The sequence below is a fragment of the Megascapheus bottae genome, chromosome 6 (genome assembly GCF_031878675.1).
Source record: "Megascapheus bottae isolate mThoBot1 chromosome 6, mThoBot2.hap1, whole genome shotgun sequence".
NCBI classification, from domain to species: domain Eukaryota; kingdom Metazoa; phylum Chordata; class Mammalia; order Rodentia; family Geomyidae; genus Megascapheus; species Megascapheus bottae.
This window is the reverse complement of record NC_143514.1, coordinates 28,941,889-29,013,977: the sequence shown is the minus strand read 5'-3', so window position 1 is coordinate 29,013,977 and position 72,089 is coordinate 28,941,889. Positions and strand designations below refer to the sequence as shown.

At 36.4% G+C, this 72,089-nt stretch overlaps 1 protein-coding gene and 1 pseudogene across 1 annotated transcript; one reads left to right on the top strand and one right to left on the bottom strand.

Moving 5' to 3' along the window:
* Positions 1-14,099: 14,099 nt before the first annotated feature.
* Positions 14,100-15,316, bottom strand: LOC150061594 (sorting nexin-9 pseudogene; annotated as a pseudogene).
* Positions 15,317-17,330: 2,014 nt separating this feature from the next.
* Stip1 (stress induced phosphoprotein 1) lies at positions 17,331-59,489 on the top strand. The gene is given in 14 exon segments (XM_090333969.1): positions 17,331-17,378; positions 58,078-58,213; positions 58,216-58,263; positions 58,266-58,306; positions 58,308-58,353; positions 58,356-58,456; positions 58,458-58,579; positions 58,581-58,629; positions 58,631-58,705; positions 58,708-58,954; positions 58,957-59,180; positions 59,182-59,220; positions 59,222-59,332; positions 59,334-59,489. Coding segments are annotated over 14 exon segments (1,443 nt in total).
* Positions 59,490-72,089: the final 12,600 nt, after the last annotated feature.

The following is a 72,089-nucleotide window of genomic DNA, read 5'->3' as shown; positions in this document are numbered from 1 at the left end:
TTTGTTAGACTGTAAATTCATTTTTCAAAGGAGTTATGTAATTTGAATTCTCCCCTGCAAAAATGCAATATAATTCAGTTAATATGCTTGTGTACGTGTGCATAAGACCATCTGTAACTTTACATATTTATTTACAACTTTGATTTAACTTCCACATATGTGGAGCACTTCACATCAGTGAAATGGAAACTTATATAGTAGAAAAGGAGGTCTAACTAGGGGTCCAGTGCTCATTTCCTGGTTTTGGGACCCAACCTGCCTGTCGCCAAGTTGAAAGGCGTGGCTGTGGATTTTCCGAACCCTTTCACTGGCTGGGACAGCATGTGATTCCTCTTCTTTACGTATCTCCCCCCACCCTGCCCACCTTTGTGCTGATAATCTCCTGCACCCTATGTTGGCTGAATGTACTTCCTCAATAAACGAGTTCTTGCCTTGACGGGTCTCCCTGACACGTCTGATTGTTCTCCAGCTAGGGAGAGCTGAGTGCAGGCGGTGAGTCGGCCCTCTTCTTTCTTGGCTGTCCTGGTCGGGGCATGTTCTCTCTATCCCTTCTGTGGGTTGGGAGGGACCCAGGACTAAAAACCCCAACATTCTGGTGCCCAATGTGGAGCAGAAGCTCTCATTGAAGCAAAACCATCAGCTAGTCACGAGAGTTACGGGAGGTAAGGGTATCCCTGAAAAGATGGAGCAATCTCACACCAAGCATGAGGATCCCGCGATCAAGGCCTTGAGATTTATGCTTAAAAGTTGAGGTTTAGAGATCTCAGATTACCAGGCTGAGAAGGTCTGGGAGGCATTAACACGCCTGCTCCCTGGTTAATGGGGGCCAATCTTTTCAATTGGGCCACCTGGAACCGCGGTAGATTATCCTGGCTCAGTTACATCTAGGGACAGCAGAGAGGCCTCCAAGGTGGCCTCAAAGGATGACTCAGCTGGGGAAACCTTTATTGAGGAGGGCTCAGAGTGTGGCGGTGAGTTAGCTCTCCCGCTGCTCAGGAGAAAAAGGGTTTAAATTCTCACCCTGAGAGGTGATTATTGGTCCCCTTTTGATCCTGAGGCCAGGCCTCTAAGCCCTACACCAAGTCCTCCTGCCCCAGAACTTGCAGCAGACAACTGGGGTAAGGAGCAACCTCCACCATATTACGATTCCTCTCCCTGTGAAAATTTTTTGCCACCTCCCGTTAAACTGGAAGAGCAGGTTAAGCTGCCATCCTATAGAATCAGTGGTGACTCCTCCCCTGACATCCTTTTTCTGTGGAGACTCCTTCCTGCTGTTCATGACTTTCCCAGTAAATGCTAACCCTGGGGGGACCTAGGATTAAAAACCCTGACACACAAATGAGAGAAAACATGTTCTTTTTTTCTCTCTCTAGGCTTGACTTCATTTGTCTTTACTTAAAATGATTTTCTTTTCCAGGTTCATCCATTTTATTTTATTTTATTTTATTTTTGCAAATAGTACAATATCATTCTTCCTATTGAATGAGTAAAATTCTATTGTGTACTTATTCTACATTTTTAAAATCCATTCTTCCTCTAAATGTCTTCTGGGCTGTTTTCCTATCTTAGCCATGATGAATAGGGCAGCAATGAATATTCGTAAAATTCCTGTTAACCAAGATGTGGTATTTATACACGATAGAATTCTGTGCTGCTGTCAGAAAGAACGACATCGCCCCATTTGTAAGGAAATGGAAAGACAGAAAAAATCATATTAATTGAAGTAAGCCAAACTGAAAGGAACATAAGCTCAATGGCTTCCTTCATTTGTCATAACCAGTAGAAACCTTGGGCTCTCCTAGCAGAGATTTACAATAGAGCAAAACCTAGATAAATAAAGCCATATAGAATGATGCTAAATGAAAGGACCTCCAGGACATAGAAACAAAAGCCATATAATGAGTGATTTGTTGTCCTTAATGTACTATGTTATCTCTCATCTCTTTTTCTGTCACTTGTTTATCTCATATTGTTATCTGATATATTGTATATATGCTTATTTGGTTATTTGAAATAAGATAAGGAAGGGGAGAAAACAAGAAGAGGGGTGGGGGAAGGGAAATGGGGAACAAGACATGAGAAAGGATATCAATATTTGTGAAGTAATGCACCTTCTATCTGGTGAATATAATGTAATTACAATAAAAAATATGGAAAATATTCCTGTTAACCATCTACTATATTCCAGGTATATTGAGGCAGTCTCTACTGTCATGTGTGTGGTAACTGAAATTTATCATCATAGAAGACCTATGCACTAAAGCATTAAAGACGTATGCATAAAACACCACAAGCACAGAAGGAGAAAGTCTACAGAATAAAGTATCAAACTTTCTGCACAAGATTACTGAGCATCCAACAGGTATCACTTATCTGTATAAGACAGATAAGGTGCCTGGCAAAGAAGTGTATAAACCTTGAGATACTGGAATAGAAGAACAACTTATGTGTCAGGTAACAAAGACTCTATTGCATAAAAATTCGCATGCTATATGCACTTGGAAGTAATAACTTGTATTCTTAGGAAGTCTGGAATTGACCTTTTTTTAATTTTAATTTATTTATATTTAAGTTGTATTTTGAATTTGAACAAAAACAGTTTCCTTTGTCTTTAGTGTCCTGAGCTGAAAAGTTTATAAAGTACTTTTTTTTTGGCTAGGAGTTACCCAAATTGCTTTCTTAATTCATTTTTAAATTTGGCCTTTTAATTATCAAAGTAGAGTCCTTTCTGATTTAAGATTAATGACTTCGTAGCTGCTTTTTTCCCATGATTTCTCTTCTTGGTACTACCTTCCATAATTAATAAAATGAGTAAACCAATGAAAACTGTTTAAAGGATTTTGTGTCTCTTTTACTGTAAGTTTTTCTATTTTTATTTATTTTTCATGTTTAATTGTATTTTTATTATATTTAAGTGGTTGTACTGAGGAGTTAGCATTCAACAAATCAGTTTACAAGTATAATGCCTCTTGATGGATGTCATCCCTTTCATCATACTCCTTCATCCTCCCTAAACCAATGATCCCCTTAATTTTAGTTTTTAAAAAAGAAATTTTACTCTAGGATATGGAAATAGGAGCTTTATCTTGTGTGATTATTGTTCTTAATGTACTATATTATTTCTCTTCTCTTTTTTTGCTCTTTAGTTAATCTCTTATTGTTACAGTATCTGCCTTTGTTACTTGGTATATTGTATATACATTTATTTGTTTATTTGAAATAGGAAAGGAAAGGGGAAAAAACAAGGTGATTGGGAGGGGTGGAAGAAAGGAAATGGGGACAAAAACATGATAAGGAGTATCAATGTGTGACAAGTAATGCTCCTACTACCTGGCAAGTGTAACTGTAACTTTTATATATTACCCTGACAGTAAAAAAAAAATCTTAATTATTTTGAAGAATTTTATCTGAAAACAATGGCTATAACAGCTATTTGTATCCAAACTACAGTTTTTTTTTCACATTTTGATTACATTTAAAGCCTCATTGATTCCATGATAATCTTGCATTTGCTAAATGACTTTAGACTACTAAAAGCCTTGTTACCATAATTGTATTACATGCAAATTTCCTTTTCCTCTGACCTGTTTAAGAGCAGACCCCATCTTCGGTTAGCAGTGAAACTAATGAAATTTTGGGAATGCTGAAATGTCACCTCACATTGTTCCTATGCCCATTTACACAGACATCACAGAAAGCTTGCTCTTGTAGAGAAGAACACCACTGTGTTCTGGCTTCTTTTTTTCCTCATTTGGTCTTCCTTGTATCCTAGAGATTTCTGATGTGTGTTTTTTTTAAATATGTATTTAATGGGAATAGCATAAAGAGAACAAAAAGATTCCAAAGAGCAGGATAAATTTGCCATAAATGGGCAAATTTATATGAGCCAAATCCTAGTGGGGATTCCTTTAGCTGTATGTCATCTTCATTTTTATGGGAATTAGCATAACTTGGAGGATTATGTTCAGGTTGACTGACAGTCATTGTGCCTGTGCTTGAATATTTCTGACAGATCATCATAGCAGAGCATGATATAATGGAAGGAATCCGTCACCTGAGAGTCAGAAGGCCTTTGTTCCATCATGGAACTCACAAAAACTTTCTAAGAAACTTAAGAAATTACTTTATCTCCCTGTTCCTCAATGTGTAAGAAACAGAGTCCTCTAGATAAGTCTGAAGATTCAGTGCCTTCATTCTCCACAATGCAATTATTGTTTTTAAGTGCACTTTAAATGTAACATAAAACAGTAATCATTATTTTTTCTCAGGTTTGTTTGTAAAATCATAATAGTTTATCATTTAAGGCACACATCCACCATTAAGGTAAAAAAGGGTAAAGAGGCCTCATCTGAAATTTGTAACTATACATTTATTCTGGAATTAGTTACTTGATATCAAGCTAGGCTATATAAACTTATTACAAAGCTTAGCACGATGTTATTCTCAGAAACTTAGTTAATATAGCAGCAAACACACAAAAGCACCACATATAAAGCAGGTATGATTTACTTACTTTAACCTCAGATGTATCAAAAATGAACTAATGCCCTGCACTTGAAGTAATAAAATAGAAGTGACTATTCCCTGGACATCTTAACAGAACACAGCCCCTCTCCTCTTTATAATAATGGGTGACACAGAACTAACTCTGAAGACATCAGAACATTAATGCTTTCTGTAATTCTAAATTCTGAAATGTGGGAGAGTATTTTCTTTTTGTTTGTCCTACAACACCAAATCTAATTTAACTATTATTGAATAACATGTAAGCACATTTCCACAGGTTACTTATTTAACTATCATGAAAACCTTTCTCCCTATTACTCAGACAGAATAGATTTTTAGGACATTTAGTTTTTATAAAAAAATCTTAAAAATTAAATTCACATCTGGTGAATATACTGTAACCCTTCTATTAATCACAATAAAAAAAGAAAAAAATAAATTTACAGCTGGGCATGGTGGCTTACACCTGTAATCCTAGCTGCTTAGGAGACTGAGAGCTGAGGATCTCAGTTCAAAGCCAGCCCAGGCACTAAAGACCCTGAGACTCTTATCTCCAATTAACCACTAGAAAACCGGAAGTGGGGTTGTGGCTAAGGGGTAGGTTGGTAGCCTTGAGCTGAAGAGCTCAGGGACATGCCCAGGCTCAGCATCCAAGCACTACAACCAGAGGGGAGGAGGAAATTAAATTTACTTAACAACTCATTTATCAGACATGGCTATGTAGAAATGAGTGTTAATTCTTTTTTGTCTTTTTAAAATGTTGAGAAGCATGTTATTCCCACAAAAGGTATAATCACCTTATATTTATTTTTCAACTATAAAAGATAAATCTACACCTGTTACTATTTCACTATTATCCATTCATCATTTCATTTTGTTTTCCCGTTCTCTCATTTCTGCTTCTATTTATGTTACTGTGAATTTATACACTGAACATAAATCCATATGTACATTTTGTTTAATATCATCCCAATAGAATCATGTGTCACTTGATGGGGATTCACATCTCATTGTGTAAGCATCACAGATTCATTTCCACATACTAAGATGGATACAATGTCTTTAGATTATATATATAATCTCATGGGACCAGCATTCTATATGCAGTCTGTCATTGACCAAAGCAAGTAGGATTTAAATCAAGACTGTATTTTAAAAATGCTTAGTATAAATATAATGTGACTTTTGTTATTTTTTGGGGGGTGAGGTCCTGGGCTTGAAGTCAGGATCCATGAGCTGTCTCAGAGTATTTGTGCTCAAGGTTAGCACTCTACGTCTTGAGCCACAGTTCCACTTCCACCTTTGGTGTGTTCGTATGTGTATGTATGTGTGCACGTGTGTGTGCATGCTTAATTGTAGTTAAGAGTCTCAAAAATGTACCTTTCAGGACTAAGAAAGTACATCTCTGACTCCTGAGTAGCTAGGATTACAGGCATGAGCCACCAGTGCATGGCTATAAACACAGTTATAAATGCCAACCACATAGTCTAACACATAGAAAAATCCTTAACTCTAACGATCATTTTATTAACTTGAATATAATGTAACATAATTAACAGAGCTTTGAAAAAGCTTCTCCCTCTTATTCAGATTGAATATTTTAATAGATATATGTAAAATGTAAAAATGATAAGTAACTGTACATCTACTCTATATATCACCTATACAATAAAAAATACTAACATAGAATTTCCATATGACAAATAAGACCAAAGAAAATCCTACAATCTAATACGTACTTCATAAGAAAATATAAGGTGTTGCCATAGCAAAGTACAAAAATCTGAGTTATTTCAACAACTAGAATTGTAGAGTTCTGGGGGTAGAAGTCTGAAATTTAGAAATTGTCAGGGCCATGCTTACTCTGAAATCATGGAAAAGAATCATTTTCTGTACCTCCTGATTTTGGAGTTCACACCATGTTTGTCATTCCTTCCTTTGTGATGCATCTCACCATTCTCTGCTTTTGTCATCACTGGATAGTCTTCTCCCTGTGTGTATTCCTTTTACTCACAGCACTTGTCGTGTTAGGCTAGTGGGTCCATCATTAGGACCCACTCTTCATAGGCAACATCAGTAATTACCCTCTTTCCAAATAAGATTATCATCTTAGCTACAAGGGATAAGCCTTCACCAAACCCTTTTGAGTTTAAGCTACCCATCCTGTCACAGTGAACACACTATTCCTTTTTCTGATTGTGCTCATACTATTTCCCCATTCTTGGAAATTTGCTTTTTATTCATATTTCCATGATTTTTCCCTCTGGATTCAAATCCATATACCTTCCTCAATGAATAACAACTAAGTTTGCTGTTCATTAAATACTTAGGAAACCTAAGTGCAGAGTGTTTTATATGGGTTATAACTTCAGCCCACAGAGCTGTTTGTCTTGAATTCTCATAGCCGTAGATGTTATTGCAATTCTACTTTTTATGTATTGTTAGTTATTTTTTGACACATCTCATCTTACAAATTAGGTTGTAGCCTTTGAATCGGAAGACAGCAATGATAGCGTCTGTATCTCCCTATATGATGATTAAATAAATGACTTAACGAAAGAATACAGGGATGAAAGAAACTTCCCATGCATGACTGCACCTTCAGGTGTCCTTGAGTTCTTGCTGGATGAAGGACTTGGCTTTGCTAGAAATCCTGTCTGTCTAATTTTATGTTTAATTTCTCTTCCCTTATTCACATTCAAACACCTCTAAGCACTTTCCTCTTTTAATATTTTATAAGACCTTCGGATTGCTACCTCATGTATCTAACACATTATTTTTCTTCACCACAAGTTGTTCAAAGTATATGAGCAAATTATGATTTACTTTCACTTCTCTCATTTATTCTTTAAACTAAAATTGTTATTATTCTGTTGTTATTATTAGCAATACTTGATGTCTTCAACAAAATGCATGCATTAGCAATGAAGGACTTTTTCTTGTTTATCATTGTGCATTGGGAGCAAAACTAGTGATCAAATATTGGTTGGACAATTAAGTGAATAAAATTTGCCTCTTAAACTGCAAAACTGAGGGAAGGGAATTGATTATTCACCATATATCAACTACCTGACAAGTAAGAATATAAAATAACATATGAATTGAATTAATGAATACATCAAGAAAACATAACGTATATCAAATTCCAATTTAGAATATTTTAGCTATATAAAAATACTAGGCAATCAGGACCGGGAGTTTGGCCTAGTGGTTAAAGTGCTTGCCTAGCATGCAGGAAGACCCGGGTTCGATTCCTCAGTACCACATACATAGAAAAAAGCCAGAAGTGGTGCTGAGGCTCAAGTGGCAGAGCCTCTAGCCTTGAGAAAGTCCAAGGACAGTGCTCAGGCCCTGAGCTCAAGCCCAGGAAAAAAAAATACTAGGCAAAATGAACTGAAATGTCTTTCCCTTCAGTATATAAATTTAAGATTTTCTTGAAGAATATGGAATTTCTTCCTGACTTAATTAAGAAAAGATTTAGTTACAGGAATAATTGGTTTTTCTCTTTATTTGTTTTATAAGATGTCTAAAGCTTTTGTTCTGTAAATTAGGAAATAGTGTCTTGTCTAAAGTTCTTTTAAACTATAGAATACTTTACTATCTCTGGAAAAATAAAAGCCTTGAGTATGAACAGGGCTGAAATGTACAATTGCTTCTGAAAACAACTTTTGGACACAGTGTATAGCCAAGCTCACATTGTGAACTATTAAGCTTTATCACTGGTGGTCAAATATCAAAGGCAATAAAGTCACCTGTGTGTTCTCCTGTCTCCTTATCTTTATCTGTGCCCTGAGGAAGAAATGGTTGCAGCTAGGATGCTATCCTTCAGGGATCCAATCTAGAATGATAAATGAGAGGAAATAAGACATAATAAACACCCTAGAAAAAAATCAAGTTCACTGGAGCTGCTGTTATAAAAAAAAAATAACTGCAGCCTTCCTAATTGCTTTACAACTTCAGGGACACCTGCCAATTATAATTAAAGAATCAAAGACTAAATATTCCATAAATCTTATTAAGGTACCATGGAAAACATAAGTCAGCAGGAAATATGTTACAGACTTTCCCAAGAGTTCAATGAAATCTCTCTGTCTGGGCCACTTAATATTATGTGCAAGCTATAAATCCATAACAAGTATATTACCTGGTGTAAAAGGCAGTATCTCTTTGTCAACATATATTTTAATTCATAGTGTCAGAGATACACTATTTTAGCGTGAATTATTAGCAGGTAAAAAATAAACTTTGTAATTTCACTTTATTATACCACCCAGAATGATTTCCTATAAAATGTACTCTTTAGGGAAAAAAACTGTCTTCGATAATTTATATTTCTAATGAGGGAAAGAAAAAAAGAGGAAGAAACTTGGATCAGCATATTAATAAGACACATTCATTTGGTTGTTATTGCTCTGAGAAATTTATGATTCCTGAGTTCATTCCTGTATTGTCCATCACTTATTCCCTCTACACAGCCCCCAACTCTAAGTACACACTGAGGACGCTTATCTAAGAGTCTTCTCCTTGCTCCAGCTGCAGAATTTGATTCATTTCCACTCTAAGATGTTTTGTTGCAGCTGTCTTGACTAATAGTGAGTTCATAGGAGGCCTTCATAACCATGAGCAAATGACAAAAAAAATAAATCTTAGTTAGCCTGATATTTTTCACATTTGAAAACCTTTGAATTTACTGCAAGTCTCCTCTAATCTCTTTCTTGGCACAGTAATATTCCATCAATATGTTAGCTTCTTTTTCATCAGGCCTTTCCAGTAGACTATGTACTATTCATGTGTGCTCTTTTCTTCTTCATCACATCCACATTTAATTCTCTATCCCATTATTGTGTGATTCACTAACTGAAATTACATTATTTATTTGTCTACTTATCATTATATTTATTTATTCACTGCTTATCATTACACACTCTTATCTTAATCAGTGCTTCATAACTGTGGACAATTCTGTCTCCTAGAAGACATTTGTTCATGTCTGAAAAGAGATTTTGACAGTCACAGTTTGGGTGAGTTCAAATAAAATCCAGTTATTAGAAGGCAAAGATGCTATTGTATATCCAATAATGACATGATAGTCTTCCCACTCATAGGTCAAAAGTGGGAAAGCTAGAGAATTTGATACAAAACCTTAAAAAAAAACTACCACCATCCAGCTGCTTGTCCAAGGGTTATATATAATCTAGTAGCCTTTTGAGCATATCTCTCAAACAAAAATAATCATGAAATAATTAGGATGAGGCAGTGGGACTTGAAGACAATTCCTAGCCAGCATGTATATGTGTGTTTCCTGCCTCTTGTGGATTCCTGAAGTCCAGTCTTACTGTAACCCCTCTAGTGCATATGTTCATAACTGAAATCCACAAGGATTTATCATTTTCTTCCTGATTGAAACTTCAGTGATGTTTAAGATACAGGAAACTGTATACTCACACATTTTCCCACTAAAAAGAACCTACTACTTTAATTCATTTTTATTTTTATAATGATTAATAGCAAATGCATTCCATTTCCTACTTCTATTAGTATGTAAACCAAATACTCTCCATCATTCTTGACAAGAAAGAGTTCTCTGTCATTTTTCTTTCTTCCTTCCTTCTTTCCTTTCTCTCTCCCTCCCTCCTTCTTCCTTCCTTTTCCTGCTTTCTCCTTTCTCTCTTCTTTTCCTCCCTCCCTCCTTTCTTTCTTTCTTTCTTTCTTTCTTTCTTTCTTTCTTTCTTTCTTTCTTCCTTTCTTTCTTTCTTTCTTTCCTTGTCTTCCCTCCTCCCTTTTTTCCTTCCTTCCTTCCTTCCTTTCTTTCTTTCTTTCTTTCTTTCTTTCTTTCTTTCTTTCTTTCTTTCTTTCTTTCTTCCCTTTTCCCTCCCTCCCTGCCTCTCTCCCTCCCTCCCTCCCTCCCTTCCTTCCTTCCTTCCTTCCTTCCTTCCTTCCTTCCTTCCTTCCTCTCTTTTTTCTTTCCTTCCTTCCTTCTTTCTTCCTCTCTCTCTCTCTGTCTCCGTCTCTCTCTCCCTCTCCCTCTCCCTCTCCCTCTCCCTCTCCCTCTCCCTCTCCCTCTCCCTCTCCCTCTCCCTCTCCCTCTCCCTCTCCCTCTCCCTCTCTCTCTCTCTCTCTCTCTCTCTCTCTCTCTCTCTCTCTCTCTCTCTCTCTCTCTCTCTCTCTCTCTCTCTTTCTTCCTTTTGTCAGATTGGATGCATCTAAAATCCAGTTAGTAGAAGCAAAAATATGGACAGATATCTTACATTGTAAGATAGGGCTCCCAATTAAGAGACATCTCTAGAGGTAAATTCTATATCACTCAGACTAGCTTGAAACTCAGGAGAATTCTGCCTGAGCCTTCCAAGTGTTTATTACCTTGAGCCATCATGCCCTGCACATCATTCTTGTAATGCTTTTGTTTTCTGAAGAACAACAAAGAAACTACACTAAATATTTCCCATATCAGATTTTAAACATGTATAAGATGATGCTTATGTTTATGGATCTTATTTTTGTCATCTATCTCTTTCAGTAAATAAGCACTTGTCAATTTATTTAATCCAGTTGGGTGTTTAATCTTTGTATCAACCAAATACATTAAGACTTGCTATGATTTTGGTATAATAAATCAACAAATTATTTTCAATTTAACCTATCATCTGCTGCCACTGGAAACTGCCTAGAACAAATGAAGAACACCAGCAATTCTTTATTTATCTAATCTGACAGTTTTGATAGTTCAGGAAAACTGGTTTAAAATACACAAACCCATACATATTTGCATAATTTTTAAATAACTTATGCCAAGTAAAAATTTAGATATATATTCAGCACGTATAAAACTACTTTAATTTTGTGTGTGGTAAAATTGATTTGGAATTCTAATTTAAATTATCTAATATGTGTAATTATAAAGGCTCTTCAGAAAAGTATATATTAAACAATATTTAGATATGATAATTTTTGCTAGTCCTGGAGTTTGAACTCAGAGATTGGGTGCTATCTTTGAGCTTCATTTTGCTCAAAGCTAGTACTCTCCCATTTGAGTCACAGCTTCACATTTGGCTTTTTTTTTTTTGGTTGTTGTTGTTTGTTTGTTTTTGTTTGTTTGGTTCATTTGTTTTTTGTTTTTTTTGGGGGGGTTGGTAATTTAGTGTAGACAAAAGTCTCACTAGCTTTTCTCAGATCTTAGCATCTTGACAGAGTAGCTAAGATTACAGGGGTAAGCCTTTATATTTACCCATTCAATGACTTAAAGCAATGCAACCTTTACATTTATTGCTTATTTATTAAATAAATTGTATTACAATATTTCATGGCAAAAATAATTATTAAGGCATGAGCATTACAAAGTGCTCTGTAATCTTAAGAATTGTAGTAGACATGAAACAGAACTGTATATACTTCCAAGTTATTGTCTTTCTAAGACACAGATTTTTCTCAATACAGTTGTCATTTTTATGTCATTTTTGATTGACCAATAAAATCCCTGGCACATTTTCAGACACATCCCCAGTTGTCTTCTGCAAGTAGACTAGATTTTAAAATTGCCCAAAATTCCCTGGGAATTAATTTCTGAAGGATTCAGTCACTTCATATTTGTTTTGCCTTGAATAATAAAAGCTAAGTATTGAAGTTCTGTAAATAATATGCCTAGCGTATTTTTTCTACATGTCTTAAGCAAGTTGTTTTAAAGCTCAAGAGAGGGGTTTTGAGCATTCAATGTGAAGTTTCTGTTGTATATATAGCCTCCTGAAGCAGTTTCTTGAAAGTGCAAATATTATTTAGAAAAACAATTTTTGGTAGTTTTGCTTGAGGAATACTTTTAATAAATATCTATGAAACAGTCATAAATAAAATCACGGTGATAGGTAGACTATAATAAAAGCCTTCAAAGGGCCTATGGACAACAAACAGAAATATTCACAAATGGTAAGAAATCAATAACTATCAGAAAATATCATGAAGGCATCTTGAATCAAATGTAGCAGATGTGCCACAGGCCTATTTTCAAACTAATAGCAACAAAGTTTACAAAAAATGATACCTCATGATTCTTACTTTATAAACAAGTCCACTACAAAAAACATTGTCTGTGACACATATGAAGTATTTTAGTTACAAAGATAGGATTTTACTGAAAGGAATAATTTTGTTTTAAAATATGTTGGGAATGAGATACATTATGGTAGATTATCTGTTTTCATTTGTACTTTTTTTTTACAATTTTTAAACTATTTATATGTTGGCTTCTACATGCTCTTACATTTGTGTAAAATATACATATTCTTCACAATTTGTACATATATTAAATGACTGTCATAAACACCGTTCTATGAGATTTTATAAAAGAAGGATAAAGTGGGGAAAACTACTTATAAAATATGAACAAAACCCGTGATACTGAGAATGAGAACAGGAAGTTCTCATACTCATATTCACTGAGCTCTTCATCTATCTATTTTTTTGGTTTCATTTATTTTTGTGAGCCCAGACTTTGCATTCTCTAGACTATAGTCCTCAGGTCAGGTCATAAGGCAGCCGTGGAAAGCAAGGCTAGTCTGCAGGAGGGAGGCAGTGAGTGGGCGGATTTCAAGCCTGCAGCGTGCTCTGTGGCATTAGTACCAGCATCAGGAAACCCCATGTTACAGTCAGGACAAGCACTGCTTTGCTCTTCATACCACTGTAGGCTGTGCAGGCACTACTTAATGCAGTCCCTGAATGTTCTCATTTTGGGGGCAAGGGGACAGGTGCCAAACCCTGGTTTTCATCTGTTGCTCTGTACCACCAGCAGTGAGCGGCACTCTTCCCAGCCAATGGGTGGCTGGGGATCAAGCATAGGAGGCTGGAAGCTCTGAGAAGCTGCTCTTTCTCCAGCTCAAGGGCACAGGAATCTGGACGGCTGCCCACCAGAGGGCAGAGCCAGAGAAGCTATCAAAAAGTTTCTAACTTACTCTTTTTAGTATGAACCATGCTTGACCCGGAAGATAGTGCTGGTCTCTGTGTAAAAGCAGCATGGCACAATGTCCCCGCAGGCAGCACAGGCTGGACAGGCTCTGGAGCCATGTCATCTGACGCAGGATGCGGGGGGGGGGGGGGGGGGGTCCTGTGCTCCCCCTACTGAAATGGGAGCCCTGCAGTGGCAGCTGTGTTATGGGAAGGGGGCGGACTGTCCTGAGCAGCCAGGAACCCAAAGGACTGAAAGTTATAAAAATATACAAACATGTATGTATGTATGTATGTATATATATATATATATATATATATATATTCTGGCATAGTTTATAATTTTAAGAAAGCAATAAGTAATTATCTGACATTGGGTAACAACTATAAGATCACTGTAACATAAACTTAGATTCTATGTAAAGTATCGGTGGAGGCCATCCCCTAATTCTCCATTCAAAATCCTGACAAACTTAAGTCCTTCCAAAAACAGAGACAATTTCCGTTGGTATAAATATGGAGATGACGACCCCTCAACAGTGGACGTGTTGCGTGTTCAGGTAATTCCCTAACAACAACAAAAAACATTTCTGAAAACTCTTTTGTTTTTGGTTTTCATTCTGTCTGTTTCTTTCGGGTATTTTTTCATGAGAGGGTGGAAATCAAGATGACTGAGTGGCATTGACCAAGTCAGGAAGAAGCACTTCGGCGGGAAAGCGGCTGAGGGCCTGCCTCAGTTTCTCGGCAATTGTTTCATAGAACTGCACTTGTTGTTCCAGGTAGAGGCGGATGACACGGTTGTAGTCGTAGATCCGGTTACTGTGGAAGTAGTCATCTCAGCAAAGCATTCGACATGGTGCCCACTCGCTTCACCATAGTCTGTTTGTCCTGTGGAGTGATTTTGCTAGTTGAAACTAGCTTGTCACTTTCCTTCACCTTTTCTATGGTGAGCACCTATGATGTCTGGGAAGCAGCCGAGAAAGCCTTTGTACTCGTGGTTGCACTCCATCAGGAAGTGAAGGTCCTTCTTTGGCTTCTCTGCCACAAGATTGGCAATCTCCTCATATATCTTCCCTGCTTCTGTGATTGCATCGTTGAGGTCTGTTTCGCCTTGATAACCACTAGAACTGAACACCGTTGCTAAGCCCTGCAAGGCCTTTCCTATCTTCTGGTATTCTTTGGGTAGTGACCCAGTGCAGTGCTTCCAGTGCTCCTGGCCCACAGTCAGCAGCTCCTTCACTCTGTCATCCATGGCCTTGGTGAATTTCCCCACGGCATCACACTTCTGTTCTATTTCTATTAGGTCCAAGTCAGGTGCTTCTGGTTCCATGGTGGAAAATATCCTAACTCCCACCAGTTCATCTTTTGCTGCCTTCCTCTTTCCGGTTTTCCATTCCTTCTCGTCTCGGAAGCTCAGGAACTGCTGGAAAAGCTCATTTTCTGAGACCACTGGGTGGCGGCACATCCTGATCATCCAGGCCTGAAGCCTCTCCATGCGCATTTTGATAAATTCTTCTTCAAAGCGACCTGTGACTTGCTTATCTGGAAGAGAAGGAATTGGAATGGCTGACCCAAACTTAAATAGGAGACTTTCATACAACCAGTCGAAGTGCTTATGCCTGTGGTTTACAGAACGATTAGTGTTGGTGGGTGTCAGCTGATACTCAATGTAGCTCTTCAGACCATACATCTTGGAGCCTTTCCTAGGATCTGCTACCACACAGTTAAAGGTAGAGGTAGGACAAACTCACATGGGGCCATAATCTCCAACAATGATGGGAATTTTCTCTTTGGGTTTTGCTAATTGCTTGGACAACAAATATTGTTCCATTCCAGGTTTTGCGAATCCAGGAAACTTGTTAAGTGGCAGCTTCATAGATGAGGTGCCTTGGCCCTCAGAGCTCAGGCCCCACCACTGGGCTCCAGGTGACTTGGCCGCCGCCTGCCCTGCAGTTCCTGAAAGTCCCGGCTGCGCGGCCCCCTCATTTGTACTTTTTGATGAAAAAAAAATTGGGTTACTTGGTAATATCAGCATGAGAATGGGTATCTTTACCAGCTAAACCAATCCGTTAACTCTACCAACCACAGAAACATTCTTCTGTGAATCTTCATTATGTGTGCCAGATAATGTGTCACCGTGGTGCCTTTTGCTTATTCAAAAGGCAAGTTATAAAATTTGTCCTCCAGACTAACATTTTTTGTTACTGGATACAACATTGGTGGTATTTACATGAAATTACTTTTCATTAAACAAAGACTGCTCTCACCAACTTCCAAAGAAAAAAAATCAATGTAGTTCCTTGGACATGCAGATCAAACAGTCCAGGATGGTAAAAGGTCAAGAGCTCTCTGGTGACTGGAAAGAGAAGATGATCGTATTAGAGAGAGAAAGCAGAGCATACCAGCTTGAACAAATTCAAGATGTGACAATCTGACAAAATAGCATCTTCTATTTTATAAATCACCCAAAGGAAATAAAGCCAAGGAGAATTTTTTTTCAAACATTCTTTGATTCCATGTGGTCACTATCCTTAAACCTTATTCCATCCAAGATGAGCTAATGAGCCTAGGGCTCATGAGATTACATGGTAAATTGAGCGATAGCTGCTTCACTCAGTAGAAAAGAGCACTTTTATGGCATGATATCACCAGGCTGTTATGGTGAGCTTTATGAGATCTCACATGGTGATTTACAATTACCGTGTGTCACCAGTGTGGCACTACAGTTGCATTGTTTTGGCTATTAAAGTAACTGCCTCCTGAGCCAATTTGCGATCAAGAGAACTCACAAAGCGGCAATGCTTGGTACTGTAAAAAAAAAAAATAGATGCTAGAGATAATTGGGCAAGGTGGTGTCATGTCACTGGTGTGCAGTTCATTAATTAACTGCTTGAAACTACGATAAAATAATAGCCATGTCATCAGGATGAAAGTCCAAGAGTGCAAAGGAAATAAAACTTCGTAAGAAGGAAGACAGAAGTAGCTGTTAGGAAGAACACTGAAATGTTTTCTTCCCTTTTTAGTACCCATCTTATTTCCCTGTAGTTACAAACCTGCACTTCAACTTTCTTATTATTACTTGTTAGTGTTTATTGGGTGGTAGATGATGCATGCAATTTATGTTCCCCTCTGATCTGTGGCTGCTGATGGATTGTTTACTAAAAGAGCTCAGGGATCATTGCCGCACACTGAACAATAGCCTGCAATTTTCCTCCCACAGTTCAAAAACAAGGTTCATCTTAAAGACATTCACAAATGTGTCCCTAATGGGATTTCTCATTTCGACAACAACCACATCTTTAGCAGGTCCAGTCCTGAGTCAGAAAACCAAGGAGAATGACTTTAGCAACAGGAAAGGCTTGTGAAAGAATAATGTCACATTTTTTGTTGTATCATTTGCAGGCTTATTATTGTTCCTTCATTATCCTGTTGGCTGATTGGCAAGTGCACACACACACACACACACACACACACACACACACACACAAATGCAAGCAGAAACTGCATGATGACATAGAAGCAGAACAGTGAAAGACATTGAAATGTTAACTTTTCATACCATACCAGTAACTATTTTTATCTGCCTTCTGGTTACTAGTTCCACACAGTGACCTTAAACCTGAAGCTGTGAGATGTTCTTAACAATTGGAAAATGAGATTTGGGGAACTTGGCTGACAATGCCTCTGGCTAAAAGAATATGCAACACCATTCTATACTACATATCGCCTAAAAAATATAGAAGTCCTTAATGATATTAAGTTTATTTCTCTATGAGGATTTCCTCTCTGTGGCAATATTGGAAAAAGTAACTAGGTCACCTCATAATTGTAATTTTCTTCAAATTATTTTGAACTTGAGCAAATGTGATCTCCTTTAAGCTGAGTGCTTAGCTATGGAGGACAATGCTGAAAGAAGCAACCCATCGTGCTTGTCACTGCAGGTAAAGGAGAGGGTGCTGGCAGCAGAGCCTCCCAGGTCCTGCCACTGATTGTTCAAGGTTTGGCTGATGAAATATTTTCTGTCAGGCTTATCCCATACCTGACATTTCTCATATTTGATCTGTTAATGGTTATTGCCCACTCTGCTGGTTTCAAAGGTCAGATTCATAAAAAGGTTATATCTCTACCAATTGAGCCTTTCTTTAGAAACTTCGTTCAAATATGTGTTGTAAGCCATCGTGACAAATGCCTGATCCTGAAGGAGGGCACACAGGTATGAAAGCTCTTCCCAAAGGATTGTTGGCTTCCCTGTATGTGGACAAAGATAGTATCCTTGCTAGAAGACTTAAGAATTTTTTAAAAGTCCAAAGATAGGGGATAAATAGAATGAATGTATTTGAAATCACATATTACAAGCAATTAGAACAATAAAACTTGTTAAAATTGTTTTAGAAGTAGGGAGAAAAGTAAGGATGAGTAATTGAAAGAATACATAGATCTGGCTAAAGTGTATGCATGTACAGAAATGTCAAAATATAACCACCCCTGTATAAAAAATGTATACTAATAAAAACCATAACTTTTCCTTACATGCTTAACTTGATTATTTATACACAAATTGTATTGTATTATTAACAGATGAAACTAAGGCTAAGCTTAACAGCCCAGGTAGATTTGAATATAGGCACATTAATATGAAACCATTTGTTTACTAATATTTAAAATCCAAAGCACACTACGTTGTGAAGAGAGAAATTTATTAGCCCAGATTATAAGGACCAGTAGAATAGTCTGATGACAGAAAAGATGTAACTGGGGTGAAATCAACCATGAATTATCATTTCTCAGTTTTCAAGTATCTGCCTTGTTTTCTCAAATTACCTCCTCCATTGGGTGTTTATTTTCATTATTGGAAGAGATATAGCTCTCTTCCTTGGATTAAAAAGACTAGAAATACTGACAGTGTCTGGCTCCAAAACTCAAGTTTTTCTTCTTCATTAAAAGTTTAAAATATTGAGTCGGGAGTTTAGCCAACCCAATAGTGCTTGCCTAGCATGCATGAAAACCTGGGTACCACAGTACCACATACATAGAAAAATAAAAGGCAGAAATGGTGCTGTGGCTCAAGTGGTAGAGCTCTAGCCTTGAGAAAACCCAAGGACAGTGCCCAGGCCCAGAGTTCAAGGTCCAGGACTGGCAAACAAAAAAGTTTAAAATATTATGTAGTCATATATTCATCAGCTCAAATAGTTTATAGAGAACTAAGTCTAGAAACCATGTTTAAAATTTTGAAGTTCATTAAAAGTAATAGTAATTTCCCAGTCTAATTCTGTGTACAATGTGTCACACTGGTCTAGATGCTATAAGCACAGAAGTAGATAATAAAATAAGTACCCTCATTTTCTAATCTTTATTTTTAGTGAAAACTACTCAAGTACAGTCATATTACCAAGGGTAAACAAAGAAATTATAAAGTTTTTTTGGTCAGCAACATAATATGATTCCAGTGTGAATGTAGAATTGTACATTATAAATTTAACTTTTTATAGAGAATTAGGAGAGCAAAGTTCAAATTAGATACCATGCAAGGCACCACGAGCCCTTTATATCTTCTCTGGGCTTCCCTAATGCTAATCAGAAGCTCAGACTAAGACACTTACACTGTGGCAGACCCTTGTCATTACCCATACTGCAGCAGATACACGTGCAAGCACTCATGCATGCATGCAAGCATTCTCATAGCATGGGAGGTTATTTAGACTTTGAAAGGCAGCAAAACAGAGGAGACTATGTATAACTTTATCTTGTATATGTACTATGTGACTTTGTTGTGTATGTATTGTTTGTTTTACCATTTCACTGGGACTACACCATCACCTATGGTAAAACATGTAAGCTAAAATTTCAGTCTCTGTTTGAAAAATTACAAATGTTTTAGGAAATTATTTGCAGCCAAATAATCACTACTGAGAAAAAACATCATAATCCTACACATTTGGTACATATGAATTGATGAATTGATATAAAATGGATGTTTAATTTACAATCATGTTTTCAGAATGGAACCAGTGATCCAAAAGCCTTAAACACTGAGTTTACTCAAAACATGCATTGCATACATATCTTAACAGCTAATAGGATAAAATAATTAAGAATAGGAAATAAAAAATAAGGGAAAAAATCAGGTGCACACTGAAATGGGCATACAGACAAAGAATATTTAAGCAAGCTACCACAGCTAAAAACTAGGGCTAAAACAGAATTTAAATTTAGTTATTTCCTCCCTCTACTCCTTCTCTTTCCCCTTCTCCTCCCTTCTTCTCCTCCTTCTCTTTCTCCATTTGTAATCCCTCCTCCTTCTTGGTTTATTATTATTGCCATGCATTACATTCTTAGATTCATTATGTCTTATTGATACAATCTCTACTAAGTATGCTTGTTGGAAAATTAAATCACAATTAAGCTGGACCATCGTTGTTTGGTTCACCTAATCTAGGGCAAGATGATGGTACTCATACATTAAAGGGGAAAAAAGACATATACTGAACTATTTTAATGATGTTAAAAACAAATGGAGAAGTAAAGATGGGTTAGGAAAAAAATAAAGAAGAAAGCATAGAATGGACTTAGAGGAAGAGTAGATAAAAATAACCTAATTTGGTTTCCGTAGAAGGTCAACCACAATATTCCATGAAATAATATGCCTATGAAGCGGAAACACTGCAGTAAATTTCTTTTACTTATTTATTGTAAAGTCAGTCTACAGAGAGGAAACAGTTACATAAGTCAAGTAATGAGAATATTCCTTTTGAAACAGTGTCACCTCTTCCCTCATTTTCTCTTGTTTTCCTCCCTCCAAGTTCCGCCTCCACAAGATGTATGGTGTATTTTCAACAGTGTTAAGTGAGTGTCACTGCTGTACTGGTTCATCCTGCATCTCAGCATTTCAGAGCTCCCTCTCAAGCTCCCCAAAACAGATAAATTTACCTACAACAAAAAGTACATTTTCATTTTTTTGCATTTTTTAAAATTATTTTGCCAGTCCTGGGATTGAGCTCAGGGCCTGAGCACTGTCCTTTGATAGAGTTCTACCACTTGAGCTACAGCACCACTTCCAGCTTTTTTCTATGTATGTGGTATCTAGGAATCAAACCTGGGTCTTTGTGCATGCTAGGCAAGCACTCTACCACTAGGCCAAACTCCTGGCCCTATATTTTCATTTTAATAAGCATATTTTTATATAATCCTATACACATAGCTATTGAGCCTTTATGAACTCTCCTAGGATTACACTAAATGAATGAATGGATCAAGAAAATGTGGAGTGTGTGTGTGTGTGTGTGTGTGTGTGTGCATGTATACATATATCTAATATAACTACACTTCCATGAGAAAGAATATTGCTCCATTCTTAAGGAAATGGACAGATGAAGTAGATTTTTATCCTTTGATTTTTAAAATTCTGAAGAGTTGAAGAATTTCTTAGCCAGGTGTAGTGGCTCACGCCTGTAATCCTAGTTATTCAGGAGGCTGAGATCTGAGGATCAAGGTTCAAAGCCAGCACCGACAATAGAGTTGAGACTCTCAACTCCAATTGATCACTAGAAAATGGGAAGTGGGGCTGTGGCTCAAGGGTAGGGTGGTCTCCTTGAGCTGAAGAGCTCAGGGACAGCACCCAGGCCAGAGTTCAAGCCCAATGACCTTCCCCCCACTCCCCGGCAAAAAAAAAAAAAAAAGATTTTTTTTTTTTCCCAGTCCTGGGCTCGAGCTCAGGCTTGAGCTCTGTCCTTGGACTCTCTAAAGGCCAGAGCTCTACCACTTGAGCCTCAGCACCACTTCTGGCTTTTTTTCTTTCTTTTTTTTTTTTTGCTTTATTTTTTGTATTGTAATTAGTAAAAGGGTTACATGATATTTGCCAGATAGAAGGTGCATTAATTCACATACATTGATACCCTTTCACATGTCTTGGTACCCGTTTCCCTCCCCCCCCACACCCCCCACCCGTCTTGGTTTTCCCCCCTTCCCTATCAAATTTCAAATATTCAAATACAAATAAATTCAATGTATCAGATAACAAAGTGAGATACTATAACAGTATGAGATAACCAAGGGACAGCAAAGGAGATGAGAGACAACATAGTACATTAAGGACAACAATCATTCATTATATGGCTTTTGTTTCACTATCCTGGAAGTCCTTTCAATTAGCTTCACATTATATGTCCTTATGTATCAAGATTTTGCTCTGTTGCAAATCTCTGCTAGTAGAGCCCAAGGTTTCTACTGATTATGACGAAATAGGGAAACCACTGAGCCTAAGTTCCTTTGAGTCTGTCTTACTTCAATTAATATGATTTTTTCTAAGTCTTTCCATTTCCTAACAAATGGGGCAATGTCATTTTTTCTGACAGCAGCATAGAATTCCATTGTGTACAAATACCACAACTTGTTGATCCACTCATCAACTGAGGGACATCTAGGTTGGTTTCATATCTTTGCTATGGTGAATAGTGCTGCAATGAACATTGTTGTGCTAGTGTGTTTAGTATGTCCTTGTTTCTGAGTGGTTGGGTAAATGCCAAGTAGTGGAATTGCTGGGTCAGGGGAGTTCTATGTTTAGTCTTTTGAGGCACTGCCACACTGCTTTCCATAGTGGTTGAATGAGTTTGCACTCCCACCAACAGTGTAGTAGTGATCCCTGCTGGCCACATCCCCTCCAGCATCTGTTGTCATTCGTTTTCCTGATCCTGGCCATTCTAGCTGGAGTGAGGTGGAATCTTAGAGTTGTTTTGATTTGCATTTCTTTTATGACCAGAGATGTTGAGCATTTCTTCATGTGTCTGTAGGCCATTTTTGTTTCTTCTTCAGAGAAGACTCTCTTTAAGTCTTTGGCCCATTTTTTAATGGGATGGTTGTTACTTTGGAGGTTAGTTTTGGAGTGATTCAATTTTTTGAGTTGTTGATATATTTTAGATATAAGGCCTTTGTCCGTTGTTTGGTTGGTGAAGATCTTCCCCACTCTGTAGGCTTCCTGATTAGTTTACTAGCTATGTCCTTTGCCATACAAAAGCTCTGCAGTTTAATGCAGTCCCACTTATCCAGCCTTTCTCTGATTTGTTGTGATTCTTGGTCCTTATTAAGAAAGTTTCGACCTGTGCCAAGGAGGCCTAGTGTATCTCCTATTCCTTCCTGTAGAGTTTTCAGTGTGTCAGCTTTTACCTCCAGGTCTTTGATCCATTTGGAGTTAATTCTAGTGCAAGGTGACAAAGAAGGATCCAGCTTAATTTTCTGCAGGTGCTTAACCAGTTCTGCCAGCACAACTTGTTGAAGAGGCTGTCTTTCTTCCATTCTATTTTTTTGGCTCCCTTGTCAAAGATTAGGTGGGCATAGGTCTGTGGTTTAATATCTGGGTCCTCAGTTCTATTCCATTGGTCTTCAGGCCTGTTCCTGTGCCAGTACCAAGCTGTTTTGAGGATTATAGCTCTGTAATAGAGTCTAAAGTTTGGAATTGAAATTCCTCCAGCGCTGTTCTTTCTGCTAAGAAGTGTTTTTGCTATACGGGGTCTTTTATTATTCCATATGAAATTTTGGATTGCCTCTTCTATTTCTTTAAAGAATCACATTGGGATGTTGATGGGTATTGCATTGAATTTGTAGAGAGCTCTTGGCAAGATTGTCATTTTCACAATGTTGATTCTTCCAATCCAGGAGCATGGGAGGTTTTTCCATTTCCTTAGTTCTGCTTTAATTTCATTTTTTAGGGTTTTACAGTTTTCGTCAAAAAGGTCCTTTACATTCTTAGTTAAGCTAATTCCTAGGTACTTTATTTTCTTTGAGGCTCTTGTGAAAGGAGTTTCTTTCCTGATTATTGCGTCGTTCATCTCACTGTTGGCATAAAGGAAGGCAGTTGATTTTTGAGGGTTGATTTTATAGCCTGCTACACTTCCAAAGCTTTGAATCAGCTCAAGGAGCTTGGGAGTAGAGTCTATAGAATTCTTTAAATACAGAATCATGTCATCTGCAAAGAGGGATAGTTTTATTTCCTCTTTCCCTACTTGGATCCCCTTTATGCTTGCTTCTTGCCTTATTGCACTGGCTAGGAATTCTAGTACTATGTTAAAGAGTAGTGGAGAGAGTGGGCATCCTTGTCTCGTTCCTGATTGTAGAGGGAATGGCTTTAGATTTTCACCATTAAGTGTAATACTAGCAGTAGGTTTCTCATACACAGCCTTTATTACATTGAGGAATGTTCCATGGATTCCTAGTTTCTCCAGAGCTTTTAACATAAAGGGGTGTTGGATCTTGTCAAATGCCTTTTCCTCTTCTCTTGAGACAATCATGTGATTGCTCCTGTTGATGTGTTGAATTATATTAATTGATTTGCGTATGTTGAACCAGCTTTGCCTCCCTGTGATGAATCCAGTTTGATCATAGTGCATAAGTTTTTTGATGAGTTGTTGTAGATGGTTGGCCAGTATTTTGTTGAGAAGTTTTGCATCGATGTTCATCAAAGATATAGGTCTATAGTTCTCTTTCTTTGATGAATCTCTGTCTGGTTTGGGGATGAGGGTTATACTGACTTCATAGAATGAGTTTGGTAAGGAACCTTCATTTTCAATTTCGTTGAAGAGCTTGAGGAGTATTGGTGTGAGCTCTGCTTTGAAGACCTTATAGAATTCAGCTGTGAATCCATCTGGCCCTGGGCTTTTCTTAGGTGGAAGTTCTCTAATTGCCATTTCTATTTCAGAGCTTGAAATAGGCCTGTTGAGTTGGCTTAGTTCTTCTTGGTTCAGTGTGGGTATGTTAATATTGGCTAGGAATTCATCCATTTCATCTAGATTCTCAAATTTGTTGGCATAAAGGTTTGAGAAGTATTCCCTCATGATATTCTGGATCTTGGTAATTTCTGTCGTGATATTACCATTTTCATCTGCAATTTTGTTTATTTCGATATGCTCTCTTCTTTTTTTGGTAAGATTTGCTAAGGGCTTGTCAATTTTGTTAATTCTTTCAAAGAACCAACTCCTTGTTTTGTTGATTCTTTCTATAGTTTTTTTGGATTCCAAATCATTTAATTCTGCTTTGATTTTAATTATTTGCTTTCTTCTACTGGGATTAGGATTGGTTTGTTGCTCTTTTTCCAGGAGCTTAAGGTGAGATATTAACTTGTTGGTTTGCAATTTTTCCAACTTGTTGTTGTGGGCACTAAGCGCTATAAATTTTCCTCTGAGTACTGCCTTTGCTGTGTCCCAAAGGAGTTGGTATTTTGTGTGTTCCTTACTGTTAAATTTCATAAACTGTTGGATTTCTGTTCTGATCTCTTCGATGACCCATTGGTGATTCAACAATGTGTTGTTCAGTCTCCATGAGTTACAGGGTTTTCATTGGTGGAGATGTGTGTTCAGTTCCAGTTTGATGCCTTTGTGGTCTGAGAGTGTGCATGGAATAATTTCAGTGTTTCTGAATCTGTCCAGGTTTGTTTTATGGCCTAAGATGTGATCTATTTTGGAAAATGTTCCATGTGCTGCTGAGAAAAACGTATATTGTGTTGTTGCTGGGTGGAATATTCTGCAGATGTCTGTTAGATCTAGTTGGTCTATATAGTTGTTCAGTTCTAAGGTTTCTCTGTTGAGTTTTTGCCTTGTTGATCTGTCCATAGGTGAAAGTGGTGTGTTAAAGTCACCGACAATCACTGTATTTCGATCTATGTATGGTTTCAGTGTAAGTAAAGTTTGCTTGATGAAGTTTGGAGCTCCGGGATTAGGTGTGTAAATATTTAGGATCGTTATGTCTTCCTGGAGGAAAGATCCCTTTAGTAGTATGTAGTAACCTTCTTTGTCTTTTCTTACTAATGTTGGTTTGAAGTCTATTTTATCTGATATGAGGATGGCAACTCCATCCTGTTTATGGGGGCCGTTAGCTTGATAGAGTTTATTCCAACCTCTCACTTTCAAAAGATGCTTGTTTTTTGGGGTAAGATGTGTCTCTTGAAGACAGCAGAACGATGGCTCTTGCTTTTTGATCCAACTAGACAGCCTATGCCATTTAATTGAAGAGTTGAGTCCATTGATTTGAGAGTTAGGATTGAGAGATATTTATTAGGTCCTACCATTTTTAAAAGCTTTTATTTGGGCCTGTGTCTTGACAGTTCTTGTGGCCTTTAGGTGGTATGCTCTTTAGGTGCCATTTCTTTCCCTATACTGCATTTATTTTGGTTTTCTATGTATAGAACATCTTGCAGAATTCTATGTAGTGTTGGTTTTGTTGCGACATATTGTTGCAGCTTTTCCCTGGAATGGAATGTTTTTATTGTTCCCTCAGTTATGAATGAGAGCTTAGCTGGGTACAGTATTCTTGGTTGGTAGTTATTTGACTTAAGGGCATGACATATATGCTTCCAGTCACTTCTTGCTTGCATGGTCTCTGCTGAGTAATCTGGGGTGATTCTGATTGGTTTTCCTTTATAGGTTACTGAACCCTTTTCCCTGGCTGCCTTTAGGATCCTTTTTTTGGTTTCTACTGATCCAGTTCGGATTGCGATGTGGTGGTGAGATGTTCTTTTCTGGTCAGGTCTGTTTGGGGTACTAAAAGCTTCTTGTATCTGGATGGGTCTGCCCTTCTGGATATTTGGGAAATTCTCTGAGATGATTCCCTGAAGTATATTTCCAATACCATTGACCTCTTTCTCCAGACCCTCCTCAATACCAATTAGCCTTAAATTAGGCTTCCTAATTGTATCTTGGACCTCCTGAAGGGCTCTCTCATTTTTCCTAGATTTGGATTGACTCATTTTCTGTTCTTTCTCTATAATAACTAAATTATCTTCAGCCCCGGAAATTCTCTCCTCTGCATTGTCTAACCTGCTATCAAAGCTATCTACTTTATTTTTCATCTCCCTTGCTACTAATTGCTCATTTTTGATGCCTTGCATCTCTTCTTTTAGATCATGTATGGATTTCTTTAGCTCCTTGATTTCCATTTGAGTGGTTAGCTCAGTAGCTTTATTTTCTTTGAACATTTGCTGGAGTTCGGTCACCTTTTTATTTGTGGATTCTATGAATTCATCCATCTTTCTTTGAACAGCCTTTATTATGGCTTCCTTTATGGCTTCTTTTTTTTCACTTATTACCTTGTTTATGGTTTCCTCTTGTTCAGCTATGGCTTCCTCCCTTATCTCTTTATATTTTCACATTTTTCATTAATGATGTTTATCAATTGCATTTGTACAGCACTTGGAAGACTCTCCTCTAGGTTTGCCAGTGACTGTTCCATTGGCTGTTTACATTGGGTGGGAGAGGTGGGAGATGTTGTTTCTTGATTTGACATTTTTCTTGAGTTTCTTGTTCTGCCCATTTGAAAATGGGAGCAAGATTAATACTAAACACGATTATAGTTTTTCAGATATAACCAACCTAGACCTCTGTAGCTGGCAGACTCTAGATATTCACAAGTTTTGATTGGTGATATCACTCTTTCTTTTTGTGCATTTACCGACTAGTCTAATTATTCACTGATAAGCGATTTATATCCAAAACAATAAGCCTCTCAATCCAATCTCTATTGTCTTTAAGTCCCTCTGAGCCTAGAGAATAATTAAACACCTAGATATACAATGTTGCTCAACAGCCATCAAGTGTAGATCCATGCACTATAAGGGTTGAAAGAGGAGCAGAGGTCCAGAGATAGAAAAATAGAATGAGAGAGGTCAGGGGGTAAGTAGGTAGAGTATTTGAGTACAAAGTTTGGAAAGTATTAGAATAAAACTTATGTGTTGCTGCGGGACTAGCTCTTAGCCCAACCAATGGCCTCACAGTGGACCATGGGATGGATCTGCGAGCTTCCGTCTGAGCGCGGTTGGCGGATGTTTTCTTGTGCTGCTTCCAGGGGCGGCCCCAAGCCAAGGGTCTGGGGATTGAGAGTTTCAGGAGCTCTCAGCAGGACCAGCAGGAGGCCCCTCTGTTCCAAGGGGTGGGGCCCAGCTGGGGATGTGGGCTCCAAGGGCGGAGCTGAGCCTTTTTGGTTCTCAGAAGGGGCGATTGGCTGCTGGTTGGCCCTTCAGATCCCTGCTGTGTTTCCACTGCTTTGTCAGAGTCTGTGACTGTGGGGGGCCCCTCGGTGCTGTCTTGCTCAGGATTCCCAGCTGGAGGATGCCCCGCTTGAGAATTGAGGGGGGGCAGATGCTGGCTCCTATTTACCCGCACCCCCTACCCACTGTTGTAAGGCAGGGTCCCAAAGCCCTCCACTCTCCAGATCCAGTGGCCTGGGTGAGGAGCCTGGTGGGCCGGTGGGAGCTGGGACAGCTCCGCCTCCCCTGGTGGGGTGCTGAGTCTTAGGGTCCGCCTGCTTGTCAGTCTCCAGTCAAAGGGCTGGGGGTTGAGCCCGTTGGGTGGGTGGGAGTTGGGACAGCCCCGCCTCCCTTGGTGGGGTGCTGGGTCTTATGGGTAGCCCGCCTGTCAATCTCCAGTCAATGGCCTGAGGGAGGGGGCTGTTGAGGGGAGGGACAGGATTCTAAATTCCTTGCCCCCCTGCTCACGCCAGTCTTTCTTGGGCAGGGTGTTGGGGTCTGAGTTAAGTTCTATTGCTTGGCACCCGCTCCGCTTTCCTGATGTGTTTGGGGACGCGCTGTATTAGTCACGCCTCTGCGTCCGTCTGCGGGTGCTCCACGGTGGTGGGGAGTCTTTCACTCCCCTCGGGTCTCCACCGCCGCCTGTGTTCTGCGTCTGGGTTCCGCTGCTTGCTGTTCTGGTTCCGCGTCTGGGTTCTGCTGCTTCCGCCATTCGCTGGCCCGGTTCTGTGCTGGTTTCTGCAGCCGTTGGGCTCCCAGCCTGGTGCCCTCCACTGCCGCCGCTTTTCGTGGATTAGAGCCGGCGCCCGCTCAAGCCGCTTTTCGTGGCTTGGTCAGGCACCAGCTGCCGCTTATCATGGCTTTCTGAGGCTTTGGGCGAGAGGTGGGGGAGGGGTTCTCGCGTTCCGAATTCTATGAGAAAGTTGGATGTGAGCTTTATCTGGATTTCTTTTCCGGTTTGAGTCCTTCTCCGTTGCTTTTTGAGTTTGTTGTTGTGGATTTCTTTAGATAGTTGGCTCGTGGGACTCCCTGGTTCTCTCTTTTTGTCAGAGAAAGCTAGGCAGCGTCCCTATTGTCTCGGCGCCATCTTCCTTCCCCCCAAAAAAGAATTTCTTTTGGTGAGAACATGTCAATATTTTAATTGTTTCCTGGACAGGGCTTTTAATTTCTGATGTAGAAGTGACTGAGAAGTCCTGTCAAATTATTATATGGAGAAAGAGTAGTGAGTCAGAAAAGTGTGTCTATCAATATAATATTTTCTAGTACTTACATAGGGACCTACTTTTTTAAAAAATCCAACATTAGGTTGAGTCCTCTTCCTCATGAACATGTATCACTCCCTCATATCCAAAATTGTTTCTGAATTCTACTTCCAGAAGTTCCTCTCTACATACAACTAAGTTTTTAACCAATAAATAACTCATACCAAAATTATCTTTGATGTCATTGCATTCAGTAGCACGTTCCTTTCCTTCCTGAATTACAATAAGCCACCAAGTAGACTCATTATCTTAAATCCCCTCCATCACTTTCCCTTCTGTTTCTTAGGTTTTGAAACTATGGCCATTACTTGGCTTATGATTGATTGATTGATTATGCTAGAGATTGAGTCTAGTACTTTGCACATGCTAAGCACATGTCTATTACTCAGCTATATCTCAATCTTGTATTTTCTTTAAATTAATTATATCATGTATAGTATGTATATGACAAAATTTCCTTTGATTGATGTTTGTGGAGAGTCATAAGCCTATTTTGGTAGACATTGTAACCTTTAATCTCAAAACACTGGAAGTTGAATTAGAGGATGGGTCACCATAAATCAGCTTACACAGTAAGTTCAGGACATGTTTAGAGCATATAAGGAGTTGAAGGTCATACTAGACTACCTACATAATTGTCTCAGAAAAGTAAAAGTAAACTAAAAACATATTCAGAAATAACCATATTTTCTCTAGGCAAAAAATTAAAAACCTGCTAGAATATGTGTCTACAAATAGAAAAATAAGTAAAGGTGTGGGTAGAAATAAACAAAATTGAGATACTTTCTAAAACACATTGTAGTAGGTACAAAGAAAATAAAACCATCACTTATCTTTTTTTTTAACAAATCTAAGCCCAAGTGCTTTTGCTCATTATATATTCATGTATTTGTTCAATAAATATTTATTGAGTTCTTATTAAGTGCTAGGTAATAGCTGAGAAGTGGAAATATATTCAACAAACTTTGGTAAGTGATGAATAAGTGGATGAATTATTGGTTGACTTCTAATCTTGCCACATTTCATTGATGAATCCACAGGAAGTTCACAGAAGGTTATGGTGCCACAGTGATGGGTCATCAGATTCCCTTCCAAGACTTACAGAGAAGTCTTCTGTAGGCAGAAAGCCCTGCATCGTGAACCACTAGTCAATGGCCTTGTCTAAAAAGCAATGGCCTCATTCAGTGTAATGTCTTCTTTCCCAGGAAGCCATATCCAGTGATTAATCATTGTTTTCAGCTAAAGGCTCACTGCCCTTGACCCAGTTAAGTCACCATCTTAGCTCCATGGCTCACACAAAGGTAGCTGAGGACTTGGCTTCCAATACACTGCAGACCAATTTCTCTCAATGCCCACTTCTGTTGCTTTTACTTTATCTAGCAATGTAAGAACCCTAATAAACCTTGTGGCATCAAAACTTGCTTCTCAGAGAAGCAACTATAATATATGCACACACACTTGTTTTTTTTCCTTTTTTCTTTCAATTATCAACTTGGGATTCAAAAAGCACATCAGATATCACAATGAATTTAAAAGACAACTCTCAATTAGCTCAAATAATACTATTCTCAAAGGGGTACAAGAGGTAATTATGTGAGTTTAGTAAGAGATATTCAGGGTTACTCCACTTTGTTTTCCAACTTGTATTTTATATAAGGGTGTCAGGACATTTAAAGTAGTCAGTGAGACTTAAACATGAAAATATAGTAATAATTGTTTATGTCTTCCTTTATACTCAGATGGCTGATTAGTAAGTGGGTGTTATTAGCAAAATATAAATCTCTGGATATACACCAAGTGTGAAATTCCAATTGAATTATAAAATGCATACAGGCCATTTTCGTTCATTCTAAATGATGTAGGATGCCATAAATTCACAATAATTGGAATATTCAAAATGCAAAACAGATATGTATGTATTGTATTTATTAATATGTATGCCAGAGCATACAAAATACCTAGTGTAATACTCATTGGGAAGTGTCTTGTCTTTCTCAAAGGAATATTGTAGCATTGAAAAGCATAGTAAGTAAAAAAAAACCCACAAAGTTAAGAACATATATGATAAAACTTTCTGAAAGAATGAAGGGGTATTTACATTTTTCTCTGTTATTCTGTTTTTATCTCAGTTCTTTGGTGGTACAAGGACTTGATCTCAGAGCTCCAAGCACTCTACCACATAAACTGCCCACCTGATTTATTTTCCTTTAGCTTATTTGTTCTAACAAGACTTGTTGCCAGTGGAATAGGATGTGATTCACTTACTTTCACTTCAAGCATACCTTGTACATTGTTATGAATCACATGCCATGCTTGTTCTGGAGGTAGTGTCTCATGAACACTGTCTCCTATTCTTTTCAAGATCCAGAGCCACACTCCATCTTTACCTCTCAAGTAACCAGGATTACATGAGTATGACACCATGACTATCCCATTGATTCATGATGTTGTTCAGGCTGTGAACTTGAGATCCTCCTGCCTCTGCCACCTGCCTGCTGAGATTAAAGCAGTGTGCATTCACATTTGGCTTTATAAAGATTACATTGACTTTTACAAAGAAAAATTGCAATTCATAGTTTACACCTTCACCTACAATGACACTAACAAGCTACTTTTGCTGCAGTCCCACTTAAATTTACCTATTGCTTTTATTATTATAACAGACTCAGAAAAGTAAATTTCTACTAATACTATGTCTTCTCTTTTGAGAAATATGCTATAAAACTGAAGAGAAATATTACAATTTGTTTCCTTGAGGTTACCTAAAACTTTTGTTGCTAGTTGATTCTAAAATTCTCTAAAATGTACTTTTTGCCATACTTTAAAAGTGAAAAACTTCATCCCAAGGCAGTCAGTCACCTATTAGTATTCTGCTTTAACTAAGTGGATTATAGACTTTGAAACTAAACCTAAGAACCTCTTAAGACTTTTCCCAAGCTTAACTATCTCATCCTATAAATATGGAAGCTGCTTTGACAATAATTGGATCTCCCTAATACCCATATGGATTGAAATATTGCAGAAAGGAAATGGATTGTAAATTTTGGCAACTGAACTTAACTATACTTCCATATGTATGCTTTACCAACCACAGGATTTGGAATTCGAACTGTTGTTATATACCACTTTTGCTAATTAGAAGCATCTTCATTTTTCACCTTCACAAGTAAAGTTGTGAAAAAGCCCAATGTTCGCCTTTCTTATATCAAATTCCCATTTGGCAGGCACAGTCAAAACTCTCAAAGAGCTCTCATATGCCTTAAGAGTCTCTAACTTGGCACAGGTACTAGCTTTGACCTCAGGGAATTTTCATGTGTGAGTCTTCCTGTGGTTTAGCTCTGAGAGTTCTCTCTAAATTGAAAGTGAGCAAGAGGGATGGATAAAAACAATAGCTGAAGAAGCCAGGTTTATTTTAAGTAGTTCACAAAGCATTTCTCTTCCAGGACCAAGCTGCGACATACAACATGGTCTCAGATAATTACTCTTTACAAAGTAATTCAGGAAGAGCAAGGCCAATTAACTTAACAATTAAAGGGTGTGCTAAATAGCACAACACACATTCATCAGAATTAACACCCACAAATGTTTCTATCGACATCACATCGATCAAAGTGTAGGAAATATAGATCTTCATGACCATGCCCTTGATCATCTTCAAATGCCATCCGCTGGCAAGGATCTGATAATTTCCTCTTGATATTTCAGTAAGCTTGGGAATACACTCTAACCTACCTCTCTATAAAAAGGTCAGAATGATTGGCTGGAACATAAAGGAAATCTAAAACTCACAATTTTGGTAGTTTAAACTACTGATTACATACCTTTAGATTCCACCTAGATTTCAATATTTGAACTGTGTAATAACTGTGTAATATGTTTTTTTTTTCTAAATTGTCTATACATTTTCAGGTTTGCTGAGATCATAGCATTTTCTACTCTTACTGTAGACGAACAGAATTGTAAACCTGGCAAGTTCCTTGCTTTAACACCCAGTAAAGCCATATACTAATTTTGAAAAACAGACTAAGCAAATTTATCTGTTTGCTCTGGGATTCTTCTATGTATTCCTTATTCTGATTTCTTTGTTGAGGGATACTAGGTTGTTTTTTTTCATAATCATCATCTTCTTGGGTTTGTGAGAGGAACTGTTAATTAGAGGACAGAGTGGAGATGAAGAAAATTGTATTTCTCTCCATTTGGTCTGGAATTTGTGGCAAGCTTTGCAACTTGACATTCTCCTTGTACAACGATTAACTCTTCAGGTTCCCACAGGATAAGGTCCTCTGCAGGTTGGCCCCAGGCCAGACAAAGTAGCTAATGTGTGTGTGTGTGTGTGTGCGTGTGTGTGTGTGTGTGTGAGAGAGAGAGAGAGAGAGAGAGAGAGAGAGAGAGAGAGAGAGAGAGAGAGAGAGAGAGAGAGAGAGATTTCCTAAAAAAAATAAGCTGATCCAAAATAAGATAGACTGTGGGTGTGCTTGTCATAGAGGGGGTTTTTTATTCTTGTTTGTGTCAGAATTGGTGGCTACTTTTGCTTACAGCTGGCCAGCTCCCATTTGAGCAATATCTCCAGCTCCAGCTTTTTGCTTGCTGATTGGTTATGCAGGCATGTCTGCTTCAGTTTTTATTGAACCTTGACCATCAGATCTCAGCTTTCTGATGATCTAGAACTATATAAACCACCAGTGCCTGACAGCTACGTATTTCTAAAAGAAACACTTGCTTGCTACCTTACATTCTTGTATTAGGTTTTCTTGTCCCCATGATCAAATGCTGTAAGTAACTAATTGAGGAAGGAAAGGTTTATTTGGACTCACAGATTTTATGGTTGTGGTTGCTTTAGTTTTCAGATTGTGTACATTGATTCCATTGTGTCTGGGCTTGTGGTGAGGCAGAGAACCGCAGTAGAGAGGGCATAATCGAGTAGAATTGTCAATCAACTGGCAACCAGGAAGAGCAGAAGAGAGATGGGACAGACCATGGACAAGTTACACGAGCAATGACAAGTGTCCACTCATCTACTTCCTTCAATGAAGCTCCACCTCATCAATTTTCTATTGTTTCTCCTTATAGTACAACCAGCTGGGAGTCAAGTTGTGAACATTTGAGGAATTCAAGCCATAACAACTCCTGTATTTCACAGATACATATATTCTAAGCATACTTATATTCAAATCACCATAATAAGTCTTATTATTTCCATAAATTATAAGATTTATTTAATAAAGTACAAAGTGCATAAACCATTTTGGAGAAATATAAGTGACCTTGCTCAGTTGCACATAAGTGTAGCCATAAATGTTTTATATTCTATTTATTTTCCTCTGCTGTGCAGCCAATTACTATAAATTCATCACACTAGAATTGCTTATACATATTATCTCTCAAGTTTCCTGAATAAAAAGTCTAGCATAGTTTAAATAATCCTCTGCTGAGTGTCTTTAAATGTTGAAATCAAGACTTTGGACAGCTGCCTTCCCAGATTGAAGTTCCACAGGAAAGGTCTGATTCCAGGCTCTCTAGGGACTGGTAGAATGGATTACCTTTTCCAATTTGTTTTTAACTTTTATTTCTGTTTTAATTGGTAGATGATAATGCTGACCTTCTATGAAGCACTGAAAACTATGTGAACAACAATCTACAGAGTACAGATAAGCACTATAAAAGTTTAGGGACTCAAAAAATCTCTTTCCTAGATGTTTCTTCCTTCCATCCTTCTTTCCTTTCTGTTCTTTCTTCTTTCTTTCTTTCTCTTTCCTTCCTTCTTCCCTCTCTTCCTCCCTTCCTTCCTTCCTCCCTCCCATCTTTATTTCCTTCCTTCCTTCTTTTCCTTTGTTCTTACTGCTTTTTGTCTCATTACTGTCTTCCTTTCTTCTTTTTCACCTTCTCTTTTTGTCTTTTTTTCTTTCTTCATTTTACTTCATGTTTTTCTTTCTTACTCTCTTTTTCATATATTTTATTGTAATTATATTCACCAGATAGAAGGTGCACTAATTCACATATATTGATACCCTTTCTCATGTCTTGATCCCCATTTCCCTCCCCCACCTCCCTCCTTCCCTATCCAATTTCAAATAACCAAATACAAATATATCCAATATATCAGATAACAAAATGAGATACTGTAACAATATGAGATAACCAAGGGACAGCAAAAGAGATGAGAGATAACGTAGTACATTAAGGAAAACAATCACTCATTATATTGCTTTTGTTTTTATATCCTAGAGGTCCTTTCATTTAGCATCATACTATATGGCCTTATGTATCTAGGTTTTGCTCTATTGCAAATCTCTGCTATGAGAGCCCAAGATTTCTACTAATTATGAAAAATGAGGGAAACCATTGAGCTTAAGTTCCTTTAAGTCTGGCTTACTTCACTTAATATGATTTTTTTCTAAATCTTTCCATTTCCTAACAAATGGGGCAATGTCATTCTTTCTGACAGCAGCATAGAATTCCATTGTGTACAAATACCACATCTAGTTGATCCACTTGTATGGCAGTTCCTCAAAAGACTAAACATAGAGCTCCCCTATGACCTAACAATTCCACTTCTAGGCATTTACCCAATTGTCCAGAAACAAGGACATACTAAATCCATTAGCACAACAATGTTCATTGCAACACTATTTACCATAGCAAAGATATGGAACCAACCCAGATGTCCCTCTTACTCTTTTTTTTAAAGACAGGGCCTCACTATATTGTCAAAGGATGCCTTGAATTCTCCCTTCTCCCACGGAGCATCTTCAATACTCAAGTTAGAGGTAAGAACCACAACACTCAACTCAGAGACAAATTGTAAAAACAAAACCAAAAACTAGTCACCAATTACAATACAAACTAAAATGCCTATGGTGGCCTATGCAAACTGCACAATTGCTATAGATACAAAAATAGAGTATTGGCATCAATGTCTGTGAACTTCTTATCTAATAAGCTCTTTAGGTATCCATTGACTATCATTTCCACAGGCAAATTGAAGAATACTCTGAGCCAAGGTTCCTTTCAAACAGAGATGCCAAGAAGGAAGTCAGTGTTATCCCAAAGACAGCCAATGGAATCAAAATAATTTGGTGTTTCTTTGAAAGAAAACACATCAGAAAGTGTCTAATTCATGTAACACATTCCACAAAAGGAAAAGAGTCCTCTCTCTCTCTCTCTCTCTCTCTCTCTCTCTCTCTCTCTCTCTCTCTCTCTCTCTCTCTCTCTCTCTCTCTCTTTCTTTCTCTCTCTCTATCCTCCCCTCCATTTCAGTTCAAAATTCTCTATAAATAACCAAAAATTTCCCAATAAAATTGTTCTGTCCTTCATTACCGCAGCCTATAATAACATATATTTAACCCCAGTGTTTTATATGTGTGTTCTGCATGACCATGTAACTATAACTTATAGAAAGTCCCCCTGAAATCTCCTTGGAAACAGGAAGCAGAGCAGCCACAAATCTCAAGTGATGCTACTGGGAAAAAAAAAAAACAGAAAAAACAGGTAGACGTTGGGGAATTACTGTTTCCACAGTGTTAAGAGAGTCACAATAAGCATTATAATAATGTTCTGACATATTTTACCAAATGAAATAATATTTAGTAGCCTTCTAAATGTGCAAAAATTCCTCCAGATCTTTAATAATGTTTAATGCAATTTTCAAGTCTAAAGTCTAGTAAAAATTTATTAATAATCTCACCAGTACTAAGAGAGATCTAGAAGACACTGCTGGAAAAGGAAGAGAAAATGATAGATGTCACTAAAGAAAATGAAAATGAATATGTGAATTTCACTTGCTCACTTAGTATGAGAGATGATAACTCTTACTACAATTCAGCAACAAAGAACATCACAAGACACTAAGAGACTAATGACTGCAGACAACCACATTACAGTGAATATTTTTAAACTAAGTGAAATAATATGTTGCAACATGAAAATTTACTGAAAAAAAAGTCTTGAGAAACTGGCATGATAGATTAAATTCCCCCTCTACCATGCAGAGAATGGAAAAAAGATACATAGCTCCTGCACTAAAACTAAGGCTACAACAGTGATGAACTTTTTAAAATTTATTAACATTACCAGGCACAGTGTCTCATGCCTGTAAACCTAGCTACTCAGGAGGCTGAGATCTGAGGATCATGGTTCAAAGCTAGCCAGGGCACGAAAGTCCATGAGACTCTAATCCCCAACTAACCACTAGAAAACTGGAAGTGGTGCTGTAGCTCAAAGGGTATGGTGGTAGCATTGAGCTGCAGAGCTCAGGGACTATGCCCAGGCCCAAGTTCCACTACCACCACCAACAAAACAAAACTATTGATATCAAGCATAGAGACCAGTGAATGTGAACTGTTGGTGAGAAGTTTGACAAATGGATGGGAAAATAAATTCTCAGTTTTTGGACTGAAAGGAATAAAGTCAAACTTTTCTTAATGTGGTCAGAACAGATGGAAAGATAATTTGAAAAAAATAGTCCTTTTTATGATGCACAGATCAATTCCTGCAGTACAACAGATCAATGAACTTACTGTTTTTTGGGTTATTTTGATAGAGATAAATGTGACACAAGAATGTAGAAACAATAGAAATTCATTATTTTATGCTAGAATAGATTTAATTCTGAGAATTTCTTCCTATCTTTGTCTGGCTGTTACCTATTTTATGGTTATAAGATGAGTTAAAAGTAGCAATAAATACAAATCAAGTGAACAATCTTAGAACATTTCTTGTTTTTCAAAAATCCACAGTTTTTCATCTGGAAAAAATGTTAAATATAACTAAAAAGAAATTTGTAGTGCTTGTGTGGTATTACATTCTTGTAATCAAAAGACAAAGACATTGAAGAACATCATTTGAAGTTGAGCACAGTCTGAAAGTTAGTAAGACCCCCATTTCAACAACAATAAACGCTGAGCTTGGTGATGTGAGCCCGTGATCCCAATTATTAGGGTGACATAGGTAGGAGAATCCAAATCAAAGCTAGACAGGATGAAAAACCTAAGACCCTACCTAAAAAGAGAAAGGTAGTAGAACATCTGCCTAGCAAGCACAAAACCCTGGGTTCCAATATCAGTACTTCTAAAATATATAAAGGTAATTTGTAAAATCAAAAGAACAATTCATAAAGTCATTATGTCTTTCATCTCTTGATATTAGCTCTATCCACTGATTTAAAATTCTTTTGGACATTGCAATTATACGGATCTTTCTTCAAGCTAATGTACCACTATCCTAGAGACAAGATATGCCAACATATAAAATATACATCATTTTCTCTGGAGAAACTTGGGTTTAAAGAAATCAGATACCTTTCCCAAATCATAAATAAAGTCTTACTAGTGATATAGCTTATATTTTTTTTCCACTGAACTACTATTCCTAAGTGGAAATCTGATAAACTCCAGTCTATTAGGTAAGGCTCTGGACCAAGAAGAGCTATGGTAGTATTAGCGTTGACCGGAAGGAGCTGTAAGTAATGTTAAGTCTATGAACATGTATATGCCATAGACAAGAGAGGAGACATTTTGTAAAATGAATAGTTCCTATCATAGGAATGTTTTAATAAGAACTCCAGAGGATTTATCTAAAAAAACAGTTATAAAAAATTGTGTCTAGCAATTAGGAAAATTTTAAATCATTTTAGAATTTTTCCAGGGAGTCCTCACTGTATTATGCATAATGAATTTCCTTTCATCTTCTTCACAAGCATATGAGGGAGGATTTCCATCTCAGCTGACATGAAGGAAACTGAGGCTATTTTCAATAAAATATGTTAAACTTGTTCTAAACTTCATACAAATACAAAGTTGCTCATAAACTTCTTGGAAGGATGGGCTATTTATCAGGCTCAAAAATATTACATTTAATTTTGCATCAGGAGTATAAGGAAAGAAGTATTACTTTCCCCTTTCTGCCAGGTGGTGGGTTCGTGGTACTAATGTCTGACTACTGCACTGCAATTTCTATTTTTAATTCAATCTTATTGCTTTCATGAAGGTAATGCATAGACAGGTTATAGTTACATAAGTCAAATAATAAGTACATTTCTTTTCAAACAGTGTCAACTTTTCCCTCATTGTCTCCCAGTCTGACCTTCCCAGCCCAACTATCCTACAAGTTATATAATTTAATTTCAATATAGTGTCTAGTGACTATCACTGCTATATTTGCTCACCCTTTATCACAGCATTCCTGTGGCCCCCTTATGCTCTCCCAAACAGATAAATTTACGTGCAAGACAAAGAAGAAGAAAAAGAAAAACAAAAGCTCTTCTTTCCATTTCTTGGAGTTCATTTGAAGAAATATCATTTTATATGATCATATGTACATAGCTATTGAATCGTTGTGATCCTTTCCTAAGAATATTCTCATTTGGTTTCACCATATGAATGTGTAGAGTCCTGTACAATTTATATTCCAAATAATATTTTTGTCTTTTATCATCCAGTGTGTTTACTTATAGAATTATTGGAACTTTCTAATTATAACAAATGTGGGAAACCATAGAACGTACATTTCTTTGAGTCTTCTTTACTTCATTTAATATAAGTTTTTACATATCTATCCTTATAAATGGCATAGTATCATTCTTTCTGATGGAAGTATAGAATTCCATTGTGTATAGAAAGATCAAAAGACACATAAGGAAATGCTTGACATATCTGGCCATAAAATATGCAAATCCAAAAAACATACAGATTCCACCTCACTCCAGTTAGAATGGTCATGTTCAAGAAAATTAAAAATAACAGATGCCATCAGTGATATGGCCAAAAGAGAACACTACTATCCTGTTGGTGAGAAAGTAAACTTATTCAATCACTCTGGAAAGCAGGATGGAGGGTCCTGAAAAGACTAAGCAGAGTTTCCCTAGACCCAGCAATCCCCCTCCTGACCATTTATTCAATAGACCTCAAATTAGGCCATACTAAAGCTATTAGCACAACCATGGTCACTGCAGAATTCTTTACTCTAGTGAAGATCTGAAATCAACCATGATGCCCCTCTTCCCCACATTTTCTAGGAAGGTTTGAAACTTAAATTCCCATTTGTCTGATCCCAAGGCAGATTCTGTGAAGAATTAAGCTTTCTTCCTCACTCTGCTTCAAAAGTTTATATGTGATGAAGCCTAATTAGGAATAACTGCAGAAACATTTGAGTTAGATGTTATAAGACACAAAAATTTTGGTGGACAAATGACAAATTATTATATATCACAGAACTTAAACAGTCATAAATGGACTCTAATTCTTCTTTAATCTTCCTGTCATATTTGTATTAATAATTAATAATAATGCAATGCTATTTGTTTATAGTGTTTTAGGTGTTAAGGAAGTGTTTTGTGGGTTTTTTCCAATTCACATCACAGTCTAGACTACATACAATTCATCAATTTATAAAGGACTAAATTAAGAAAAAGAGAGTCTAAATAACTTTCCTATGAATACTCAATTATTATTATGTAGATTTACATTTATTTATTTTATATTTTTGTTTATACCCAGGCCAAGTCTCTCTAAAACCAACACCTCTGATTCCTCAACAAGGACGCAGACCCTACATCATTTCAGAACTTGTGGAAGTAATCTTTATCACTTCCCACTTCCGTATACTCAGACTTTCTCTCAATCTTTTCCTGTGGAAAATGCTTTAATGAAATTTGTTAACTGTAAAGAAAGTATTAAATCTCCATTTCTAATTATGTGTGCCTCAATTTCTGTTATAATATATGCTTTTTTAATATTGACTAAATTCATCTTTTAACTTGGTCACAATAATTCTGAACTGCTGAATTTGCCAAGCTATTTCTGGCCATATGCATGAAAATAGTTGGTTCTTGTTGACTTCCTAAATTAAGTACTGCAATGGTGAAGGGACTATCTTGTCTTTTGAGTATATAGTGTCCCTTCTAGGTTTTTCATTTTCTCTAATATAAAGTACTATCACTTGGAATTTTATTCCAAATGAAGGAAGAAAAATTACAGAAAAAAAGAATTTAAAAGTTAAGATGACTCATGACATAATAGCCTCAGCATTTAAGTAGCACACACATGCAAAAAATCTGTGAACATGGAACAATAATCAGTCAAATTAAGTTTTGGTTTTGTTTTTGCAAAGGCAAAATCTATTTTAAAGAAAAGTCATAATCTTGAAACTCTGGGTCAAAAAGAGGTTACGATGAAACACTTTTTTGGAAATATTCTTATGTCTTCATCCTCTCTGTATGAAAACTTTTGACACTGAACTTAAACTGATTACAACATAAAATATGTTTCAGTATAAAAAACAGTGGCAAATAGTCTAGCAAGATTCCCAAGCTGTCACTGGACACCAGACATTCCTCCTGAATTCAGAGATTTAAGTCCAGTCAGCATTCTCAATATCTACTCCCAACAGTCAAATTCCAGCCCCTGTCTGAAGAATCTGATACCTTAACATATTAGAAAGTAGTGTCACACTACTGATATATCCTTTCTAATTAATAATGTGTCTATATGGCATAAATTACCACTACTTATCATGAATTGCAAGAACAAAATATTAACATTTAGCAAGCTATTATGTTTCATCAAATTGCATCTTGATGGATCAAGATAGCTTGGGTAAAGTAATTTCCATTATCTAATAATCAGAACATTCATTTTTTATTAAAAAAAAACCAAGCAGGTTGGTAGTCTAGCCATTTGTGTGTCCAGAGCTGAGGTCCTATCTGAAGGGGGAGACCCTAGATATGTGCTAGTGACAGACAGAGAGCAAGGCAATGTTCGTTGGGTATGCTCATCAAGTGACTTGAAAGGATGGTTATTCCAAACCATTCTGATTCTACAATTGGAAGTCACCTTGCATTGTAGCTGCAAGAAAGTTTAAAATGTTAAATAATCTCTCAAACTTGCCCTAGAAACTCAAGTTGGCTTATTAAAGTTTTTTCCCTCGTTTGAAAAACTTCTTTGTTTCACTAAAGGCAAGCCTCCTGTGTTTTGTAACGTTGTTATTGAACAAGTTTAATGATTTGCTGAGGACCTCATCTAGAGGCATTACCAGGCAGCTTGAGATTAGAAACGTATGGTAGTAGAGCCTCTCATAGAATAAATGAAAATATTTTATTCAGCTACCGAGAAGGTCTCCAGAGATCAAATTAGAAGCTAGCTGTGAAGGGAGATGTTTAGGCAGGCTCTGGAATTATTTATCAGCATTTTCTGCTTGTGTGAGAATAAGCAGACATTAAGTTTAAATTAAACAAAGAAAGAAAACAAGTTTTTTTCCTATAATTTGACTGCTAATGATATTTCTGAATTATTCTTGTCTTAATAGTTTAAGTCATTTGCAATGATAATTGTTCCTGCTAACATTACAATAGTGTTGATTTCTTTTATTTTTTCACCAAGATTAACCCTCTTTAAAACCTTTAATGGACATGTAATTGCAAATTTATTGTGGGCTTTGTTAATTTTTAAATTTGTTTTCTTTTTCTTGACATTTCTTTTAATTTAATTTAATTTTATTGCATTCATCAACAATTTGAGAAACTAACTAAAAGTCCATTAAAAGGGAATAAATGTTCTTTATGTTGCACTGGTTTGTCTTTATTTATAATAAGGCTGAGCTTGTAGATAGTATAAAGGCAGCTTAATTATAACTTTCAACATTAGTGTGATTTTCTCATGTAGTCTTTCAAAATAAGTACATTTTTAGGGGTTGTAGCAAAGAAGAAAACCGTTACTGTAAGTTTCCAAGTGTTTCTTAAATAATTAAAGACCAAACCATATCCTATGTGAAACACATGAGCTTGTAAATAACATCTAGGTGATGAAGTTGTACTAAAAGCTATTAAACTTGGTTCATATGAGAACATGGCATATTATCACAAATAGTTGGTAATTGAAAACAGTTTTGTGTTAAAGGCAGAAGGCTAATAAACTAAAACCCTATGTGTTATGACTGCTTTTCATATTGAGGAAATGTAAATATATTACTCATTTTTTTGTCAGCCAGTAAATTGTCTCTCTCATGTCCTGAACTAAGGTAAAATATTAATCATCCACACTGGAATGAGCAAAATTACTAAAACTTTTTCTGACACTCACTATTTCAAATGTGACTGATTTTATGGAAATGATGTTTTTGTCTTAGAATTTCTGGTTCATATTTAAATATTCTTGGTTCACATTAACTATTTTTAAAGGGATTTGGTTACCAGTTCTCAAATAATTTCCATTAACTTACTCCATTGTGATTTAGAATTAAATTGAACCCTAATTTTCGTCTTTCTTAAAGAGGGTAGAGAGAAGAAAGAATAAAAAAGAGAAACAAATGAGCTGAGGTGAACTGAGGATATAACAGAATAGCACTTCTGTGGTCTAAGGAAAATATAGAAAGATTAGTGGAAAAAAACAAGCTACGTGTGTGTGTGTGTGTGTGTGTGTGTGTGTGTGTGTGTGTGTGTCAGAGAGAGAGAAAGAGAGAGAGAGAGAGAGGAGGGGAGGGAGAGAGACAAACACATGTACACACATATAAACTCCCTGCTGGTGCAATTTGAGAAGATAGTTAATTTAGTGTAAAATATATTTTTCCTAATCTGAACTGCCACAAGTATTAATGACTTTCAGACACTTTGAAGTGACATTCTTCACCCTCTGCTGATGTGCTTTCAGTGTTTGGGAATCAAATAATTACAAGATGAAGCATTGAAAACTCAAGAAGGAAACAAAGCTATGAATTAAAATGAGAGAAACATGGGCTGGGAGTTTGGCCTAGTGGTAGAGTGCTTGCCTAGCATGCACGAAGACACGGGTTCAATTCCTCAGTACCACATATATAGGAAAAAAAAGCTGGAAGTGGTGCTGAGGCTCAAGTGGTGGAAAGTCCAAGGACAGTAGTCAGGCCCTGAGCTCATGCCCAGGACTGGCAAAAAAAAAAAAATGAGAGAAACAATTGCTGCCAGTGTAAACGGAGGTTAATAGAAATTTAACAAATACCTCAATATTAATATTCATATCTGCAAATATTTTTAAGATATCATTTATATATATAAATATAGTCATGCCTTAACTTCCTGAAATGCCAGGTACTGATTTTGTTTTGTATTTTATTGTCTGGATAAACTATAGAGGGGTTACAGTTACATTCGTCCGGTGTTGGGTACAATATTTCTCCACACTTGATACCCCTTCTCGTGTTTTTGTCCCCCTTTCCCTGCCCCTTCCCCTCCTAGCAATCTTGTTTTTCCCCTTCCCTTCCCTATTTCAAATAAACCAATTAGTGTGTATATAGTATTCAAATATACAAATTCAAATTCAGTAACCTTATGAGAATAACCATAAGTGGAAAAAAGAGAGAAAGAGAAAGGAGTAACTTTACATAGTACATTAAGAACAGAAATCACAAAGATAAACCTCTTCTTTCATTAACCTAGAGTTCATTTTGTTTAGTTTCATCCTGTATGACCTTATGCACGCAGCTTTTGAGTTACTGTGGTCCTCTGTTAAGAGAATCCTAAATATGTACTAATTATTACAAATGAGAGAAACCATGGAGACTATGCTCCTTTGGGACTGGCTTACTTTATGTAATGAAATTTTTTCTGAGACTTTCCATTTCCTTACTAATGGTGTGATATCATTCTTTCTGATGGAAGCATAGAATTCCACAGTGTATAAGTACCACATCTTGATCCAATCGTCTACTGAAGGGCATCTGGGTTGGTTCCCTATGGTAAATATTGCTGCAATGAACATCGTTGTGCTAGTGGATTTCGTATGTCCTTGTTTCTGGACGATTGGGTAAATGCCATGTAGTGGAATTGCTGGGTCATAGGGGAGCTCTATGTTTAGTCTTTTGAGGAACCGCCATACTGCTTTCCACAGTGGTTGAACAAGGAGTTTGCACTCCCACCAACAGTGTACTATCGATCCCTCTTGGCCACATCCCTACCATCATCTGTTCTTGTTAAATTTCTTGATAATGGTTATTCTCACTGGAATGAGGTAGAATCTCAAAGTTACAGGTACTGATTTATTTGAGCTTTGTCTAGTATTCAGTGAAGTCCTGGAGTTTTTTCAAATGCAATGTGTCTTATTTTAAAACCACACAGTTGGTATATCATCTCTTCAAATTATAATCACCCTTGCAATATTCTGGCCAATAAAACTTCTTTCCTTCCTTCCTTCATTCTCTCTTTACTTCTTAATCCATTCTTCCTCCCTATCCCCCTTTCTCCCTCCCTTCCTCTGTCCCTTCCTTCATTTCTCCCTCTCTTCCTTCTCCTCCCTCTCCCCCTCTATGGCTATGATGGCACTCCCCTACTACTTAAGCCACATTTCCACCCCTACTTCTTGCTACTTATTTGTGAACGAACATTAATATACTTTTCTTATCAGGCTAGCCTTGAATCACAATTCTCAAGATCCCACCTAACTTAGGTATAATTGTTTTCAAATATTTCCTATTTTTTCTTTCTTTTTATGAAGGCTGACAGCTTGATAACAATATTGGAATTACAACCAGTGTAACTTTTTTTTTGCCAGTCCTGGGGCTTGAACTCAGGGCTTAGGCACTGTTCCTGATCTTCTCTTGCTCAAGGATAGCACTCAAGCCACAGTGCTACTTCCATCTATTTCTGTTTATGTGATATGGAGGAATTGAACCCAGGGCTTCATGCTAGCTAGGCAAGCACTCTACCCCTAGGTCACAGTCTCAGCCCCAGCTACCCAATGATTTTTTATTATATATAATATATATATATATATAATGAGAGAGAGATAATGGTATAGAGATATATAGATATAGATACAGATATATAAGTTGTGCTACCAGTAATTTCCATGCAACAACCCTGTACTTGTCTATGTAATCTTTTTTGTTAATGGTTAGGTTCTTACAAAGGAAATAATGAGTGTCAATTCTGAAAATTATTTTTATATAATCCACATGCCATATGCAAAGAGAAAACACAACAATGGAGCTTGCATTTGTAATTTTTCTAAGGATGTAACAAAATATCAGAAAAACTTTTAAGAAGCAAGTGTTTATTTTAGCCCGAACTTTCAGAGATTTGTTTGTATTTGCTTGACCCCTTGATATTTTTGTGCCTGTGACAAAGAAATACATCCTGATGGAGGTAAATAGTGGAGAAAGCCTGTTTATCACATGGCTACAATTCTTTTTTAAAAATAGAGGACCAACACTGTGATACACAAATGAGTAGGAAGGGCCTTTGTTGGGCCTTAACTATGCTATCAAACTAATCTGAGATTTTCCACCTCTCGAACTTTGAAAAAAATGGACTTGATTTGGTTAAGTCACTCATTATGTAGCATTTTTGTATTGCAGCTCAAAATATCTAATATGAAGGATTAATTATGTGTGTATATGTGTGTGCATGAGTATGTGTGTGTGAAGGAAAAAAAGTATTATTTTTAAGAACGTACCAGACCAGACTAACTATCAAGTATTGGAAAATGCTACATTTCTTATAAATATGTACATTCATTTTGAATATGGTAATGATTAAGAGAGTGATCATATTTACTGAAGAATATTTTTATTAACATATATGAACATATTACTTTTATATAACTGGGAATATAATTATATTCACATTATTCAAAGAAACTCTTCTCTATCTTTTTGAAAATTAATCTAGTCAATCACTTGTCTTTGTAAATAAAGTTTTTATTGAAAGACAGACATATTCATTTATGTGCTCTTAGTCCCTGTTCTTATAGTCTCCATGACAGAATAATGTAGTTGAGACAAAACCAATACGCTCAACAAAGCCAAATATATATATATATATATATATGTTGTCTTTCCTAATGTATAAAAGGTTACCAGTTATTTGTATGTTACTGACACCATTTTTTTAAAATAGCCTCTTTAGCTACTGCCAGCTTGATGTCTGTACTACAATATCCTTTCTTCTCAGGACACCTTGGAGCTTTTCTTTTTCTTACCCATATAGTTACTTTGAAAGTTCCTATGTGTATGTATGGCACCTTTATCTACCAGCTGGTCTCTATGTTGATAATTCCCAAATATACATACATCCAGCCCAAACATCTCTTCAGAGCTTCTGCTGTATCTTTCTACTTAGAGATTGTCTAGGTTTCGAAAAGTCTACAATCTCCAAATTGAGCATACTGCCTTACTCTCCAATTCTCCAATCTGCTCCTCCTTCGCCTGCTGTCTCACTAGATTAACCCTGATCAGTTACTAGAGCCACAAATCACATTTTCATAGTAGCTCACTCTGCTTTTTTGTCTAAAATATCAACATATTTTCCTAACTAACACTATCCTGTAGTTCTTTGCCATCTCTAAATTGAATTGTTCTAAAGCTTACATCTCCAGTCTTCTAGCCTCAGCAGCACTTAGGACTCATACATTTGCATTTTCTATACTCCCTCCACATCCTCCACCACCCTACACACCTATTTCAGTTGGGTAACTTGTGAAGCATACTTCTGTTTTCCTCATAATAGTTTTTTTTTTACCAACCCCACAAATCCTTCCACACAAGTTTATTGTCTTGTTTTCAACTTTTTCCATTCTATCCTTGTCATGTTCTTTCTCAAAATTCATTCTTTTTATTATTTTCTCATCTACTTCTTCAATATGCCTTATTTTAGAAATGGTACTAAGAAAGCACATCATAATCTTAACTGAATGAATGAATTATAAGTTTGTAAAGGTAGAGAATAACTCACACCTAATATGCTTTCTGAAAAAAGTTAATGAGATTTAAAATAATTTAAAATGTAAAATTTATATCAATTGTTGCTTTTAACTCTTAAAACACTCCAACCTGTGTATTATTCAATGGTGTGACTCTGGTGGACAACTTTGCCCATAAGACATATCATTCTGATCCATGTACAACAGAAATGCCTTTGTTCATGCAGTCTCTTCCCCTTGCAGAGTGCATATACAGCTCTTTTATGCACACAAAGGAATGACTGATGCTTTGAAAGGCGCTGCCAGGCAATATGATGCTGTGTCAGGAAAAAAATTCAGAAACTAAAAATTTAAAGGTAATAAATCTGGATTTTCTGGAGCTAGCATGTTTATATATAATCATTATTTTTCCATTTGAAATATCCTTGTTTTTAATTAATGTATGTATGGTAAATGAAGCATCTCCTTTCATGAGTTCTCTTAAATACAATCAATCAATCAATTATGGTGTAACCTAAAATCATGGGGAATATTTAATTAAAGTAATTTAGGAATCAAGCCAAATGATTAGTAATAATGGATTTCTCACCCATATGATATATATATATAATATAATTATACATTATACATAAGTATATAATACATAGTATTATATTAGTATAATAACACCATATATAATAATCAATATATTATAGTATCACTTGTCTACTAAATGTGTTTCTTTAAAGTAGAAATAATATTAAACCCTAGTCCTGTATTTCTACTACAAAACAAGCTCAGATCATATCAAGTTAGTGATACTGAAGACACACATCAACATTTTTAGGATTTTTATACTTGAGTTTTGTGACTGAATTTAATGACTGGAGAAAGACAGATATGTAAGAAAAAGTTCTTAGCAGTAACAAAGTGAATAGAGTTTCCATATAACTTCTTTTTGATAATGAATTCTCTGTTTACTAAGGGAGACAGAGTGAAGCATTTCTTGGCAAATGTTTGTCGCTTCTGTGCTGTGCCCAAACAAAATACTTGAACAGTGCAATTCTACATCCTACGCTCTGTGTGAGTCAAATGTCACTATATTTGGAATGAAACATTGCTCAAAAGTTGCTAACAAAATTATTTTTGCTTTTAACAGGTTTCAACTGTTTCTTATCTCCCTCTTTAACTGAAAATAGTAGGCATTAAATTCTGTGAACAAAAATGTGAAAGGAATCATTTACTATTTACACATCAAATTTTTGTGAACAATCAGGTTAGAGGTATCTATTAAGAAAATACTTCAAGCCCTTAAGCATATTTAGTCTTAGATGACATGCCAAGATATATATTCTATCTAGCTGATAGAGAAAAATCATTCTATTAATCTCAAATTTCTTCCAGCAGAATAGCAAAGCATTTGAGGAATCCAGATCCTTTGTGTAGGCCAAGAGACAGCTTCAAAGCAATGAGGTCCACTTGTTTATGACAACATTTGCCAGTTGCCTCTGTCTACATGGATTCTGTCATGTCAGTCTCATAGAAGCAGCATCTCCCATCATTTGTGTTGTAGAAAACCAATGTTCAGCTAAATTTTCAGAGCTCCTGACTAGTGATAGCCTTTTCTTCACTGTAATGGACCTTTGTCAGTATTCCAAGGAAACACCAGGAGCTCTCAGAATGAGACTAACAGAGGAGGGAGGTTTTTAAAAAGAAAGCCAATGTGTTTCCTCATCATAGTAGAGAATATACATTCGAGATGCACATTTGAGCTACATCCAGACTAAACATTTAGAAGACTAAATTCCATTAAAGTGAAATGCACATTAATTGTGGGAATTATAATGTGTAACAAAGGCAGACATTGAATCACCTTTCTTGAATCACCTTCCTTCGCTAAAGGATGCTAAAAATGGGAGCTATTCCCTTTTCCAGTTGCATTTGTGATAAGAAATGTGTGTGTATATACAGTTCTGGCTCAGAAGATATACATTGAAACATACTGGGCAGGTCATGAGAAAGTATTTGTGAGCAATAAGTTACAAATATTAGTATAAGTACAGTTACTTTCAATCTTTGGACATTCTTAAAAGAATGTCTTTGCATAAACAAAAAAGTTTGTTTTTCATATCATAAACAGTACATACAATCAAACAAAGAACAATGTAATGTATTCAACCTCACACTTACAAATGTAAAGATTCATATCAGCATAAAAGTGATGCTAGAACCAGGATCCCAATATAGTATAACATAAAAATATAAGTGTACTGATCTCCCAAGCTAGCTTGCCCATTAAAATTTCATCCTAATGGCACACTCATTAGTGTCTTCTATCAGAATATACCAGGGAACTGAGATACAGAAATAAGAAACCAAAGAGATTATTTGCCTCTCATGAACCCATAGTCAAGGATTTGCTTAATTATGGTTGTATTTAACATTCCATAGTTATCCATTTATCTTTTGTGTTTTCACTAACTCCTCTCCTAAAATATCTCCATTATTTTGGTGCAATTTCTCAGTTTATATCTATCACAACTATATTTGAGCATGGCCTTTTCAGTAGAACATTAAAGAGCCTATCCAATCCCCATTTATTGGGAATAGCTTGACCCCACCTAAGAGTGACAACCAATTTGTTTCTCAAAAGATGAGTGTTTTTGAACAACAAAAACTGGCATCCAAAACTTTATTTTTCCAAGTTAAACATTTTGCTGTTGTCAATTGGACATGATGACCCAGTTGCTTCAAGTCTAATGAGTCCAGGAAACTGATTTCATCCACCAGGGTTCCAGATCACTGGGTTCCTACTGTGAATCGAAGGCCCCATTTCTTGGGAAGCCTTGGATGTAGGGTAAAACAAATCTGCTTGCTTTGACCTGGGCTTGCTTAGACAGATTAAAGAAATTTCCTGATGTAATAGTAGATGAGTTAGACCATGCCCCCCACACCAAAAAGAAAAAAAGAAAAGAAGAGGGAATAAAAGGTTTACTGTTTGGGGGACTGGCTGAAAACATCATGTTAGGCAATAAAGCTAGTGGCTTCTTGGAAGCAAATTCATCAGGTCATAGCTATGGCTATCTGGCAATGGGTAAAAGATCAATCCATTTATGAGAAAAAAATTGACTAAGTTGTAAAGCCCAAAGTAGGGTTTAATAACAAGGTGGTTGTAAGCAGCAAAGGTTTCCTAATACTTCACTTTTACTACTGTACACTTATGCATATGAAAGTATTTAGTGTAATAGTTCTATACCTGTGCATAGCATGCATTAACCAAATTCTGAATTCTTCTATCCATTTACACCCCTTTACTCATTCCAATTTTAGTAACCTCTATTTAAGCTGGGATTTTTTAGTTTCTACAGATAAAAGAGAACACATCTTATTTATCTGCACCTATCTTGTTTATATTTTCACAATAGTCTCCAGTTCTGTTTATTTGGCTGCAAATGGTACAACTTCATTCTTCTTTAGGGCTGAATAATATTTTGTTGCATTTATATGCATTTATTTTTATCTATTCTTCTTTGACAAATACCTACTCTAATTTTGTACCTTAGTTATTAATAGTACACATTTTTGTTGTAATGATTTCATTTCTTTTGTATGTATGCTCAGAAATAGGTTAGATACATTATATAGGGAGAAAAAATAACAACAATTAATCTAAGGATTTATATCCAGAGTATATAAGGAACTCATGAAAAAATCCATTTGTCTAATTTTCAAGTATGGAAATGTTCTTAATAGATACTTCTGTACAGAAGAATAACAGAGAAAAATAACAAAATAACAGTATCTCACTTTGTTGCCTGATATATCGGATATATTTGTATTTGGTTATTTGAAATTGGATAGGGAAGGGGGAAAAACAAGATGAGGGGTGGGGGTGGGGGGGAGGGAAATGGGGACCAGGTCATGTGAAAGGGTAACAGTGTATGGGAATTAATGCACCATCTATCTGGCAAATATCATGTAACCCTTCTATTAATTACAATAAAAAATATATGGAAAAAAAACCCAAAAAACAGAAAAGTATTTAATTTCATTGGCCATCAAAGAAAGAAAATTAATACTACCTTGAAATACTGCTTCACTTCAATTAGAATGATTATTGCAAAATTAAATGACAAATGCTATTATGCAGGTGGAGGAAAACTTTCACATTTTAGATATGTAAACTAGTACAACCACTAAGGAAAAAGGTATGCAAGTTACTATATTTACCCTTACCCAGAAAATAGTATCTTTGTAAGATACACTGTGGAAAACAATCACATTTGGGCTCTAAAAATGAAATTATGTGTGCAGAAACTTTATTTTTAGGTAGTCTTATTTGTCAAGTTTCTCCAATCTGTTGTGACCCTGGGACTCTGTTCAGGAAGTTTTGCCTGTGCCTATGAGTTCCAGTGTGTCTGCTAATCTGTCATGTAGCAGACTTTCAAGTCTGATATTGAGAACTTTAATCCATTTTTAGTTAATGCTTATGCATAGCAATAAGCTGGGATCAATTTTTAGTTTTCTGCATGTGACTGCCCAGTTTTCCCAACATCAGTAATTGAATAGGCTGTGTTTGTTCCACTGCATATCTCTGGATCCTTTGTCGAATACAAGTTGACTATAGGTATGTGGTTTTGTTTCTGGATCTTCTATTCTGTTCCACTGATCTTCTAGTCTATTTGGGGGCTGATGTCACGATGTTATTATGCCATGTTATTATGGCTCTATAGTAGAGTTTCAAGTCTGGTATTGTAATGCCACCTGCATTGCTCTTTTGCCTAGAATTGCTTTGGCTAGTCTAGATCTTTTGTTGATCAATATGAACCTTTGGATTACACCTTCGATTTCAGTAACAAACGTTTTTAGGAATTTGATGGGGATTGTTTGTATATCAATTTTGGCAATATGGCCATTTTCACTATGTTAGTTATCCCTATCCATGAGCATGGGGTGTCTTTCCATTTCCTGGTATCCTCTTCAACTTCTTTCTTTAGGCTTACATAGTCTTATAATCCAGATACCTGCTCAGCCATGTTTATCACTGCACAATGCACAGTAGCCAAGCAATGGAAACAACCCAGATGCCCCAATACAGATGAATGGATAAAAAACATGTGGTACATATTTATACAATGGAATTCTACATAGCCGGCAGACAAGATAAAATAATGGCATTTGTTGAGAAGTAGATGAAACTAGAGTGAATCATGTTGATGAGATGTCATGACCAAAGGAACAATTGGTATATTGATATTAGATCTAAACCGTACAAGAGCAATGATTCAATATTCCAGTACCTATGGCTATGGACATGGTCTTAGAGATATAAATTTCAGTACATAGACATAAAAATCTATGATGGGATATATATTCTGTAGACATAATGTTCTATTGTATATATTGATATGTATCTATAACATACAAATCCTCAGCTTAATTTTAGTTATGGTCTAAAATCTAGGTGTCAGTGATTGAACATAGAGATTATCTTCTTGAATACTTGTTTGTTAAATGTGACATTTGAAATATGATGTGAAATAAATGTTAATAAAATTTTTCAAAAAATGAAATTATCTGTACATCCTTTCCAAAGTAATGATAATTATACGTTATAGTTTATCTTCACATCCTAAGTTTCTTGGACAAATCAACATGTCACCTAAAATTAATTGGCTAAATTAGCTTAGCAAGTAATTTAACTAGGCTAAAATTCTGTCATTCACTTCTTCCTTTGTATATTTTAGTTCTATACATTCATTATTTGCTTGATCTTGTTCTTTCTCATAATTTAGAAATAAGAACAATGAAAATGGGAGAATTAAACTACATTGTGCTGTTTATATGCAGCTTGAAAAAGCCTGCCCTTTCACAAAGAATAGCATACATTATTCTGTGTACATCAGTAAATTTTCTCAAGATATTTATTTGTCAATGTGACTTGCATACTCTATAGTATGATATTTCTATTTGTTTGCAAATGATATTAAATTCTTAAAATTTATTATTTGATCTAGAACCAGGTAATATTTTAATATTTCATAATCTGAATGATGGATGAAGATTTGATTAAGATTCACATACACCAAAACTAATGAACAGCAACAAAAAAATCAGTGTTCACAGGCATTGGACATCCACATGTTTTAAACTCATCCCATAATAAGGTTGATCCTTTGGGGTTTTCCATTTCTCTGTTTGTGGGTTGGAGCAATAATCTTTTCCACTTTGCTCCTTTAAAAGTGTGGATCCGTCTGAAATCTTCACACTTCCTGAAAATGGGGGAGGGCTATTAAGGGAAGATAACATTAAATCTGGAAAACTGTGGGTCCACATATTGTCTTCAGTGTTAGATAGTTGTATTTCATGTGCACATGAGTTATACAGTATGGAGAGTTCCCCAGGAGCATATTCTGACATTATTATCTTATCTGCAGAAACATCATTAGAAAGAATTTGGACCTTTGTGTTATGTCAGACACACATATGTAGCCTCTTTTGAAAGCAGTACATAAAGCATGAGTCATTTACTTACATTAAAAAAGTACAATTTCACTTAATTTAATAAGTGATCATATGTAAGACGCTGCTCAGTTTCAGAAATGTGAACTATTAATTCACATCTCTTAATATGTAAAAACTTAAGCATTTAAAATCAATAAACAGCATTTACCTTTAAAAAAGGTGAGGATCCGTTAGATAAACTGTGTGGAGAGATCAAAAAGTACTACATAAATTTTGTAATTTTCAGGAAAAACATTATTGTTATTTGTATCATGTGTAGTAATGAAAATGGAAATCATTTACTCTAGAGACCCTGACCACATAATCATTAAATTATTTGCATCTTGACAAATCATTTGCATGCTAATGAGAACATATTCCCAAAACAGCTTTTCCCAAATCTTCTCTACACTGTTCTTACCAGATATATATGATAACATGTGAAAAAAAGATAAAAAAAACCTTAAAAGTTCTGTGAAGTTCTTTTACGCTATACTTCTGAGAGGTTAGTGATTGCTTTATTTTAAAATTTCCAGCTTGTTGATAATGAGTTCCTGACTGCCTGAGGAATTTTTTTTTGCTTCCTTATTTACTTATACATATTTTTTGCCAGTCCTGGGCTTAAGCTTAGGGCCTGAGCACTGTACTAGGATTTTCTCAAGGCTAGAACTCTACCACTTGAGCCTCAGCACCACTACCAGCTTTTTTTTTCTATGTGTGTGGTACCAAGGAATCAAACCCGAGTCTTTGTGCATGCTGGGCAGCAGTCTACCACTAGGACAAACTCCCAGACTTACTTACATTTTCTTCTATGTTTATACCATTGACCATCACCTCCTTAGTGTGAACAAGGTCTTTTCTCTTGGGAGAAATGAATTCTTTGGTCCCCTGATAGAAAAATAAAAATAGGGTTACATCAGAATTCTTCTACCACTTGAATTTTTGGAATTTGACTTTTATACAATTTTTTAATAACAACAACAACAAGAGGAAAATAGACAAAAATATTCTTCAGGTTGCACATACAGCTTTGATTGTCTGAGTGAATTATAATTCATCTTTTCTTCTGAGTAGCAGTCATTTTTCTAATCTCTCCAGAGAAATTATTCCCAGGGTCTGCTTGGATTCCTTTTCTGCAGTGAGAGTGCACATTTGATCTGAGATCTTGTAGAAATATATCACAAATAAAAATAAGCTTAGCCTCTCAAGGGTGTTCTCACATGAGTTTAAAAATCTAACTTGAAAGGTTAGTGGGGAAGGGGTTAGCTCCCAGAGGGAAAGGCTGGCTCCCACTCTTGCCTGTTGGAGGATGAACACGCTAATTGGAAAACTAGAAGTTCTGGGGATTTGCAAGTGGAACAGGTGAAAATGTAACTGGTGATAATTAAAGGCTAATTATCTGCAACCCACAATTGGCCACAGGAGGTTCTTCTGAGCCTCATGAAAGAGAGCCTGGAAGAAACAGAATAAAAAGACAAGCGGGGAACCTGGGAGTCCTGTATACACCTGCACCATTAACTGTAGGCAAGAATTGAACCTGTTCAATCAGAAAGGGTGGATTCTTGCCTCACGATGTTAGTGGCTTCTTCTCCCACCTCTATCGAAAGATTAAACACAGATATGTCATATCTGCACAAGGATTTATTTAGTTTTATTTTATTTTATTTTGGGTGGTAAATAGGTGCTCCTCTGAAATACGTTTTGACATGTAAAATCATTGTGTTAACTTATCTGGGTTAGCTGAGAGTGTAAACTGATTTTGTGGATCTGCTTTTGGCAAACATTCATAAGGCATCAAGGTTAACAAAAACACAAGCCTCTTCTAACACAACCCCAGTAGTATTTGGTTTTATTTAGACAATTACATGCTACTAGTGATCCAAGCAAAGTTTTTGCAAGGAGACTCCACAGTTGAGCTGAGTGGAGAGAGAACACAGACCATGAGAAAAGGAATAGTAGAATTGGACTTTCAGAAGTGATATCCTACCCTGGAAAGTGGGGACATAGTGATGTTTCCCTTCACACTGCTACTTTTCTTGAAAATCCCAGTGTCACTGGTAATGCACCTACCGTTTTTTCTGGACTGAACCCTCTCCACAATACCCATTACAACCTTATAGCTAATATGTTCATGCATGCACCAATGTTTGATTTGCCTAGTTTGAATGATTCAAACGAGCACATTGACTCAAGTCCGGAACCTCAGGGAATGCAGCTGGGATTCATCAAAATGTATAGCATGAAACTCAGAGCTTCCAACCACTGTCACTTCCACTGAGTGAAGAGATCTGGTTTCCAATAAAGGAGACTAAAGCTGATATACAAAAGCAAGAACTAAAGAAGAAAAAGACTTGCTAATCTTGTGAACCCTTCACACAGTTGGTTTATAAAAATGCATAAACTATTCCCTGTGGTTTGGTCATTTAATCTGTTCTTGGGAGGGGGTGTCCAGGCCCACCCTTTTTGACTCACCTGATTCATGCTAGAGTTTTGGCATTTAGATCTGAAAGACTTGTAAGAAATAATAAAAATATGAACCAAGGAATATTTGTGATATTGTTTCCAAACTACAAACTTGCTATCAATAGAGAATGGAGCTGCATTTGGAGTGAAAAAAAAGATCAGCTACACAACAGAAATTATGTTGCAAAGAACCATCATGATCATGGACCTAGAGAGCCATAAATCTCTTGCATGTAGGACATGATAAGACAGGAAAACTAGAAACACATAGAGAGAAAGAAACAAGTTTTGCATGCCTGTATGAGTCCTTAAAAGTTCAAAAAGAGTGTATGTCTGTGAAGTCCTGAAATACTGCCTTAGGTCTAAGTGATATGTATACAATTTTTATGATTTTTATCTAAAATTTTAAAAAAATGTTAGAGAACACAGAGAATATATTTGTCTGACAGACAGCATTACTAGAAAAGACAAAAATTTATCTTGATTAGGGCATTCCATCAGTGTATGTGAAATCAATCATATGTGGTAGATATGCAGCTACTGGGCAACAAAAGGAGTTGATGGCCCAGGAAATGATACTATAATCAAAGACCCAACATTATGATTCTATTTCTAAAGTCCAAAAGAGAAGGCTGCTCACCTCATCAAAGTTGAATGGCTTATCCTGAGACATTCCATTCAGATAAAAGCTGGGAATAGAAAGATACCTTTGAGTAAATGCCAGAGATAATTAACTAATGCTAAGTGATCCAGTTCACTTGCAGAAAATTCTAGTGAACTGGAACTAGAAGCTCAAAGAATAAAAATTCAGTTTTGTAGATCGATGATTTTGACTTTAATTTTTGATACATATGTATGTGTAAATGTGTGCACATATGTACAGTTACTCAATACCTACATCATTAAATCAGCCTGTATGAATTCATATTGAGTACAGCATGTAGATTTTGGCTTTGTATGTCATGCTTTGCATTTGGACTTATTTTAGGCATACTTGAAACAAGGGGGAGTTTTTCATTTAGTAGACACATTGTTGGTATTTTAAAATAAATAGCACAACTCATTAGAAACTGATATGTCAGGAAGTTAATTATTATTCTTGGGTAGTTCTACACATGGGATTTTTTTCTGGGCATTTTAGTGGAAGACCCTTAGTGTTACAAATGTGTGTAATACATGAAAGACAAAAGGATTCTCCATTTAATTAATAGGGCAGGTCTGACTTGATCTTATTGAAATAGGATCGGGAAGAACCTTCATTTCCCAGAACGTTCACCTTTCACAGATTTGTCTCAGGAGAATTAATCTGGGAAGATAGGGATTGTAAGGCAAATGTAGACACTTTAAGGCTGAACCAAGGGAAAGTTTCAGTGCCAAATAAAAAAAATGTAGTACTTGAAGAAACAGATTTAAATAGAAAAACAAAGGATCATCCCTAGAAATACATGATTTGTGGATAAATTTGTGTTCAGCAGTAGAATGCATTTTCATTCAAGTTTTGGACAGAATTTTTAGAGACACTGTATGAAAGCAATAATGTTCCAGCTAGTTGTCTTAAAGGACAATAAGCTGCTCTGATACACAGGTCTACTCAAAGCCAGAGTAAGCCTATGAGAACTTTACCTAGCATAATTTGCAATAATTGAGTAGTGGTCGTGATAAAAAGAATATATAAAAATAAAGGCAAAGCGAATGCTCCCCTAACTAATGTTATTTAGATAATATATACTAACACCTTGAATCACATCATCTATGTTAATCCTCCTAGAAACAGAAATATCCACATTACAGATACGCAAGTTGTGGCAAGGGCTATTCAAGAAAAGCAGCAGCTCTTGGGTTCTTAAATTAATTTGAAGAAGTCATGCTAACCTATAAGGAAGGCTTAAAACATGAAGTAAATAACTCAAAGAAGGTTTACAGAATATGGAAGCCCGGTTGGCACAGAGAAATTTCATAACCCTTTCAACATGCCTAATCTGTATCAGAAATAGGAGAAACGATCCCAGGACAAGATCCCTGGTCAGCGATCCTACCTATCGGCAGCTGACCTGGGCAGGAAACTACAAGATCTCCGAATCATGACCACTCTCTGTGTCCTCCTCTGGGTTGATCCCGGCAGCATGGATGAGGAAGAAGAGGCTGCAATCTCCCACACCTCCTCCTCCTCCCAAAAAGGAGACCAAGCCAGAGCGGATGGAAGAAGATCTTCCAGAGAATAAGAGGCAGACATTAAAAGAAAAAGAGTTGGGGAACGATGCCTACAAGAAGAGAGTTTGACACAGCCCTGAAGTATTATGACAAAGCCAAGGAACTCGATCCCCACCAACATGAGTTGTATGACTAATCAAGTAGCGGTGTACTTTGAAAGAGGTGACAATACATGCAGAGAGCTGTGTGTGAAAAGGCCATTGGAGTTGGGAGAGAGAACAGAGAAGACTATCGACAGATTGTCAAAGCTTATGCTCGAATTGGCAATTCCTACTTCAAAGAAGAAAAGTACAAGGATGCCATCCATTTTTACAACAAATCTCTGGCAGAGCACTGAACCCCAGATGTGGTCAAGACGTGCCAACAGGCAGAGACAATCCTTACGGAACAAGAGTGTCTGGCCTACATCAACCCTGACCTAGCTTTGGAAGAGAAGACAAGGGCAATGAGCAGTTTCAGAAAGGGGACTACCCTCAGGACGTGAAGCATTACACAGAAGCCTTTAAAGGGAACCCCAAAGATGCCAAACAGTACAGCAGCCGAGCTGCCACACCGGACTCCTGGAGTTTCAGCTCACACTGCGAGAAACGCATCCAGCTGGAACCGACCTTCATCAGAGGATACAGGCAAAACGTGGCTGCCCTGGAAACCATGAAGGACTGACTCCACAGAAGCCACGGATGAGTACCAGAAGGCACTAAGACCTAGACCCTAGCTGCAAGGAAGCTGCTGATGGTTACCAACTCTGTATGATGGCACAGTACAACCGACATGACAACGCTGAGGATGTGAAGAGACGGGCCATGGCTGACCCCTGAGGTGCAGCAGATAATGAGTGACCCAGCCAGGTGACTGATCCTGGAACCAATGCAGAAGGACCTGCAGGCACTCAGAGAACACGTAAAGAACCCTGTGATAGCCCAGCAGATCCAGGAGTTGATGGACGTGGGTCTCATCACAATTCGGTGAGGACTTGCTGGTCTCTTTCACACTCCTGTGGAAAGATGAGAGCGAGGAGGACTGCAAGCAGTGCAGGGCAGAGGGGGAGAAAGACGGCTGTATCTTTATATTTATACATGCCCATGCCCAAGACACAGACTCAACCAGCTGCCACCTCTGGCCCTCCCACCACACGCATGGTCTCTTCTTTGCTGCCCTTGAATTCCGTGTGTCTTCCCCTGCGTTGGGGTCACTATCTCAGCTGCTTCTTCATAGTTGGTTATTTTTTATTTGAGGGCAGTGGGCACATATAGGGAGGAGAGAGTGTTCTTCCCAACCCAGCGACCCAGCTGTCTTTACATTGTTACTCCGTGTCCCTTTCTCCAATAAACAAGCCAGTAGGGAGTCGTTACAAAAAAAAAAAAAAAAACACAGTAACTGGACCCATGGAACTGGAATGCAAGAGGAAGACCAGTGATACAGAGCATACAGAGAAAGTGGATGGAAAGAATGATCTAGAGAGAGGTGTGGTATGAAGAGAATTCTCTGAGAACATCCATTGAAGGAGTGTTGGGAAGCAAGGCTGTGATCTAAGGGAATCAAGAGTGTAGATTTGCAGAAACATTGATAAAGTTGGGTGTAAGCAGCATGGAGGTGGAGAGAGTCAGTCCATGGAGCATCTTAAGCACCTGACATCCTGCCAGGGCCTCAGTACAAGCTGAAGAAATTAGATGACTTGCAAGGAGGAAAATGGTCTCTGTGGTTACGCAGTTAGGGTCACTTACAGATAGAATTTCTCAGATATGCCATAAAATACTCATTTCCTAAATTTAATCTGAACATAAACATACATGATTAAAAATACTTCATCCAAGTCACAATTACATTCAAATTGCAATTTTTTTAGAATTAAAAATAAATCAACTATTTCTGTACCTCTGAATGATTTAATTAGATTTTCTAAACTACTACTTCTGATTGAAAAGTCCTAATTATTTCAGAAATTTCTTACTATTGTTTGCAAACAAGATAACTAATGGATATTATCCTGATTTCTGATGAAATAAAAGGTTTCCGAATGTGAGCTTTTTAGACCTAGATTTGCCAGATTTTACATACATCTACCTATTAGAGTTCTTTCATTAATTTTTCAGTGGGCCTGTGATTTATGAAGAAGTTAATACGAGTTTAGGAATTATCTGCTTCCAGAAATGCATCATAATTTGCGTCTGAATAACAACCGTTTCAGAAAAGAAAGCCACAGTCATCACTTGGTTGTGTTGGCTGACAAACCTGGAGTAATTAATCTTTGTTTTCAGTGAATATTTTATTAAATTAATTTTCAAAATATGTGCAAATTACAATTTTTTAAAAAGCCTTTATATGTGACAACAATTGTAATGAAATGTACTCATGCCCAGACATAAGCACCTGCCAAAATTTGAAAAATGAACTGCTTATTTTTTAACCCCCCCAAATCCAGGAAACTAGTAGTTTGCCAAATAAATAGATATAGGCATTTGCTTGGGGCTATTGCACTCACTCGTCACTTGATCTTGCTCATGTCAGTATAGAATGACATTTATCAGGCTTTGCAAACAGGTAGACCTAGGCTAAGATCATACTCTGGCCATATTTTTATATGATATGAAAATGATATTTTACTTCTCAAAGCTCTTTAGTTCTTTTTTTGATATTTTATTTTATATTATTTTATTTTTGTTTGATTGTTCATTTATTTTTTTTATTGTAATTAGTAATAGGGTTACATGATATTTGCCAGATAGAAGGTGCATTAATTCACATACATTGATACCCTTTCACGTGTCTTGGAACACATTTCCCTCCCTCCCCCACACCCCCCACCCATTTTGGTTTTCCCCCCTTCCCTATCAAATTTCAAATATCCAAATACAAATAAATTCAATATATCAGATAACAAAGTGAGATACTATACCAATATGAGATAACCAAGGGACAGCAAAGGAGATGAGAGACAAAATAGTACATTAAGGACAACAATCATTCATTATATGGCTTTTGTTTCAATAAACTGGAGGTCCTTTCAATTAGCTTCACCTTATATGGCCTTATGTATCAAGATACTGCTCTATTGCAGATCTCTGCTAGTAGAGCCCAAGGTTTCTACTGATTATGACGAATGAGGGAAACCATTGAGCCTAAGTTCCTTTGAGTCTGGCTTACTTCACTTAATATGATTTTTTTCTAAGTCTTTCCATTTCCTAACAAATGGGTCGACGTCATGCTTTTTGACAGCAGCATAGAATTCCATTGTGTACAAATACCACAACTTGTTGATTCACTCATCAACTGAGGGACATCTGGGTTGGTTCCATATCTTTGCTATGGTGAACAGTGCTGCAATGAACATTGTTGTGCTAGTGGATTTAGTATGTCCTTGTTTCTGGATGGTTGGGTAAATGCCAAGTAGTGGAATTGCTGGGTCATAGGGGAGTTCTATGTTTAGCCTTTTGAGGCACTGCCACACTGCTTTCCATAGTGGTTGAACAAGTTTGCACTCCCACCAACAGTGTAGTAGTGGTCCCTCCTGTCCACATCCCCTCCAGCATCTGTTGTTATTCGTTTTCCTGATCCTGGCCATTCTAACTGGAGTGAGGTGGAATCATAGAGTTGTTTTGATTTGCATTTCTTTTATGACCAGAGATGTTGAGCATTTCTTCATGTGTCTATAGGCCATTTTTGTTTCTTCTTCAGAGAAGACTCTCTTTAAGTCTTTGGCCCATTTTTTAATGGGATGGTTGTTACTTTGGAGGTTAGTTTTGGAGTGATTCAATTTTTTGAGTTGTTGATATATTTTAGATATGAGGCCTTTGTCCGTTGTTTGGTTGGTGAAGATCTTCTCCCACTCTGTAGGCTTCCTGATTAGTTTACTAGCTATGTCCTTTGCCATACAGAAGCTCTGCAGTTTAATGCAGTCCCACTTATCCAGCCTTTCTCTGGTTTGTTGTGATTCTCGGTCCTTATTAAGAAAGTTTCGACCTGTGCCAAGGAGGCCTAGTGTATCTCCTATTCCTTCCTGTAGAGTTTTCAGTGTGTCAGCTTTTACCTCCAGGTCTTTGATCCATTTGGAGTTAATTCTAGTGCAAGGTGACAAAGAAGGATCCAACTTTAGTTTTCTGCAGGTGCTTAACCAGTTCTGCCAGCACAACTTGTTGAAGAGGCTGTCTTTCTTCCATTCTATTTTTTTGGCTCCCTTGTCAAAGATTAGGTGGGCATAGGTCTGTGGTTTAATATCTGGGTCCTCAGTTCTATTCCATTGGTCTTCAGGCCTGTTCCTGTGCCAGTACCAAGCTGTTTTGAGAATTATAGCTCTGTAATAGAGTCTAAAGTTTGGAATTGAAATTCCTCCAGCACTGTTCGTTCTGCTAAGAATGTTTTTGCTATACGGGGTCTTTTATTATTCCATATGAAATTTTGGATTGCCTCTTCTATTTCTTTAAAGAATGACATTGGTATGTTGATGGGTATTGCATTGAATTTGTAGATAGCTCTTGGCAAGATTGTCATTTTCACAATGTTGATTCTTCCAATCCAGGAGCATGGGAGGTTTTTCCATTTCCTTAGTTCTGCTTTAATTTCCTTTTTTAGGGTTTTAGAGTTTTCATCAAAAAGGTCCTTTACATTCCAAAGCTTTGAATCAGCTCAAGGAGCTTGGGAGTAGAGTCTATAGGATTCTTTAAATACAGAATCATGTCATCTGCAAAGAGGGATAGTTTTATTTCCTCTTTCCCTACTTGGATCCCCTTTATGCTTGCTTCTTGCCTTATTGCACTGGCTAGGAATTCTAGTACTATGTTAAAGAGTAGTGGAGAGAGTGGGCATCCTTGTCTCGTTCCTGATTTTAGAGGGAATGGCTTTAGATTTTCACCATTAATTATAATACTAGCAGTGGGTTTCTCATACACAGCCTTTATTACAGTAAGGAATGTTCCATGGATTCCTAGTTTCTCCAGAGCTTTTAACATAAAGGGGTGTTGGATCTTGTCAAATGCCTTTTCCTCTTCTCTTGAGACAATCATGTGATTTTTGTCTTTGCTCCTGTTGATGTGTTGAATTATATTAATTGATTTGCGTATGTTGAACCAGCTTTGCCTCCCTGTGATGAATCCAGTTTGATCATAGTGTATAAGTTTTTTGATGAGTTGTTGTAGATGGTTGGCCAGTATTTTGTTGAGAAGTTTTGCATCGATGTTCATCAAAGAAATAGGTCTATAGTTCTCTTTCTTTGATGAATCTCTGTCTGGTTTGGGGATGAGGGTTATACTGGCTTCATAGAATAAGTTTGGTAAGGAACCTTCATTTTCAATTTCGTTGAAGAGCTTGAGGAGTATTGGTGTGAGCTCTGCTTTGAAGACCTTATAGAATTCAGCTGTGAATCCATCTGGCCCTGGGCTTTTCTTAGGTGGAAGTTCTCTAATTGTCATTTCTATTTCAGAGCTTGAAATAGGCCTGTTGAGTTGGCTTAGTTCTTCTTGGTTCAGTGTGGGTTTGTTAATATTGGCTAGGAATTCATCCATTTCATCTAGATTCTCAAATTTGTTGGCATAAAGGTTTGAGAAGTATTCCCTCATGATATTCTGGATCTTGGTAATTTCTGTCATGATATTAACCTTTTCATCTGCGATTTTGTTTATTTCGATATGCTCTCTTCTTTTTTTGGTAAGATTTGCTAAGGGCTTGTCAATTTTGTTAATTCTTTCAAAGAACCAACTCCTTGTTTTGTTGATTCTTTCTATAGTTTTTTTGGATTCTAAATCATTTAATTCTGCTTTGATTTTAATAATTTGCTTTCTTCTACTGGGATTAGGGTTGGTTTGTTGCTCTTTTTCCAGGAGCTTAAGGTGAGACATTAACTTGTTGGTTTGCAATTTTTCAAACTTGTTGTTGTAGGCACTCAGTGCTATAAATTTTCCTCTGAGTACTGCCTTTGCTGTGTCCCAAAGGAGTTGGTATTTTGTGTGCTCCTTACTGTTAAATTTCATAAACTGTTGGATTTCTGTTCTGATCTCTTCGATGACCCATTGGTGATTCAACAATGTGTTGTTCAGTCTCCATGAGTTACAGGGTTTTCGTTGGTGGAGATGTGTGTTCAGTTCCAGTTTGATGCTTTCTGGTCTGAGAGTGTGCATGGAATAATTTCAGTGTTTCTGAATCTGTCCAGGTTTGTTTTATGGCCTAAGATGTGACCTATTTTGGAAAATGTTCCATGTGCTGCTGAGAAAAATGTATATTGTATTGTTGCTGGGTGGAATATTCTGCAGATGTCTGTTAGATCTAGTTGGTCTATATAGTTGTTCAGTTCTAAGGTTTCTCTGTTGAGTTTTTGCCTTGTTGATCTGTCCATAGGTGAAAGTGTTGTGTTATAGTCACCGACAATCACTGTATTTCGATCTATGTATGGTTTCATTGTAAGTAAAGTTTGCTTGATGAAGTTTGGAGCTCCGGGATTGGGTGTGTAAATATTTAGGATCGTTATGTCTTCCTGGAGGAAAGATCCCTTTAGTAGTATGTAGTAACCTTCTTTGTCTTTTTTTTACTAATTTTAGTTTGAAGTCTATTTTATCTGATATGAGGATGGCAACTCCATCCTGTTTATGGGGGCCGTTAGCTTGATAGAGTTTATTCCAACCTCTCACTTTCAAAAGATGCTTGTTTTTTGGGGTAAGATGTGTCTCTTGAAGACAGCAGAACGATGGCTCTTGCTTTTTGATCCAACTAGACAGCCTATGCCGTTTAATTGGAGAGTTAAGTCCATTGATATTGAGAGTTAGGATTGAGAGATATTTATTAGGTCCTACCATTTTTAAAAGCTTTTATTTGGGCCTGTGTCTTGACAGTTCTTGTGGTCCTTAGATGGTAAGCTCTTTAGTTCTTCTTTCTCTTTTTCTTTGTTGCTTTGTTGTTGTTGATTTTTGCTATTTTTGTTCAAGTATGAAAGCCTGAGCTCAGGCATGGTTTTGTTTGTTGTTTCTAGCTGTTTGTTTTTGTTGTTGTTATTGTTTTAATCCCAGGTAGTGTTCACCCAATTGAGTTATGCCTCTACTTCATTCAGGGTTTTTGCTGGTTAATTGTAAATGAGATTTGTTTGCCTAGATCGGCTCTGAATGTCGATCCTCAGATCACAATCTCCTGGGCAGCTTGGATTATAAGTGTGGACCATTGGTGCTTGTTTATGTCTCTTATTGTCTTTATCATGAATCAGAACTACTTAGATACCTATAAGACTACTATTACTAGTGTAGGGCCTAATACTATTAAGTACACCTCTTTTGTCTAAACTTAACCTATCCAACTTTTAGCAGAGTAGGATTTTAACATGTATTCGTTTTAATAGTTTGGTTAATGTGCATGAACTTAGTTTACGTATACAGATACAGGGTGAGTAGTCATCAGATGCTACAGATCTTTCATTTTGGTGTGCATTATTGTGTGCATTAGATGATCTCTTCCCAAAAACATCTCTTAGTAGAACAAATGTATATTTTAAGCTTCCACCGTCAGAATAATGATTTTAATCCTTTAAGGCTTTTCCTTTGAAACAATCGTATCTACTACACATAAAAGGATCATTCATAATTCAATGTACTAGCCTAATGCTACCTAAATATTGTTCCCAACTTTTCCAAGATAGCAGGAATTACTGTATTTGTTTTCATTCACTAACATGACATGTGTAAATTCTGAATTTAATTGTCATAATGGAATTAGATTTACCAGTATTTTGGTTAAAAAAGATAACAAGGCATTTCAAACATTGTGTCTGTACTTGACATGCATGAGATAGATCTTCAGCAGTATAATTCTGCTTTTGGTTAACTGCAAGTAATGTAATGATATATGCACTGATTGTTATTGAAATTAGGATAACTAGTAAGGAAGATTATAAAGCAAGTTTATTATGTATCTTATATTAAAACTATCACACAACTGAAGCAGTGGCATGATTCAATTTAGTTTTGCACAGCACTATTGATCTAGATTTTGTACAAAGGAGTCCTTTGAACTCGTCTACACAGAAAAAATATCAATTTGTTTAAAATACTTCTTTTTATATATACTAGCCTACTCATCTAGAGCTGAAATTCTGCATGTGAATAAAGCTGCTTTCGCCTTACCAATCACAAGAAGTGCTATGTAAATTATAATTGGAATATTGGAGCAAAAAGAGCTACAGGCCAAAATCTTTCCACAAGACAATTGAAAGTCAATAATGATCCACACCAAAAAAAAAATTAAAGCTGAACCTCAACATGAGTATAAATGTCAGCAAATTTATCATTTAAGTTTTTTGCCCACTGTATGCTGAACATCTGTCCATGTTTGGAGGTCTCCAGCAAGCAGAAAGCCACGGAAGCATCATGTTTCATGGACATGCTAGAGAGGATCAGGATTAGAAGTGACATTTATAATTTAGTAATTATAATTTATTATTTAGTATAATTATTTATTATTTATAATATAATATATAATTATATATTGTTTAGTATAATTTATTATTTATTAATTATAATTTAGTAAGATATAATTTTAGTAACAAACTTGCTACCCACAACTAGATTTTGCAAATTTGCCCAATTAGTTAAATCCATGCATTTTTCCTTTTCTTATTTATAAAACTGGCAAATTTCCCCAAAGCTTAAAATGTTTCAGTTTCATCAAGAGTTACATTTAATACTATGGAACTTTACTATTTAAATTATGTAAAAAGTAAAAGCAAAATAATGCTATGTTGTTAGAACTTTCAAGACAATGAAATGAAACAAGAAATAAGGCACAGAGATCTTCTTACGTTTGGCTGTTGCCTGTGAATGAAATCCATATTTGCATCCATATCATATGATTTCTGTACAAATTTGATTATTAAAAGTACAATATCGGGACCAGGAGTTTGGCCTAGTAGTAGAATGCTTGCCTAGCGGGCACGAAGACCAGCGTTCTATTCCTCAGTAGCATATACATAGAAAAACCGGAAGTGGTGCTGTGGCTTAAGTGGTAGAGCTCTAGCCTTGAGCTAGCCTAAAGACAATGCTCAGGCCTTGAGTTCAGTCCCCAGGACTGGCAAAAAAGTAAGATATTGTTGCTATAAACATTATTTCTCATCACAAGAAAAGTATTTTCTCATGGCCTTTTTAGTTCATATGATGTTGACCTTTCTCTCATATGTCACATAAATAAAATTCAGACGCTAAGAGTGATAGCACAGATTCCCTGCACAGATATAAAATACATGTGTAAATACCATGGAAAAGCATTAGAATTTGCCTGTGATCTACTTTCATTCAATTCCCTTAAAGCTAATTTCAGAATCATTTCCCCATAAAGTTTTAATTGGGAGTGTCTCTTCACTACAGATATAATTATTTCCTACTATACAATGAACATGACACACTTCCGGCTTCATATACCCTAAAGGATTTCAATTAATTCTAGCTATTGTGAAACATTAGAAAAGCAATTCCTAGACTTTGTGCAATATGCTTAATTTGTATATATCCAAAAAAATGTGATCTAACATAATCATATTTTACTCGAGGCCAAATAAAAGGACATACATGTGTTATTGAAAGATGAAACTTGTATGACGGAAATTTGTTTTTTTTTTACTATGACTGAAATTTGTTTTTTTCTCTAGAGCCCAGTTTCTTCAAAACTTGAAGCAAAAGAATATTACTTCATTTTCTTATACATAGAAGGGAAGGACTAATCTCTTAACCTTGGCAAATAATGAATGCATTTTAATAAGGCTTTTAAAATTTGGACTTAATGTATTGTAAAAATGAAATTAGACATTTCTATCAGTAACTACATGTATTAACAATGAGCAAACACATTTTTCTGTATATTCATAATTTTATAAACAGATCATTGACTCATTAGACAAATAAACATAGACTAATAGATGAAGCTATGATTAATGACATCTGCATTTTTGCAATATAATTGAATCAGTACACAAAATAATATAGTCCATGGAGTGATACTGATTTTTTCACTTGCTATGGCAATTTGAATAAAGTTTTGCTCTCCAAAAATCTTAGTATCTTCAATGTTACCTGCCCAGAACAAAAGAAAAACCTTCATATAAAATAGTTAGAAAAGTACCTGTTACTTCATTACCTTGATGCCTGTATTATGTGAATCTAATCCCCTATGAACATCCTGGAAGTCTTCCTGGGTGCATGAAGGTTTATACAAAGCAAGCCTTATACTTTAACTTCAAGGTCTTTTTGTGTAGGTTTGAAAAAGAAAATGAAGTAATTTCTATTCATATAGCTCTCATGACCTTAATGCCTCAATGACTCAATGGCTCTATTTTCCTTGGGCTCCATAATGATTTGAGTTTGAACCAGGTTTCTGGGCCCACGTGCTTCACAATCACTACAGTAAAATCTTGAACTACCATTCTAGTTAAGAATTTTCTACTTGTCTTCTCTTCAGTAATACTAGTCCCAAGGGACTTCATTTTGAGTCTTAACATTCCTCTCCAGCAGAAAATTCCTCTCTGCAGTTAATTCTCCTCATTTTCCTGATGCAATTAATGTTCGTTTACAATTAAAGATCTCTGTAAGGCTTATATGAGTAAGCAGGTCAACATTCTTGACATAAGATATATGTGTGAGTGAGCATTACAAAGGGTTCAGTGATATAATTTTAGGTATTGTTAAGAGCATATCTAAAATGCTTTCTTGGATGTAATACATTTTTTCTATTTTTCACATTTTACTAAGTTTTTTAAAATTTGTCTATATAAAGAAAAACATGCCCTGATTCAATTTGCTCTTACTCACATCCTAAACTAAATGCAATAAGCTTAATTGTTTCATATTCACATAGATGTATAAAATATTGAGATTCTATTCATCTTCCTTCATTCTCTCTGTTCAGGTCCATCTTCCTTTCACTTCTCCTTATCCCCTGATCTGGTTTTCATTCTTGTGATTCATTTCTTTTAAATATATTAATTTTTAAAATAAATAAAAAATGGAATGAATACTCATGACTCTTAAGCTTTAAATATCTACACTGAAAACCTATTTTCTATGGTTGGTCTTAGTACATATGAAAAATGCGACTCATTGTTTTTATCCTTCTGCAAATGATTCTTGTTTTCTCAAAATCCTTTTTAAACAAGAAGAGGTTAAAAGAAAGTGCTCATCATCTATGGTCATAAAGGAAATGCAAATAAAAACAACTCTAAGATATCACCTTAACCCAATCAGAATGGCCAATATTCTGAACTCAGACAAATGCTGGTGGGAATGTGAAGAAAGAGGAACCCTACTGCACTGCTGGTGGGATGTAAACTAGTACAGCCACTCTGCAAGGCAGTTTGGATGTTTCTCAAAAAAAAAAAAAAAAGTAACAATAGACCTTCCCTGGTCCAGCCATACCACTCCTGAGCATCTACCCTGAGCATCAGAACCCAAGATATGATGACACCTGCACAGCCATGTTCATCTCTGCACTATTCACAATAGCCAAGCTATGGAAACAACCCAGAGGCCCCAATACAAATGAATGGATACAAAAAAAAAAATGTGGTACACATATACAATTGAATTCTACATAGCCAACAGACAAGATAAGATAATGGCATTCATTGAGAAGTGGATGAAACTAGAGTGAATCATGTTGAGTGAGATAAGTCAAGACCAAAGGAACAAAAGGCACATGGTTTCCTTAACATGTGGATATTAGATCCAAACAGTCCAAGAGCTATGGCTCCTTGGAGGTATAAATTTAAGTACATAGACATAAAAATCTATGATGGGATATATATTGACAAAATGTTATATATATCCAGATGTATCTATGACATACAAAGTCTCAGCCTAATTTTAATTATGTTCTAAGATTTATATGCCAGTGATTGCATATAGAGATTCCCTTCTTGAATATTTGTTTATTAAACATGGCATCTGAAATATGATGTAAAACTCAATGTTAATAAAATATTTTCACAAAAATTAATCAACAAAAATAATATATTAGGAAGTCAGAAGCAAAGTCTGACTTTTCTTCCCTTCTCTAGACTTTCCTTAAAGTGTGTAACGGAGTTATTCCTGGTCTTGGGTATGGTAAAACGTCCTTTTTAACCTACATTTATAAATGAACCACTTTTACTTCTTTAAGTTTAGGTCTGTCTTAAAAATAAGTTCCAAACATTTATGTTTGTATATGCTTTTTAACTTTAATCTAATTGTTAAGGTGATGTACAAAGTTGTTTAGGGACTAGAGTTACATAGAGAAAGTAGTGAATACATTTCTTGTCGAACATTGTCAACTCCCCTCATTTTTCTTCTCTCTCCGCAATTCATCCCTCCTAATTTGTAAAGATCATTTGCAACATTTTGTCCTGAGAGAACTTACCATAAAAAGAAAATATGCCTGGTCTTTTTCATCCTTTGTAGTCATTTTCTGTCTTATATTGGAAATAATATGTTAATATAGTCCTGTCTAATGTTACATCATGAAGTAACATTAGTTGTAAGGTTGAGCACAGATTTTCCATTCATTTCTATATTCCTAAGCTGTTTTATTCTTTACAGTTTCAGTTATAGCCTATTAGTTTAATTAATTTAAATCTCAGGATGAAATTATTTCTTAATATGTTCTGATTATATTTTCTTTGAAATATACTCTATTTTAGCACAGAAAAAGAGGGAGAGAGCCTTGATTTTTTTCCTACATAGACAATTTAAATCCTCTTAACTTAAATCTTTTTTTTTTTTAATTTTCAGAAATGGAAGTATCTGGGCTTAATGCCACCAGTATATCCAACTAGCCTTCTATCACCTTATTGACCCCTATTAAATCTACCCTTCCCTACCATTTGCCCTAATATCCTGGATTTCTTGGAATTGTATCCAGTTTTTGAGATGCTCATCCACATTATTCATTCCCACAGGTAAAAAGGACAAAATTAGCAGATAGTTATCTCTTGCATTTGATCTTACAATTGAAGATTGCTTTTTTGATCTATGTCACTTGTAATTGGAAATTACACCAATTATACAATTGGGCTATGTGCTATTCTACCAAAGTCAACAGGAACACAGGAAAACAAATATTCACTTTTAATTTCCTTTTATCCTTGTCCTCCTTAATTAAAAATGCACACCTATGTTTATATCTACTTTCAAACTAAAGCTTTAGAATTACTTTTTCCACCTTGCTATACTTTGCCATTAAGTTGCCTTAGATTCCAAATACCATTTTATGGTTGTTATTTACTGATTATGTGTATGTTTTTTCTAACATTGTCTGTATTTCTAATGTAGGCTTTCATCTTCCACTTAAATGAACATAACATCAGTATTTAAATTTTAGCAAATAAATAATACTCAGAGGAAAGTCTTTTTTTTTTTTTTTTTTTGCCAGACCAAGGACTTGTATTCTGGGCTGGGCTTAAACTCTGGGCGTGGTTGCTATACTTGAATTTTTATGCTCAAGACTACATTTCTATCTCCACTTTCAGCTTTTTTGTTTGTTTGTTTAGTTTTTGGAGATAAAAGTTTTACACACTTTCCTCCCAGGGCCAGATTTCAACCACAGTCTTCAAATCTCAGCTTTCTGAGTAGCTAATAT